At 45.0% G+C, this 71,815-nt stretch overlaps 2 protein-coding genes and 1 long non-coding RNA gene across 3 annotated transcripts; all 3 read right to left on the reverse strand.

Annotated features, from left to right (window-relative positions):
• Positions 1–4,473: 4,473 nt before the first annotated feature.
• On the reverse strand, positions 4,474–25,533 carry LOC134395576 (tripartite motif-containing protein 10-like). The gene is made up of 7 exons (XM_063121736.1): positions 25,126–25,533; positions 23,442–23,537; positions 22,472–22,702; positions 21,830–21,852; positions 20,753–20,871; positions 19,644–19,676; positions 4,474–4,994 (listed from the first exon to the last, which is right to left on the reverse strand). Exons 1-7 carry the CDS (start codon positions 25,531–25,533, stop codon positions 4,474–4,476), a joined length of 1,431 nt encoding a protein of 476 aa, XP_062977806.1.
• A 14,628-nt stretch (positions 25,534–40,161) lies between these two features.
• Positions 40,162–44,926, reverse strand: LOC134396089 (uncharacterized). The gene is made up of 3 exons (XR_010025249.1): positions 44,815–44,926; positions 44,329–44,361; positions 40,162–40,234 (listed from the first exon to the last, which is right to left on the reverse strand). It is a non-coding gene; the product is annotated as an uncharacterized LOC134396089 (long non-coding RNA).
• Positions 44,927–64,378: 19,452 nt separating this feature from the next.
• LOC134395577 (E3 ubiquitin-protein ligase TRIM7-like) lies at positions 64,379–71,470 on the reverse strand. Its single transcript, XM_063121738.1, has 7 exons — positions 71,033–71,470; positions 68,726–68,821; positions 67,711–67,941; positions 66,972–66,994; positions 66,483–66,598; positions 65,334–65,366; positions 64,379–64,927 (listed from the first exon to the last, which is right to left on the reverse strand). Exons 1-7 carry the CDS (start codon positions 71,468–71,470, stop codon positions 64,410–64,412), a joined length of 1,455 nt encoding a protein of 484 aa, XP_062977808.1. The 3' UTR covers positions 64,379–64,409.
• Positions 71,471–71,815: the final 345 nt, after the last annotated feature.

Raw genomic sequence — 71,815 nt, forward strand, 5'->3', positions numbered from 1 at the left:
TTCATGTAATAAGAGGTCAAGTTCATTCTGTTTGTTTCCCATGCTCTGGGCATTAGTATATAGACCTTGTGGTCTGCAAATGCACTGGAAGAGTAAGCGAGAACGGGTGAAGACCAGATGTGGAAACTCTTGGGCCATAGCTAGACCTAAGGTTTATCCCTGGATCGCCCAGGGGTCAAACCTGTTCATCTAGGTGACACACAGGGGATCCAGTGCTCAGGCAGGGGCGAACCCTGGATGATCCCAGGATAAACCTTAGGTCTAGCTGTGGCCTAAGTCAGGTAAGAGACCTGGTGTTATTGGAGCGGAGGGCAGGAGCAGGGCGATGAAGTGAAATAAGGGACGAAAGGTAGTTAGGAGCCAGATTATGACAGGCTTTAAAAGTAAGAAGCAGCAGCTTGTATTGGATTCTATAAGAGCTAGGACGCCAGTGGAGGGAGTTTAGAAGTGGGGTGACATGATCAAAACGAGGAGCAGAAATAACCAAAGCATGAACAAGGGTCTTGGCGGAAGAGACAAATAAGAACAGTCGAATTCGAGTGATGTTGTACAAGAAAAAATGACAAGACGTAGCTACAGCCTCAATATGTGACAAAAAGGAAAGTGAAGAATTAAAAATAAGACCAAGGCTACCAGCTTCCTCAACAGGATGGAGCGTAACTTTCTTCCAGGAGGGTTGTAGTTAGCCGATACTACATTTCGTTGAGCAAAACAGGACAACCCCGCTTCCCAATTTGGGGGATGATGTATATTCATAGTGGCACTCCTCGCTCAGCCCAGCGTCTGTTGAACAAAGACTCGCTAATCGCTCTAACAAAAACCTGGAACTTGAATATTTCCGTTGATAGGATTAGCTCAGGTGCTGGGGCTGCATTACAATGGCGGAAAGAAGGAGAGCGCAGAGAACGGGGCTCAATCCTGGAAAGGAAGATTAGTGGAGGGGCGGGGAATGGGGAATGGGGGGGGGTTACCTTATTCCCTTGAACCAGGAAAGACAGATTTCCCAATGTGCTGATCCTTCATGCAGCATTTCATAGAATCATAGAATAGCAGAGTTGGAAGGGGCCTACAAGGCCATCTAGTCCAACCCCCTGATCAATGCAGAAATCCACCTGATCTGCTGCGAGCTGGTTTCTACACAAAAGGAGTAGGCAGAATAGTGGCGGCACATTTGCTTCATATCTCAGGTTCTAATAATAGAGACTATTATTATTATTATTATTATTATTAATGAAAGGTGACTATAATCTGGAGACTACAGCTCACCCCAAGGGGAGGGGGTCACTTTCCCGTACCTTGAACGCTCATGAGCATAGATGACATTTGAACGTAAAAAGTGCCCTGCTGGATCAGACCAAGGGTCCATCTAGTCCAGAACTCTGTTCACACAGTGGCCAACCAGCGGCTGTTAACTTGGAACCCCCCAAAGCTAGAATCTTTTCCAAACATATGCCAACGTTTTGTACTAGTTTTGTGCCGTGACCACCAGCCGTGTATTGATACTTCAAGCGGGGGTTCGTAGTTAACACACCAAAAAATGAACTTTGTCATAGAACCTGTGCCACAAACCCCCGAGGTTTGTGCCGCTCCAAGAAGCCGAGAAACGACATACCCTTAGGTGTGGTCTGGTGGATGAGAAAAATTTCACGTTCTCAGACAAACTCCAAACCAGTTCCAAAAATTAGTGCTAGTTTTGTGCAGCTCCAGGAAGCCCAGGAATGACATGCCCTTAGGTGGGGTCTGGTGAATGAGAAAAAAATCACGTTCTCTGATCCACTCCAAACCAGTGCCAATGTTTTGTGCTGTTTTTTGCAGGAAACCCCGAGTTTTGTGCCGCATCCTGAAGTGCGAAAACGATATACCCTTCGGTGTAGTGTGGTGAATGAGAAAAAAATTACGTTAAGTCACTAGATAGAAAATAAATATTTGAATAAAGAAATCTCTTGTAATTCTCCAAACTGATTAAAAATAAGTCTTCTAGAAACTGACATATTTTACTATTAACAACTAAGTCAAACCATTAACTTTTCAGTAAACTGAAACTTGCAATGTCAACTTCCGGTGGGTCCGAGTTCATTAAACCCTTGTTCTTATGGGTATTTTTCATGTGCTTTAAATCAGGAGGTGACAAATTATTTCTTTGCTTTTGTCTGATAATGATTTCTTGTTTGTAAGATCCTTGTACTCTTCCCATGTTCCATCGTCCCTAAGGCAGTGTGCCACCTAATGCCCTATGGTATTCACACTGAGAGATGTGCCACCCAAAAAATGAACAGCTCGTCGAAGTGTATAATTCACCTCACCCACATTGACTTGGGTTGGTATTTTCCCATCTTTACAATACATGATTTTTTTTTAATTGAAGCACATTTTCTTTCCCTTTGGTTGAACAGCTTCAACACAGAGACGTATCCTCGTCACAGTGGTAGCCCGTGTTCTTACTCCATTACTGTATTGTGGTCTTCTTCCACAAATCTTCTTGCGGAAGCAGGGGCTACATTTCTCCTGTGTTACTTCCTACAGCCTTAACTCCAGTCCCGACAGTTCCAAAAAGAAATGAATCATAGAGGATAATAGCCAAAATGAGTGCAGGACATGGAAAACATCATGTGGGTACTGGGCTGCAAAACTGCATACCAGGAAGGGGGAGTGTGCGGTAAATAGCTGGTGTGATGGAGCCCTGAGTAAGTGGAGACATGACAGAAGTCTACTAAATGATACATGGTGTGGAGAAAGTAGAAAGGGAGTTCTCTCTCCCTCTCTCATAATTCTAGAACCCAGTGGGGTTATCCCATGAAACTGTTGAGAGATTCAGGGCAGATAACATTACATACTTCATCACACTGCACATAATGAAACTATGGAAGTTGCTACAATTCAATGGACACCAATTTGGACGGCTCCAAAATTTACTTTCCCCCCTCTTCTGAGGCTCTTTCCTGTTCTCTCTCTCTTTCTTCCCCACCACTGCCTTTGAAAAACTGTGAAAGCCCATACATCACAGAGAAGTTGGCCATGTGTCCTTCTGCTTGCCCTTCTTTCCTCCACTGCAGTGCTGGCAAGAATGCAGAGAACATCTTTGTACAACTTTCTGGGGCAGCACAAAACTAGCACTAATTTCTGGCACAGGTTTGGAGTTTGTCTGAGAATGTGAACTTTTTCTCATCCACCAGACCACACCTAAGGGTATGTCGTTTCCTGGCTTCTTGGGGCAGCACAAAACTCGGGGTTTGCGGCACAAAATGGCACAAAACTAGCACAAAACTTTGGCATATGTTTGGAAAAGATTCTAGGTTGGGGGTTTCCAAGTTAACAGAGCCCCAACCCAGCCATCATCGGCTAGGGATGAACAAGCAGGACAGGGAGCAACAGCACCCTCCCACCCATGTTCCCCAGCAACTGGTGCACACAGGCTTATTTGCCTCAAATATGGGAGATAGCACACAACCATCAGGGCTAGTAGCCATTGATAGCCTTTGCCTCCAGGAATTGATCCAACCCCCTTTTGAAGCCATCCAGATTGGCAGCCATCACCACACCTTGTCCTCAAAATGTACCCGTTAACCATCTCCCCTTTGCCTTCTGTTTTCTTTCACATACTAACATGAAACAGCCAAATCCTATGTATGCTTACAGTGGGGAGAGGGGAGAGGTTAAGTCACAAAAAGCCCGTGCATTTTCCCTTGTGAATCTGGGACATCTTCCCAACACTTCCCAAATGTATACATGCACATGTGTATTCAGACACACACACAAATTGAGAATATATATATATATATATATATATATATATATATATATATATATTTTACACACACACAGAGAGAGAGAGAGAGAGAGAGAGAGAGAGAGAGAGAGAGAGAGAGAGAATGTAAGCAGTTATTGGGATCTTTGTCCAGACAGGTTTCTCGTGCAGCAAAAAGTCAAAGCTCCCCTCGCGTCCCACCCCCTTAGGATTTTAGTGTGATGGCTTTTACAGGCACTTTAATTTTGATAAGCCGAAAGTAGAAGTAAAGACAAACACGTAACCTTTATTTTAAATGCTTGATTTATTTTTAAGTTCACTATAAAAAAGAGGAAATATATGGATAAGCATGCCCATATATTAAATATTACACATCCCAAACACCCCCAAAATGGGAGGTATACTCCAACATATCACGAACGTACTCAGTTGAGGCATGCTACACATTACACAAAACAAGAGGTTCTTTTTAAAAGTCAAGAACGGCTAATAGATCCTGCAACGAAATGACTTGAAGAGAAACATTTTGTTCCGCAAAGCAGATTTTGGTCTGCTGAAGAATTTCCACCCTCGCATTCCGAGTCCGTTTCAGGAAGAAAAATAAAGAGAGTCACAAGGCCTTTGTGCAGAATAGGTGAACGTGCCCTCCAAGTCATTTGAAAAATTCCCCACCCCCATACCCAGTTTCCTCGTGCTGGGGAGTGAAATGTTTTTGCACTCCGCTCCAGCTAAACTGGGCATTCGGGAGAAAGTGTCAGGCAAGCTTTCTCCCCCAGGAGGCAGAATGGGACGAGGGCCTCTCCAAAGAACGAAACATTGGAGAAGGCATAGATCGGGCGTCCTCTTTCAGCATCATAAAAAGCCACCCTTTGCCCTGGATAGTTCAGAACCACTTGGATCCGCTTGGGTTCCTCAGTCATAGCAATGGGATGCCGGCCGAGTGCACTGTACTGCTTCCCGGACTTCTCAATAGCCCAGATCCCATTCTCAGGAACCAGATTGAGACAGCCCTTTCGCGGCACAGACTTTCTGGCAACGCCCACAGCATATAGCCCCTTATCTGCCAGGGTGACTACCCAGGTGTGCCTGCCTGCTGTGAATTGCTGATGCCCCAGCACAACAACAAGGTTGTCAAATCGCTCCGGCTTGTCGGGCACCTCTTGGCTTTCATTGCTCCATCTCACCGTCTGGAGATCCTCAGACAGAACGAGTTTGCAATGAGCAGTGTCTGGATCCAGAGTCACATCGGCTGTTGGGAAGCGCCAAAGTGAAGACAAGTGGATAAGCTGGGGAATTATTAGTGTTTACACCCTGCGCTTAGAAACAGCTCAGGAATTACCTTCCCTTTAAAAACCAGATTTCTATGTAGTAAATTCTAGATTGGGATTCTCCTCCCTTTCTTCCAGAATCTCCCCGCATTTGAACAAGGAGAATCCTTGAGGCTGGTTGGACAAGGACAGAAGATGCACCCCCCCACCCCCACCGAATTATCAGGATTCCATTCATCCAACTTTAAAAAACATAAAATCCAGCTGATACTCAGGTTGGATCCATCCTTATGTGAAACACACAGGTTTCTTCGGAGATGGAAAACAAGGAGAGAAATTAGACAGTTTTTATATTAATAAAGCTGGGGATAATTGTAGATGGTGCACTAGGTATTGAAGGCCCTTTGACCTGGAGCGGATCTACACAGAGTCGTGAAGGCGTCCTGAAGGCGCTTGCGTGCGCCTCCAGGGCGCCCCGAAACTCTTTGTGTAGATCCTGCCTACCTGGGCCAGAAGAGGAGGAGGAGGTGGCCCCGCATCGCCCCTCGCGGGGACGGGGCGAAAAGTTCCCGGGCTCGGCGGCTTCGCTTGGGAGTCCTTGCCGCCGCCGCCCACCTCCCCGCCGGCCTCTTGGTGCCGGCGAAAGAGCCACCCGAGTTGGAGAGCTCGGCAGAAGAAGCCGCCGCCGCTGCCTCCTCCTCCGCCTCTTCTGGCCAGGGAGGCAGGATCTACACAAAGAGTTTCGGGGCGCCCTGGAGGCGCACGAAAGTGCCTTCAGGACGCCTTCACAACTCTATGTAGATCCGCTCCTATTGTTTTAAACACAGCAGTGATGGCTTGGAAGTACTTTTCAATACCCTAGAATGAGCTCACAATTTAGTTTTGTATTGATTGATTGTTATCCTGCCTTTTCTCCTCCAAGGAACCCAAGGCAGCGTACATAATCCTCCTCCTCTCCATTTTATTCTCACAGCAACCACACTGTGAGGTAGGGTTGGGCTGAGAGTCTGTGACTGGTCCAAAGTCACCCAGTGGGTTTCCATGGCTGAGTGGGGACTAGAACCTAGATCTCCCGACTCCCAGTCCAACACAACAACAACAACAACAACAATAATAATACCCTATTTCTTCTATTCTAAGACACACTTTCCCCCCCCATATAAACATCTCTAAAAATGGGGTGCGTCTTAGAATCCCGGGTGTGTCTTAGGGTTTTTATTTCTGTTGGTGGTACTGAAATTAGTGTTTCTCCCCCCCCACCCCTTTTTAGTCAAAAGTCACTAACGTAGGTAAAATGTTGTCAAGTGGGCTAATAAAAGATCTGGGCTAGTAATTTTATGGGTGAACTTGCTTGCAAGGAGTATACTTCCTCTTTAGCAGTGGTTTCATTTGAACTCTCATGGCTAGTACCTGTTGTGGTGAAGAGGAAATTTCACCAGGTGCTGCATGGATTAAAATTTTATTGTTTTACTCTGAACAGCACCATGTACATTGATGGTGCTATATAAATAAATAAAATAATAACAACAACAACAATATGACACCTGCTGATATTCCCTTTTCCATACAACTGTGAAAGATACTGGAGCCCTGTCCTCCTTTTCATAGGGTCACCCTAGCACAGTGGTTCCCAATTGGTGGCCCGCAGACCCCAGCGTGTCCTCGTAAGCCACCCAGGCGGTCCGTGGCACCATTCACATATTAGCTCTGCAAGGGCCACATTTTAATTTATACACTCAATGTTGATCCAGATTTGAGAGTAAAAGTAGGAAATATTGAACCGGATGTGGAAGGGATTGTTTGGGACAAAAAGAGGCATGATTTCTCCCATCACATTTAGGTTTAGTAGCTGCTAGACATGTCATTAATTTGTTCAATTGTAAACTAGACGTTAGTAAAATCAAATCCGTCTTTATATTCCTAACTCAATCATTGTCATTTTTGCATGGTAATATCACAAATAACACAAATTTTATGGTCTGTTTTTTGGTATACCTAAAATACTTTGTTTATTAGCAGCTATCCCTAATTTTCTCCAAAAAATTGCTTTGCACAGATAACTACCATAGAGATAACAAAAAATTTCAAAAGGAGGGGGTCCATGGCTTGGCATTTGAAAAACAAGAGGTTGACAGTACTTAGCTAATTGGGGACCATTGCCCTAGCAAATTCCCATCCTCATCTTAACTTCTTCCTGCTGTATGTAGCTTGTAGCAAGAAGCAAAACATTTTTTGCACTAAGCTCCAGCATTCTCTTCCAATTCTAGGGAGAGAATCTCAGCTGGCCTTTTCCCCCCCAGGCAAAAGAAAGGGACAAGGGGCTCCCCAGCGAATGCAGCATCTGAGTAGGCAAAGAGACGGATTTCATTTTCACCCACATAAAAGGCCACTTCCCGCCCTGGGTAATTCGGAGTCACGTTGACCCTCTCTGGCTTGCTCCTCAGGAGAATAATATGGTTGCTGATACCATGGGTGCACTCCACTCCACCCATTTCCAGCCACCAGAACCCTTTCGCGAAATCAATCTCGTGTAAGCCCTGTCTCACCGCAGACTTCCTGGCCACCCCCAGGGCCCAATTCTCGGTGTCTTCCACGGTGAGTACCCAGCTGTGTCTGCTTGCTGCAAATTCTTCACATCCCATCACAGCAATCTCTCTGGAGTATTGGGAAGAGGATGAGCAGTGTCTGGATTCAGTGTGATAGTTGCTGTTGGGTGATGGGGAAAGAGAAGACAAGCAGATTAGCTGGGAGAACGGTTTAAAGAAGGAACTTAGAAACATCCCAGGAATTACCCTCCCACTAAAGTTGATAAGTTTTCTATGTATTAAAGAGCCCTGCCCTCTTTTGGATTTGGTCATGAGGGCAGGGCTCCTGCAGCCTTAACTGTTGTAATGAGGAGGGAATTTCCCCAGGGAAGGACACCTGCTGAAATTCCATTTTCTATGCAACTGCTGAACATGCAGAAGTCCTGTCCTCCTTTTCATATGGTCACCCTAAGTGTGGTGTATGGGTTAAAGTGTTGAGACTTGGGAGACCTGGGTTTAGTCCCCACTTGGCAATGAAGCTCACTGGGTGACTTTGGGCCACTCACCAACTCTCAGCCTAACTCCCAGGGCTGTTATGAGGATGAAATGGAGGAGGAGGATCATGTATGTCACCTTGAGCTTCCTGGAGGAAATCTATGAAGAAAGAAAAGAATAGAACAACTCTGACAGAAGCCTATAGGACTCTCTGGGACTCCTGAAATGAAGTAGTGCTATAAAATAATATAAAATAAGATGGAAGGGGTAAGGAAAAAATGGTATACCATCCTAGAAAGAGAACTTGGGAAATCTATGGGAGACGGAGCAGGCTGAGGGTGGGAATAGGGTAAGGGGATAAAAGGTGAAACTTGAAAGGAAAGTAATTTTGCTATAACTTTTGGCTGTAAATTTTTTAATGAATTTTATGTTTGTTTATATATTTATATATAAGCTTGAGCTTAGTGCAAAAAATATTTCGCTTCTTCCTACAAGCTACATACTGCAGGAGGAAGTTAAAATGAGGATGGACATTTGCTAGGGTGACCCTATGAAAAGGAGGACAGGGCTCCAGTATCTTTCACAGTTATATAGAAAAGGGAATTTCAGCATGTTGTCCAGGAAAGCTGCCAATTGCCGACAATAAATAACAAGCTGGAGAACTGAAGGAAATGCAAATGGTCTTTATAGTAACCAACGAGGGAGCCGCAGATAAAGGGTTGCAAACAGTAGGCATACACTGGAACAGACAGAGACGTAACTGGGAACAACTGGGACAATACTAGGCAAGAGTCCAAGCTTACAGAAAGCAGGTTGGTCAAGAGCAAGTCCGTGGTCCAGGGACAGTCCAAGGTTCAGCAAGAGGAGAGCAGGCAACGTGGTCAGGAACAGGTCCGAGGTCAAGACAGGAATCCCAGCAATCAGGCAGTGAAGTCACAGGCACCAAAAACCGAACTCCCCTGCTCCCTGCCCCGTATTTATGCTAGCCAGGGCTGCTCCCAGCTGTTTCTTGATTGCTCAGCGTTTTAGATAAAGCCTGTGGGAGCAGCGCCTGGCTTCCTTTTCCGCTCGCTGCTGACTGAACGACGGGGCAGGTAAGTCTGGCTCTTCCTCCCGATTGTCTGGCTTGGCAACGCTCCCTGCTGGCACACTTGTGCTTGGCTCTTCCTCCTCCGGTAGATTGGCAGGAACCTCTGCTGGCACCAGTTCCACTTCCCCTGGGCTGGACTCTTCGGCACAGCGTCCAAGTTCCTCTAACTCCTCATCCCCTGACTCCATACCCACACCAGGTATGACACATGTGTCATTTGTATGTATGGGGAACCTGGTGAAATTCCTTCTTCATCACAACAGTTCAAGCTGCAGGAGACCTGCTCTCTTTTGTATCTGCTCATGCTAGGCAGGGCTCCTGTAGCTTTAAGTGTTGTGATGAGAAAGGAATACCACCGGGTGCTGCATGCATACAAACGACACCTGCTGAAATTCCCTTTTCCATACAACTGTGAAAGATACTGGAGCCCTGTCCTCCTTTTCATAGGGTCACCCTAGCACAGTGGTTCCCAATTGGTGGCCCGCAGACCCCAGCGTGTCCTCGTAAGCCACCCAGGCGGTCCGTGGCACCATTCACATATTAGCTCTGCAAGGGCCACATTTTAATTTATACACTCAATGTTGATCCAGGTTTGGGATTAAAAGTAGGAAATATTGAACCGGATGTGGAAGGGATTGTTTGGGACAAAAAGAGGCACATGATTTCTCCCATCACATTTAGTTTTAGTAGCTGCTAGACATGTCATAATTTGTAAACCAGACGTTAGTAAAATCAAATCCGTCTTTATATTCCTAACTAAATCATTGTCATTTTTGCATGGTAATATCACAAATAACAAAAATTTTATGGTCTTGTTTTTTAGTATACCTAAAATCCTTTGTTTATTAGGGGCTACCCCTTATTTTCTCCAAAAAATTGTTTCGCACAGGTAACTTCCATAGAGATAACAAAATTTTCAAAAGGAGGGGGTCCATGGCTTGGCATTTGAAAAACAAGGGGTTCCCAGTACTTAACTAATTGGGGACCACTGCCCTAGCAAATTCCCATCCTCATCTTAACTTCCTCCTGCTGTATGTAGCTTGTAGCAAGAAGCAAAATATTTTTTGCACTAAGCTCCAGCATTCTCTTCCAATTCTAGGGAGAGAATCTCAGCTGGCCTTTCCCTCCCAGGCAAAAGAAAGGGACAAGGGGCTCCCCAGCAAATGCAACATCTGAGAAGGCGGAGATCCGGATTCTATTTTCACCCACATAAAAGGCCACTTCCTGCCCTGGGTAATTCAGAGTCACTTTGACCCTCTCTGGCTTGCTACTCAGGAGAAGACCACGGTTGCCAATACTGGTGCACTGCACTCCTTGCATTTCTATCCAACAGAACCCTTCCACGAGATTAATCTCGTGAAAGACCTGTCTCACGGCGGACTTCCTGGCCACCCCCAGGGCCCAATGCTCGGTGTCTTCCACGGTGACTTCCCAGCTGTGTCTGCCTGCTGCAAATTCTTCACATCCCATCAGAGCAGTGATGCAGCTGAATCTCTCTGGAGTATTGGGCAATTCTTGTGGTATGTCTCCGCATCGCACACTCCGACGATCCTCAGACACAATGAGAAGGGGATGAGCTGTGTCTGGATTCAGTGTGATAGTTGCTGTTGGATGTGTCAGGTTTTCGTGTTAACCTTAACAGTAATTAAGGCAGATTATTGGCAAAGACTTGCAAGCTCAGCACACCTGTTGGTGATTGAGTGAAGGGAGTAAAAGGCTCGCTATTTCACAGCAATATGCAGTCAGCCAGTGGAGGCTTGAGGGTATGGCGTAAGCTGCTGCCGCTGCCAGAAAAGAGAGTGTGCTGTTTTGATGCAAAGCCAACTTTTGTCAAGGAGAACAGTAAAGCTGTTATGCTTACTTTGATTTATGGTGAGACAATTGCTTTGTTATAATTTGCTGCTACAAGCCTGGTTGTTTTGAAGAACTTCTCTAAATAAACTGCGTTGAAGATTCAAAACTCACACTTGCGTTTATTTGCGAGTTGCGGAGGAATTTGTACAACAATACTTATTTCCCCCAACAGGATGATGGGGAAAGAGAAGACAAGCAGATTAGCTGGGAGAATGGTTTAAAGAAGGAGCTTAGAAACATCCCAGGAATTACCCTCCCACTAAAGTTGATAGGTTTTCTATGTAGTAAGGAGCCCTGCCCTCTTTTGGATCTGGTCATGAAGGCAGGGCTCCTGCAGCCTTAACTGTTGTGATGAAGAGGGAATTTCCCCAGGGAAAGACACCTGCTGAAATTCCTTTTTCTATGCAACTGCTGAACATACAGAAGCCCTGTCCTCCTTTTCATATGGTCACCCTAAGTATGGTGTATGGGTTAAAGTGTTGAGACTCGGGAGACCTGGGTTTAGTCCCCACTTGGCAATGAAGCTCACTGGGTGACTTTGGGCCAGTCACCAACTCTTAGACTAACTCCCAGGGCTGTTATGAGGATGAAATGGAGGAGGAGGATCATGTATGTCACCTTGAGCTTCCTGGAGGAAATCTATGAAGAAAGAAAAGAATAGAACAACTCTGACAGAAGCCTATAGGACTCTCTGGGACTCCTGAAATGAAGTAGTGCTATAAAACAATATAAAATAAGATGGAAGGGGTAAGGAAAAAATGATATACCATCCTAGAAAGAGAACTTGGAAATCTATGGGAGATGGACCAGGCTGGGAATAGGGTAAGGGGATAAAAGGTGAAACTTGAAAGGAAAGTAATTTTGCTATAACTTTTGGCTGTAATTTTTTTTATGAATTGGCAGAAAGCTGCCAATTGCTGACAATAAATAACAAGCTGGAGAACTGAAGGAAATGCAAATGGTCTTTATAGTTAACCAACGAGGGAGCCGCAGATACAGGGTTGCAAACAGTAGGCATACACTGGAACAGACAGAGACGTAACTGGGAACAACTGGGACAATACTAGGCAAGAGTCCAAGCTTACAGATTTATATATAAGCTTGAGCTTAGTGCAAAAAATATTTCACTTCTTGCTACAAGCTACATACTGCAGGAGGAAGTTAAAATGAGGATGGAAATTTGCTAGGGTGACCCTATGAAAAGGAGGACAGGGCTCCAGTATCTTTCACAGTTACATAGAAAAGGGAATTTCAGCATGTGTCATTTGTATATATGGAGAACCTGGTGAAATTCCTTCTTCATCACCGCAGTTAAAGCGGCAGGAGCTACATTAGAGTGACCAGATTCAAAAGAGGGCAGGGCTCCTGCAGCTTTAACTGTTGTGATGAAGAGGAAATTTCACCAGGTTCCCCATATATACAAATGACACCTGCTGAAATTCCCTTTTCAATACAACTGTTAAAGATACAGGAGCCCTATCCTCCTTTTCATATGGTCACCATATAGATTCTAATATATATACACACACACACACACACACACACACACACACATATACAAACATACAAAATTCATTAAAAATTTCACAGCCAAAAGTTATAGCAAAATTAATTTCCTTTCAAGTTTCACCTTTTATCCCCTTACCCTATTCCCAGCCTGGTCCGTCTCCGATAGATTTCCGAAGTTCTCTTTCTAGGACGGTATATCATTTTTCTGTACCTCTTCCATTTTATTTTATATTATTTTATAGCACTACTTCTTTTTAGGTGTCCCAGAGAGTCCTAAAGCCTTCTGTCAGAGTTGTTCTGTTCTTTCTTCATATATTCTATATATTTTTGCCAATATATAAAAACAGAGCTGGCTTATCAGCTCCATAAACGGCAACTTCATGTTTTGCGTAGATGAAGTTTTCAAGCCCTCCTTGCCCTAGAAAGGAGCCTTGGCCATTTCGGCCACCATCTTACCTGCAGCAGTTCGCTGGCTGGCTGCTGACGCTTCTCCTTCAACTCCTGGGTGATCCTATTACGGGAGGAAATTGTACATTTATACAAATGACACCTGCTGAAATTCCCTTTTCTATGCAACTGTTAAAGATACAGGAGCCCTGTCCTCCTTTCCACAGGGTCACCACATTTTAGTTGCCTTTGTCTGCACTTTTTTCCAACTCTACGTTTTTCTAAGTGTGCTGACCAGAACTCTACACACTAGTCTAAGTGTGGTCGCACCATGGATTTGTATTATGTCAGGATGATACTGGCCTGCCCAAGAGTTTTCACAATAGCCCCTGGGGCTTCCTCTCAGTAGCTCGCTCTTACCTTGTACTCTCGGGCGGCTTCCTCCACAGGCACCACGCTGTGACCGACGTGCTCTTGGGAACTGTGGCACTCCACGCAGACGGGGGCGTGATCATCCCTGCAGAAGAGGTTCAGGGGCTGCGTATGCCGCTCGCATTCAGCCGCCCAGGCCAGCGTCTCTCTCTGCATCCATGGCTTTGCTCCGGTAGCGAGGGTCAAATTTCTTCTCCCAAAGCAGCCACAACCTTGTATAGAAATGTCACAGAGCTATGATCACAGGAAACCTTAACTAGATAGGCAGTGTGGCTTATTGGCTACTGGGTCAGACTGGGAATTGGGAAATCCGGGTTCTAGTCGTCGTCCCCAGTCACAGACTCTCAACCCAACCTACCTCACAGGGTTGTTGTTGTGGATAAAATGGAGAGGAGGAGGAGGATTATGTATACCTCCTTGGGTTTCTTGGAGGAAAAACAAAAGTAGGATATAAATACAATAAACAAATAATTTGAAAGTGGGGGCACTTTGCAGCCTCCTCCAAGCACCGAATGCAGATTTCGCAGAAGCTGTGCCCGCACTGGAGTGTCACGGGACCACTGAAATAATTGAGGCAGACGGGGCAAGTCGCATGAAGCCGGGCCCTCTCCCTGCGATTCTCTGCATCCATGGCTTCGTCCCCCCCTACACACACACACAGACTGCAGCTAATTTATGGAGGTACTGAGGACACTTTTTCAAAATTCCATTTCCCCCATCAAAATAATAGGCCTCCATGCCTCAGATCCATGTTTTTGTGCTGTGGCTCTACAATAACAACTACATCCCTGGTTTTTGTTGTTGTTGCAACCCCTGGCCATAGATATTGTCATAATTTTTTGTGGCATCCACTGCAAAGATCATGAGAATTCATTAGGATCCGGGCCTCAAATCCACGTTTTTGCACCGTGGCGGCACCCAAAAGTGTGAACCTTGTAAATCATGGATTCGTTCGGTGGAGGCAGGGGTGATCTGTGATTGGGTGGTGGTTATAAGGGTATCCCATAGTAAAATAAAATTAAAAACCATATGAATCAAAGGATCTGTTTTGGAGGTCATGGATCCAGCTTTTACTTTCTTCCAAGTGGGTTCTATTGAGCCAACACAAGATTCCCTAATCCAATTTGGGGTTGCACATTCATAATGGTGCTGCCACAAGCCTGCAGCTCCTCCTCCCAGAGTGCTGAATAAAGATGCCTCACAGCAAGGTGGATCTTGAACATTCCCATTAATTGGATTAGCTCAGGTCCTGGGGCAGCATTACAATGGCCGGTCTGTGTCCTGGGGATGGGGGAGAGAGAGAGAGATCCCAAAAGAACAGGGCTCTACCCTGGAAAGGAACTTTAGTGGAGGGACGGGGAAGGGGGAGAGGGAGGTTATCACATTCCCTAGAACCAGGAAAGGCAGATTTCCCATCTTAATAAACTCCTTGCCTGCCTCACAACTAGGAAGACTGAGCTGATTTCTCCCCTCTTCCCCACAGCCGCAGTAGCAGCTCAGTGGTGGACATGCTTTGCAGGCAGGATCAGTCTCCTGGCATCTCCAGGCAGATCTGGGAAAGTGACCCTGGAAAGCCACTGAAAGTCAAAGCAGGCAAACCACGGAGCTAGGTGGACCCCTCGTCTGAGCCCAGCAGGAGAGAGCTACGCAGAGATGTCTTTGTAGGTCAAGGGGGGAGGCGGGAAAAGACTAGACAAACAGACAGGCGAGCAGGGGAAAAGATTGTCGAGAAAATAGACAAGACAACACTCCTTTCTTTAATATCATCATCAGCGTCAGTTTCCCAAGTTCGTAAAATCTACTGCCTTGTGAGGAAGCTGGGAATGAGACGCAAATGCCTCTCCCCCGCAACTCCCGGATGACTGGAGATGGAACATTTGAAAGTGACACACCCACACACACACCCATCCCTATGGCCTCTTAATACAAAGACACAGGCCAGATCTACAGTGGCCAACCAGGAAACCCACAAACTGGACATGGGTGCAACGTCATGATCCCATCCACGTTCCCCAGCATCTAGTGGACACAGGCTCACTGCCTGGGATATGGAAGGCAGCACGTAGCCATCAGGACTAGTAGCCATTGATAGCTTTCGCCAGGCATTTGTCTAACCCCCTTTTAAAGCCATCCAGATTGGTGACCATCACCACGTCCTGTAGTGGCGAATTCCATCATTTGACTCTGCACTGTGTGAAGAAGTCCTTGCTTTCATCTGTCCAGAATCTTATAGGACTGTCAACTGGCAACAGCTCTCCCAGTTTTTCAGACACAAGCATTTGACAGCCCTACTGAGAGATGCCAGGGCTCTTCGGCATGTGAAGCAGGTAGTCTGCCACTGAGCTACGACCCTTCTCTGACTTCTCCCAGTTGAACTTACCTCACACTTAATACCGTCTGAGCACCTTCTTCAGATACCTCAGACTTGAGGGTAAGGCATCTGTCTACTGGAGAAAGGGCCTTCTTTCTTTTGGCACCCCCATCTCTGGATTTGCTTTCCATGGGGAGTTTGCCGGAGGCTTCACTGTTATCACCTAAACACTAGGGTGAGTCTTCCTAGGGTGACAATATGGAAAGGATGACAGGGCTTCTGTATCTTTTAACAGTTGTATTCAAAAGAGAATTTCAGCAGGTGTCATTTGTACGCATGCAGCACCTGGTGAAATTCCTTCTTCATCACAACAGTTAAAGCTACAGGAGCCCTGCCCTCTTGACCCGATACAAAAGAGAGCAGTGCTCTTACAGTTTTAACTGTTGTCATGAAGAGGGAATTTCACCAGGTGCTGTACGCGTACAAATGATACTTGCTGAATTTCCATTTTTTTTGACAACTGTTAAAGATACAGGAGATAGGTCCTCCTTTTCATATGGCCACCCTTGTGCATCCTACTCAGCCAAGCTCTTCATTAACACCAGTCATTTTTAATGGTTTTATTCTTTGACTTTTTTAATGCTGTATGGCTGGTTATTTTATTATGGACTGCTTGTAGTTATTATTGGGATTTTAATTTCGAGGTAAACCACTTTGAAGACGTTCATACTGAATAGGTAAGACAACACATTTGCTTTTTAAAGCACTAAGCAGAAATTATATTAAAAAATGGTTCCAAAACACTTCTAAATTGACACAGACACACAAAGACAAGAGAAAGCTTTAATGCAAGAATAACTTAAATTCATATCTAAATACTTTACAAAACACCTCTTTACATTATACAAACAGGGAAACAGGAGTTTCTCTTTCAAAATAACCACTAACAGATAATTTTACAGGAAAAGGGTATAAACCAGCATGTTCCCAACTCTACAAACACAAAGTTTCACCCTCACCCAAAATTGAATTTCAGATATGGCTTTCAGGATAGGATGAACTTCTTGGCATATACAAGGTGAGCCAAATTTGTGGGGGAGGGAATCAAAATTGGGGCATTAATGGGAAATTATTTAAGAGAGAACGATGTTGTCCTACAAAGCAGCATTTTAGCCCCATGGTCTCCAGAAGGAGAGGACTATACTCACATTGTAAAACCATTTAAAATGTTTGATGTGAGCCATGCCTCTTCTTGTCCCAAACAATCCCTTCCACATCTGGTTCAATATTTCCTACTTCTAATCCCAAATCTGGATCAATATCGAGCGTATTAATTAAAATGTGGACCTTGCAGAGCTAATATGTGAATGGTGCCATGGACCTTCTGGGTGGCTTACGAGGACACGCTGGGGTCCGCGGACCACCAACTGGGAACCACTGTGCTAGGGTGACCCTATGAAAAGGAGGACAGGGCTCCAGTATCTTTAACAGTTGCACAGAAAAGGGAATTTCAGCAAGTGTCATTTGTATGCATGCAGCACCTGGTGAAATTCTCTCTCCATCACAACAGTTAAAGCTGCAGGAGCCCTGCCTAGCATGAGCAGATTCAAAAGAGAGCAGATCTCCTGCAGCTTGAACTGTTGTGGTGAAGAGGGAATTTCACCAGGTGCTGCATGAATTAAAATGACACCTGCTGAAATTCCCTTTTCCATACAACTGTGAAAAATACTGGAGCCCTGTCCTCCTTTTCATAGGGTCACCCTAGCACAGTGGTTCTCAATAGGCGGTCCGCAGACCCCAGGGTGTCCTTGTAAGCCATCCAGGGGGTCTGTGGCACCATTCACATATTAGCTCTGCAAGGTCCACATTTTAATAAAAGAAAATACGCTCGATGTTGATCCAGATTTGAGATTAAAAGTAGGAAATATTGAACCGGATGTGGAAGGGATCGTTTGGGACAAAAAGAGGCATGATTTCTCCCATCACATTTAGGTTTAGTAGCTGCTAGACATGTCATAATTTATAAACCAGACGTTAGTAAAATCAAATCCGTCTTTATATTCCTAACTCAACCATTGTCATTTTTGCATGGTAATACAAATAACACAAATTTTATGGTCTTGTTTTTTAGTATACCTAAAATCCTTTGTTTATTAGGGGCTACCCCTTATTTTCTCCAAAAAATTGCTTCGCACAGGTAACTACCATAGAGATAACATTTTCAAAAGTAGGGGGTCCATATCTTGGCATTTGAAAAACAAGGGGTTCCCAGTACTTAGCTAATTGGGGACCACTGCCCTAGCAAATTCCCATCCCCATCTTAACTTCCTCCTGCTGTATGTAGCTTGTAGCAAGAAGCAAAATATTTTTTGCACTAAGCTCCAGCATTCTCTCCCAAGTCTACGGAGACAATCTCAGCTGGCCTTTCTCCTCCAGCCAAAAGAAAGGGACAAGGGGCTCCCCAGCGAATGCAGCATCTGAGAAGACGAAGAGCCGGTTTCTATTTTCACCTACATAAAAGGCCACTTCCTGCCCTGGGTAATTCACAGTCACTTTGATCCTCTCTGGCTTGCCACTCAGGATAATAACATGGTTGTTAATACTGGTGCACTGTACTCCTTTCATTTCCAGCCACCAGAACCCTTCCACGAAATCAATCTCCTGTAAGCCCTGTCTCACTGCGGACTTCCTGGCCACCCCCAGGGCCCAATGCTCAGTATCTTCTACAGTGACTTCCCAGCTGTGTCTGCCTGCTGCAAATTCTTCGCATCCCATCACAGCAGTGACGTAGTTGAATCTTTCTTGAGTACTGTGCAATTCTTGTGGTATGTCTCCGCATCGCACACTCCGACGATCCTCAGACACAATGAGAAGGGGATGAGCAGTATCCGGATTAAGTGTGATAGTTGCTGTTGGATGACGGGGAAAGAGAAGACAAGCAGATTAGCTGGGAGAATGGTTTCAAGAAGGAGCTTAGAAACATCCCAGGAATTACCCTCCCACTAAAGTTGATAGGTTTTCTATGTAGTAAGGAGCCCTGCCCTCTTTTGGATCTGGTCATGAAGGCAGGGCTCCTGCAGCCTTAACTGTTGTGATGAAGAGGGAATTTCCCCAGGGAAGGACACCTGCCGAAATTCCATTTTCTATGCAACTGCTGAACATACAGAAGCCCTGTCCTCCTTTTAATATGGTCACCCAAAGTGTGGTGTATGGGTTAAAGTGTTGAGACTCGGGAGACCTGGGTTTAGTCCCCACTTGGCAATGAAGCTCAGTGGGTGACTTTGGACCAGTCACCAACTCTTTAACTCCCAGGGCTGTTATGAGGATGAAATGGAGGAGGAGGATCATGTATGTCACCTTGAGCTTCCTGGAGGAAATCTATGAAGAAAGAAAAGAATAGAACAACTCTGACAGAAGCCTATAGGACTCTCTGGGACTCCTGAAATGAAGTAGTGCTATAAAAGTAGTCCCACACTAGAGGCATTCAAGAGGCAGCTGGACAACCATCTGTCAGGGATGCTTTAGGGTGGATTCCTGCATTGAGCAGGGGACTCGATGACCTAGTAGGCCCCTTCCAACTCTGCTATTCTATGATTCTATGAAAATAATATAAAATAAAATGGAAGAGGTAAGGAAAAAATGGTATACCGTCCTAGAAAGAGAACTTGGGAAATCTATGGGAGACGGAGCAGGCTGGGGGTGGGAATAGGGTAAGGGGATAAAAGGTGAAACTTGAAAGGAAAGTAATTTTGCTATAACTTTTGGCTGTACATTTTTTAACGCATTTTTTATGTTTGTGTGTGTGTATACACACACACGAAACTTAATAAACATATATATAGAGAGAGATGGATGATAGATAAAATTTACACCAGGGATAGCAAGTATAGAAATTGGCAAGGAACTGCTCCCTGATGAACTTTCAGCTGCCCCATTGATGGTTGCAGAGACTGGGGAACGCCAATGAAACCCAAGCTTACTGACAACATCCCATAGTTACGGTACCTTAACAGATCCTTCGACTTACCTTCCTGCAGTGGAAAGTCACATTTCACAGTGTCTGGGTAAGAAAAGAGAGAGATTAAGCCTCACACCACCAGGAATTTAATAAATGTTATACTACAGAAGAAGAGCCTTTTCCCAAGCTTTGACGATTATGGAAATAATAATTCCTCTGCTTAAGCACTTCAGCTCACCATGGCAGCATGTCATATATATCCCCCTAAATGGCTCCAGAGAGCACTGGAAGTTTCATTGGCTCAACCAATCCGGGAGTATATATGGAAAGCAAACTCAATGGAAGCCAGGATGAGCTGAAGAAACCCAACTCTGAGTGCAGGACACGGAAGAACAGGCTCTCAAGTGACAGGAAGCCAGATTACAACTGTAACGCAGGCCTTGGGGGCTCCTCCAAAATTAAAGGCTGAAAGACGTTCAACACCCCTGCTCTATGGAGCTGAGCCTTTCCCAGGCAGCCTCCCACCCAGGTACGTGCCAAGACCAGGCATGCGTAACTTCAAGTATGGAAGCACAGCTGTCACCTTCGCATTTTTACGTAGGACCCAAACCATGACCCACACAAGCAGGAGGAGAAGGCTATCACTGGCTACCTCAACAATCAGAAAGCCAGTGTACTCCAAGTGCTGGGGAACATGGGTGGGAGGGTCCTGGTTGACAGCTGGTCAGCCACTGCGCGAACAGAGTGTCGGACTACTAGATGGACCCTTGGTCTGATCCAGTAAGGAACTTCTTAAGTTCTTATTCCTACTGGCCAGTTTTGATAGATCCATTTTGGTTTGGGTCACAGAGAAAGGGCATCAAAGAGAAGAGGGATGCCTGAAAACGGACCAGGAAGGCGGTGCAAGGTAGGGTGACCCTATGGAAAGGAGGACAGGGCTCCTGTATCTTTAACAGTTGTAGAGAAAAGGGAATTTCAGCAGGTGTCATTTGTATGCGTGCAGCACCTGGGGAAATTCCCTCTTCATCACAAAGCTGCAGGAGCGCTGCCCTCTTTTGCATCTGGTCACTCTAGGCAGTGCTGCATGCATACAAAGGACACCTGCTGACATGCCACAAATTTATAAAACAAAATAATGCAACAGCCTGAACAAGGTCTTGGCAACCATTCTTCCTCACCTGTGAATTGCTTCATTGTGCCCCCCAGAAAGTGGACTAAGTCAGAGGTATTCCAGATCTTATAGGCAAGGTCCAGAGGGAACATTGCAAGAGTCTTATGGCTCTCTCTCTCCTCATACCTAGAGAAAAGGGAAAACGTAACTCCTTAATCTGTTCAATAGAGAATTCAAGAAGGGGACAAAAAGTGTGCGTGTGAGGAGGGATGGTAGGTAGAAGACTCCAAAAGCCTACAGCAACCTTCCCCAACCTGTGCCCTTAAGAACACACCTGCAGAGCACCAATGGGGTCATCCTCTGAAGCTGATTGGTGGGAGATTCAGGACAGATAAAAGGAAGGACTTCTTCACACAGCGCAGAGTGAAGCTACAGAAGTCGCTACCACAAGATGTAGTGACGGCCACCAATTTGGATGGCTTTGAAAGGGGGTTGGATGACTTCTGGGAGGAGAAGGCTATCAATGGCTACTAGCCCTGATAGCTATGTGCTATTTCCAGTATCAGAGGCAGTAAGACTATGGACACCAGTTGCTGGGGAACATGGGTAGGAGGGTGCTGTTGCACTCATGTCCTGGAATCTCCCACCAATCCGCTTCATGGGATGTCTTCAGGTTCTAGTATTATGAGGGAGGGAGGAAGGTAAACTGAAATAATCGGTGTGTGAAGTAACAAATGTTGAAGAATACTGGCAATATCTGGGATTGGGCAGGGAGATCCAGTTTCTAAGGTGTGCAGCAACCCACAAGACTTAAGAGTAAAATTAATCTGAGTAGAAAAGGATAAAGATGTAGGGAAAACAACACAAGCAATGCATGTAATGTTCGTTTGTTTTCCATGATTTATTTCCTGTTGTTTTGTTAATTCACAATAAAATCTTTTTTAAAAATGTAATGGAGGGGAGCTGGCCTGCTAAAACACTTGTAATCAGAGTGGGAATTTGGAGTGGGGGGGGTCAGCTTTGAAAGGACGACTCTCTATTCGTCTGTGAAAAGCGGCAGGGCACGGAAGCCTCCCCTAAACCCCCACCCTGTGGACCCAACAGCACCCTGTTGTTCACCTGCTCCCCAGTGTAGGAGACTCACCTCTGGAAAGTGTTCCTTATATCCTACAGGGAAAAGAGAAAGAGAAAAGAGATTATGAAAACCATGCTCTAAAGACGGGAGGCAGCACCTAACTAGAAGCCGTTAGGAGAGAAATCCCTTGCAAGGATCTGAGAACAACTTCAGATTCCATCAACATCCTGAAGAGCCTTGGCATTACCACAAGATTTGGTTTTGGCTACCCATTTGGACAGCCTGAAGGGGGTTGGATAAATTCCTGGAAGAGAAGTCTATCCGTGGCTGCGATCCCGGATGGCTACGTGCTACGTCCAGTATCCGAGGCAGTAAGCCTGAGTGTACCAGTTGCTGGGGAACATGGGTGGGAGGGTGCTGTTGCAAGGTGCCTTGCTTGAGGGTCCCGGGTCAACAGCTGTGTGTAACAGAATGCTGGACTAGATGGACCCTCAGTCTGATCCAACAGGGCCCTTATAGTGTTAAGGTTAAATAGGAATCTCTTGTTTGCCTCAAGGTGAATACATTCTCCTCATGTTCTTGGCTGCTCAGGCCCATAACAGAGCTGGCTTATCAGCTCCATAAACGGCAACTTCATGTTTTGTGTAGATGAAGTTTTCAAGCCCTCCTTGCCCTAGAAAGGAGCCTTGGCCATTTCTGCCACCATCTTACCTGCAGCAGTTCGCTGGCTGGCTGCTGACGCTTCTCCTTCAACTCCTGGATGATTCTTTCACGGGAGGAAAGCGCCTTGCGGAAAGTGGCCATGAACATCTCCTCTTTCTGTCTGAGCTCGAGCTGCAGCTCATCCGTCCTGTTCATGGCAAGATTCTCTTCTCTGTCCAGAAAGTCGCGTAGCTGCCTGAAGTCATTCTGTCGCTTTTCCTTCTGCCACATTAGTTCATTCTGCGACAAGCAGTTGGAAAGAGAAGAAAAAGAGAGCCTTGTTAGGAACAGGGGCTTTGACACTGTCAAAAAGGAGGTCATGAGAATTCCTTCAGATGGGTGCTTCTGAAGTTTCACACTGATGTTTGGAAGGGGAAGAGTTTCCTGAAGACTCTTTTTTTATTATTATTATTATTATTTATTTATTAATTAAACTCCATTTAATAACCTTTATTCTTGGGCCTTCCTCAGGGTGTACATAAGAACATAAAAAGTGCCCTGCTGCATCAGACCAAGGGTCCATCTAGTCCAGCACTCTGTTCACACAGTGGCTAACAAGCCATCGGCCAGGGATGAACAAGCAGGACATGGTGCAACAGCACCCTCCCGCCCATGTTCCCCAGCAACTGGTGCACACAGGCTTATTGCCCCGAATACTGGAGATAGCACACAACCATAAGGGCTAGTAGCCACTGTTAGCCTTTGCCTCCAGGATAATTATCCAGCCCCTTTTTAAAGCCATCCTGATTGGTGGCCATCACTACATCTTGTGGTAGTGAGTTCCATAATTTAACCCTGCGCTGTGTGAAGAAGTCCTTCCTTTTATTTGTCCTGGATCTCCCACCAATCAGCTTCATGGGATGGCCCCATGCTGTGTCATAACTGAAGACTCTTCTTCATTTAATATTCTATTCCCCCCCCCCTAAATACTGGTTGCAGAACGTCTTCAGTTCCCAGGAAGTGTAAGTCTGATAATTACCAGCATGAGTCCCATTTTATCTTTTGCGGCTGCTTCATATTCCGAAATTTCTTGTGTCTCTGTCCCCAAAATTTTGAGGTGCCGGTCTATCACATCCTGGTGGGGAAAAAGCAAAAGGTTTTGGTTTGGATGCTGTTATTGGCTTACTGTACATACCCATCAAAATTGTCACTCTAAAATGTGTGCGTTGGAATGATACGCCGCCCTGAGATCTTATTGATAGAAGGTGGGATATAAACGTTTTAAATAAATAATTAAATAAAATGTGCTACCCAGCCTTTCCAACTATAACTCCGCAGATGTTGTTGGATTACAATACCCATCACCCCAAGCATCTGCCATACTGGTGGGGATGATGGGATTTGTAATCAAACACCCCCTGAGACTCCAATCAAGGAAAACCCTGTTTTGAATATTAAACTAGATGTTAGACAATCCAGGTTCAATTCCCCCTTACCACACTGGGTAGCTTTGTTCCAGTCACTATCGCTCAGACTAACCTGCCTCACAAGGACGTTGTGATGATAAAAGGGTAAGAATTATATACACTGTCTTGAATTCCTTGGAGGAAGGTTAAGATAAAAATGGTGTAATAATAATAATGATGTGAGTCTCCCTAGTCTGAGATTTTGCCCCAAAGAGCATACAGCTACACTGAATACATGACTAAGAGAGCAATCAAATGCCTTCTGGACAGCATCTGGGACGACATAGAATTGTTCAGTCTCTGGGCCCAAAGGTCGGAAACAGGGCTGACCTCTGAGCCTAGAAAATGTACTCCACGCCCCCTTTCCTTCCCTCTCGTAGCCAGCGTAGTTCTGGCTATGACTCTGTGTTCAGAAATGGAGAGTGGAGATCAGGAAAGGGTGTGGTCCCAGGGTGGGAAAGGAAGGAGACCAGGGAAGCTGCATAAGGCAGCTTCCTATGCTTGCCCCAACCTCCTTCCCTAATGGATCAGAAGCTCTGCGGCTAGATGGGCAAAATCACCCATCTAGCAAAAATGCAGAGCAGCCAGAACACGAAGGTGAGGATCACCTCTGTGCTCTAACCGCTCTGCATTGGATACTTGGTAGCCACTGAGGTTGGAGTCTAATACCATTTCCATAGGATTGAGCCCTAATCCTAGTTGGAGTCTGGGTTTAACATTCACTGAGATGGGAACAAAGGCCACACAGTATCCACAATACATTTCAGATTAACTGCTTCCGTATGGTGACCATATGGAAAGGCGGACTGGGCTGCTGTATCTTTAACAGTTATATTGAAGAAGGAATTTTCTTGCAACAGTTAAAGCTGCAGGAGTATCGCTAGAGTGACCAGAGGACAGGGCTCCTGCAGCTTTAACTGTTGTAATGGATTTTCACCAGGTGCTACATTTATACAAACCACACCTGCTGAAATTCCCTTTTCTATGCAATTGTTAAAGATACAGGAGCCCTGTCCTCCTTTCCACAGGGTCACCACATTTTAGTTGCCTTTGTCTGCACTTTTTTCCAACTCTACATTTTTCTAGGTGTGCTGACCAGAACTCTACACACAGAATAGTGTATTGAGTTCTCGTCACACCATGTGACCGTGTGTAGTGTGGTCGCACCATGGATTTGTATTAAGTCAGGATGATACTGGCCTGCCCAAGGGTTTTCACAATAGCCCCTGGGGCTTCCTCTCAGTAGCTCACTCTTACCTTGTACTCTCGGGCGGCTTCCTCCACAGGGACCACGCTGTGACCTACGTGCTCTTGGGAACTTTGGCACTCCATGCAGACGGGGGCGTGATCATCCCTGCAGAAGAGGTCCAGGGGCTGCTTATGCCGCTCGCATTCGGCCGCCCAGGCCAGCGTCTCTCTCTCTGCGGACACTTCCCAATCTCTGACTACTTCCACGAGGCTGGAGAGGGCATAGCTGGGGTGGAAGTCGCTGTCAACCTTCGCCCTGCACTGGGGGCACTTTGCAGCCTCCTCCAAGCACCTTCGAATGCAGATTTCGCAGAAGCTGTGCCCGCACTGGAGTGTCACGGGACCACTGAAATAATTGAGGCAGACGGGGCAAGTCGCGTGAAGCCGGGCCCTCTTCCTGGGATTCTCTGCATCCATGGCTTCGCTCCGGTAGCGAGGGTCAAATTTCCTTCTCCGGAAGCAGCCACAACCTTGTATATAAATGTCACAGAGCTATGATCACGGCAAACTTTTACTGGAGAGACAGTGTGGTGTAGTGGCTACTGCGTCGGACTGGGAATCGGGAGATCCGGGTTTTAGTCGTCGTCCCCAGTCACAGACTCTCAGCCCAACCTTCCTCACAGGGTTGTTGTTGTGTGGATAAAACGGAGAGGAGTCTGCCTTGGGTTCCTTGAAGGGGGGAAAAAAGTAGGATATAAATGCAATCAATAAATAATTTGAAACACAGCATTTGAAAAGACCAGGAGTCTGTCTCCAACATGCGCCCACAGGAAAGGGCAAGCTGAGGTGCCCATCAAGCTATTTCACCCTCTGCAACTAAATGGGTGCTGAGAAATGGCTGGAGCAGTGGAGGCTGGTGGCTCCAATGTCAGTGGGGTGGTGAATCCGGGTTTCAGTCAGAATCCTGAAGGAGCAATCCAGTCTCTCCCCCAGCATGGATCCTTGCAGCAACAGGGGTCTCAGCAATGGGTGGGCTCCATCCCACCCATTTTCAGTCAGGGGCACTTATTATTATTATTATTATTATTTATTTATATAGCACCATCAGTGTACATGGTGCTGTACAGAGTAAAACAATAAAATAGCAAAACCCTGCCGCATGACCCTGCTGTTTTATAGCAGCAGGGCTTTTGTCTGCCCATTAAAGCCAATGGATGAATCATTCTATGGGTTTTAACGGGGCAGGTGGGGGGGCGGGAGAAAGACAGACAGAGAACAGGGAGGGTAGAGGAGGAGAGAGAGAGATAAGTCAGAGTGAGTAGCACACACAAACGCAGAAGGGAGCACAGCCAGCATTTTGTGATTACCCCCCCCCCACACACACACACGCACACAGAGACAGCAGCTAATTTATGGAGGTACTGAGGACACTTTTTCAAAATTCCATTTCCCCCATCAAAATAATAGGCATCCATGCCTCAGTCCCATGTTTTTGTGCTGTGGCACTACAAGAATAACTACATCCCTGGTTTTTGTTGTTGTAGCAATCCCTGGCCGTAGATACTGTCATCATTTTTTGTGGTATCCACTGCAAAAAACATGATAATTCATTAGGATCCCTGCCTCAAATCCATGTTTTTGCACCGTGGCGGCACCCAAAAGTGCCGCCACGGATTTAGTCTGTGGAGGCAGGGGCGATCTGTGATTGGGTGGTGGTTATAAGGGTATCCCATATTAAAATAAAATTAACAATCATATGAATCAAGAGGACCCGTTTTGGAGTTCACAGATCCGGCTTTTACTTTCTTCCAGGAGGGTTTTATTTAGCCAAGGCAAGATTCCGTAACCTGCAGCAGAACAGGAGAACCCCGCTCCCCAGTTCGGGGGCTGCACATTCATTGTTTTATACTGTACGCTTTTTTCCGTAAGCTGTCCTGAGATCTTAATGACAGAGGGCGAGATAGAAATGTTCTAAATAAATAAATAATGCTGGTGGCACTGCGGAGCGACTGCTGAACCAAAGGTGTGCTAGTTGCTCTGATTGCTCTAACAGAAACTGCAGTGCCTCCCCCCAATCCCCAGATCATGAATATTCCCATTGATAGGAATGAATGTTGTACTGGGGCAGCATTGCAATGGAGGAAAAAGAGGGGAAAGCACCACGAAAAGCCTATAAGAAAAAAGGGCTACAAGCTCTGGGGCTAAAAGAAATTTCTTTATTTTTGTCCGAAATATAAAAATATAAAAGTGTTAAAACTAAACACAACCCTTTCAACCAATTTGTACAAAACGCTCAACGTTTCGGATCTGGAGATCCTTCGTCAGGAAGTATAAGACATTCAAGTAAAATATATATATAAAGTCATATTACATTGTAAACAAGTTCATCCAGCTTAAAATTAAATAAAAGGAACAACACTCATAGTCTAACACAATATATGGACGTTTACACTAAGTTTTTACTGGACTAACCAACTCGTGATATAATCAACTTAACTGTTTGTATTAGAGGAAACGTTCGTAGCTTACTGAGTTTGTATTTTTTTAAAAAAAAATTATTGCAGCAAGTGTAGTTATTTATATTAACACGGCATTCTCCTCCATTCCCTAAATCTGTTCCCGGCTATATAGTCATAAATAACTTCTTTTATTTCTCTTTTAATACTCTATCTCTCATCTTCATTATAGTCTGTTTTGTTTTAGGACGACATTTGTTATATAAACCATTTTTGTTTGTCTCTACAATGGCCAGGATCTGCCCTCCGGAGGAAAGATCTCAAAGGAACAAGAGCTCCTCTCTGGAAAGGAACATTTGTGGAGGGGAGGGGGAGAGGGAGGGAGGGTTCTCGCATTCCCTAGAACCAGGAAAGGCAGATTTCCCGATCTCAATAAACTCCTTGGCCTCCCCGCAACTAGGAAGGGGAGAGTCTCTCACTCTCTCACTGACTCTCTCTCTCTCTCTCACCCCCCCCCACTCCTTTCTTTAATATCATCAACAGTGTCAGTTTCCCCGGTTCCAAAAATCTACTGCCTTGTGAGGAAGCTGGGGAGGAGGCGCAAATGCCCCCCCCCAACAATGCAAATGCCCCCCCCCCCCACACACACACTGCAACAGATAAATGGAGATGGAACATTTGAAGGTGACACCCACACACACCCCCCATCCGTACGGCCTCTTAATACAAAGAACCAGGGCAGATCTACACTAAGCAGGATGTATCTTTGAAAGCAGTTTGAAAAATGGCATACGGAATGTGTCCTGGGCCCCAACAGTTGCCAGTACACTTCAATATCTAAATGGACTTCTACATACAAAGCACCTATTACAGCCTTCCTCAAACCGCTGCCCTCCAGATGTTTGGGACTTCAACCCCCAAGGCTCCTGAGCTTTGGCCATGCTGGCTGGGGGTTGAAGTCCAAATATCTGCCTGCACCACTTCGAAGGAGGCTGCAATACGAATCTTATTTGCCCCAAGGGCTGAACCACCGAAGGCTGGGGGCTCCGATTTCCGTGGGGCTGTGGAGCGATTCTGGGTTTCACTGAGAACCAGCCAGAACTCCGAAAGAGCCATCCACGATGCTGGACTCTACCCTCAAAATATACAGGTCTTCAGTAAGGACCTCAACTTACTCCAAGCCCCTGTGATTAAAGGAAGAGGACAGACAGGGCGGTTTTGCTTTTGCTTTTTAAGATACGCTCCAGAGATACGACGCCACTGAGGGCAGGTGGAAAGGGACACCGAAAGAAGGACCGCATCGCCACCATCCAAAATTCACAGGGACCGAGAGACACCCGCCATGCAAGCAGATCGGGGCCCGGACCAGGGGTTGCATATTTACCTCCAGAAAAGCGGCAGCAGCGTCGTCGTGCAGGAGCTTCTCTGAGCTGACGGAACAGGCAACGTGGATCCCAGCAGCAGGCAGCAAATCCGAAATTCCCGCCAGCAAGTAGCAGCAGCCGCTGGAGCTCCTGGCTCCCTGACTCTGTTGATAAACCAGCGGGGCCTTCTTGTGATTGGGTAAGCCGAGTGGGCGGAGCAACCCGGCCCTGCGCTGCGGCCAATCAGAAGCTCACCCAACTCGCCCAGGAGGAGAACTGGGGGCGAAGAATTCCGCCGGTATTCGCCGAGCCAAGAAAGATCCATGTTTTTGTGCTGTGGCACTATAATAATAAATTTTATTTATTTATTTATTTATTTATTAAATTTATATACCTCCCCATAGCCAAAGCTCTCTGGGCGGTTTACAAAAGTTAAAAACAGTGAACATTAAAAAGTATACAAAATTTAAAACCATCAAAAATATTTTAAAATATAAAACTACATCCCTGGGTTTTCTTGTTGCAACCCCTGGCCATAGATACAAGTCATGATTTGTCCTTTTTGCTTTCTTTTTGTGGTATCCACTGCAAAAATCATGAGGGTTCATTAGGATCCCTGCCTCAAATCCATGTTTTGCACCATGGCGGCACCCAAAAGCGTGAACCTTGTAAATTATTATTATTATTATTATTATTATTATTATTATTATTATTATTATTATTATTATTATTTATGAAGTGCCATCAATTTTTATGGCGCTGTACAGAATAAAACAAATCAATACAAACTGCCATATGGCTTACAATCTAAAATCACCGTAACAGACAGGGGAGGGAGGGGAAAAACCAATAGGGGTAGGGGACATTAAAACTAAATATAGACTATTATTATTATTATTATTATTATTTATATAGCACCATCAATGTACATGGTACTGTACAGAGTAAAACAGTAAATAGCAAGACTCTGCCGCATAGGCTTACAATCTAATAAAATCATAGTAAAACAATAAGGAGGGGAAGAGAATGCCAACAGGCACAGGGTAGGGTAAGCAGGCACAGGGTAGGGTAAAACTAACAGTATAAAGTCCGCACTATGACCACGCTTTCAAGAAAAGAAATGTTTTCAAGTGAGATTTAAAAACAGAAACTGACCTCGTGGTCTGCAAATGCACTGGAAGAGAATTCCAGGCATAGGCGGCAGTAAGCGAGAATAGGTAAAGACCAGATGTGGAAACTCTTGGGCAGGTAAGAGACGTGGTGTTATTGGAGCAGAGGGCAGGAGCAGGGCGATGAAGTGAAATAAGGGACGAAAGGTAGGGAGGAGCCTGATTATGACAGGCTTTAAAAGTAAGAAGAAGAAGCTTGTATTGGATTCTATAAGAGATAGGAAGCCAGTGGATGCACAGTTACAAGATGGGGGACACTTGGCTCAGCAATACTACAAACGAGAAAGATCTTGGAATTGTTGTAGATCGCAAGCTGAATATGAGCCAATAGTGCGATATGGCTGCAAGAAAGGCAAATGCTATTTTGGGCTGCATTCATAGAAGTAGAGCTTCCAAATCACTTGAGGTACTGGTTCCTCTCTATTCGGCCCTGGTTAGGCCTCATTTAGAGTATTGTGTCCAGTTCTGGGCTCCACAATTCAAGAAGGATGCAGACAAGCTGGAGCGTGTTCAGAGGAGGGCAACCAGGATGATCAGGGGTCTAGAAACAAAGCCCTATGAAGAGAGACTGAAAGAACTGGGCATGTTTAGCCTGGAGAAGAGAAGATTGAGGGGAGACATGATAGCACTCTTCAAATACTTAAAAGGTTGTCACACAGAGGAGGGCCAGGATCTCTTCTCGATCCTCCCAGAGTGCAGGACACGGAATAACGGACTAAAGTTACAGGAAACCAGATTCCGGCTTGACATCAGGAAAAACTTCATGACTGTTAGAGCAGTGCGACGGTGGAATCAGTTACCTAGGGAGGTTGTGGGCTCTCCCACACTGGAGGCCTTCAAGAGGCAGCTGGACAAGCATCTGTCAGGGTGGATTCCTGCATTGAGCAGGGGGTTGGACTAGATGGCCTTGTAGGCCCCTTCCAACTCTGCTATTCTATGATTCTATGAAGGGATTTAAAAGTGGGGTGACATGATCAAAACGAGTAGAAATAACCAAAGCATGAACAAGGGTCTTGGCGGAAGAGACAAATAAGAACAGTCGAATTCTAGTGATGTTGTACAAGAAAAAACGACAAGACGTAGCTACAGCCTCAATATGTGACAAAAAGGAAAGTGAAGAATTAAAAATAAAACCAAGGCTATCAGCTCCCTCAACAGGATGGAGAGTAACTTTCTTCCAGGAGGGTTGTAGTTAGCCAATACTAGCTTTCGTGGAGCAAATTAACCTTCCAGCCCAGCGCCTGCTGAACAAAGACGCGCTAATCGCTCTAACAAAAACCTGGAACTTGAATTATTCCCGTTGATAGGATTAGCTCAGGTCCTGGGGCTGCATTACAATGGCTGAAAGAAAGAGAGCGAAGAGAACGGAATCCATCCTGGAAAGGAAGATTAGTGGAGGGGCGGGGAAGGTGGGAATGCGGGGGTTACCTTATTCCCTTGAACCCGAGTTTTGTGCTGCCACCAACAGCTGTATATTGATACTTCAAGCGGGGGTTCGTAGTTAACTCACCAAAAAATGAACTTTGTCATAGAACCTGTGCCACAAACCCCCGAGGTTTGTGCCACCCCAAGAAGCCGGGAAACTTAGGTGTGATCTGGTGGATGAGAAAAAATTCACGTTCTCAGACAAACTCCAAACTGGTTCCAAAAATTAGTGCTAGTTTTGTGCTGCTCCAGGAAGCCCAGGAATGACATACCCTTAGGTGGGGTCTGGTGAATGAGAAAAAAATCACGTTCTCTGATCCACTCCAAACCAGTGCCAATGTTTTGTGCTGTTTTTTGCAGGAAACCCCGAGTTTTGTGCTGCATCCTGAAGTGCGAAAACGATATACCCTTTCGTGTAGTGTGGTGAATGAGAAAAAAATTACGTTAAGTCACTGTATAGAAAATAAATATTTGAATAAAGAAATCTCTTGTAATTTGGTGGATTCCTGCATTGAGCAGGGGGTTGGACTCGATGGCCTTGTAGGCCCCTTCTAACTCTGCTATTCTGATTCTATGACAACAGTTAAAGCTACAGGAGCCCTGCCCTCTTGACCCGATACAAAAGAGGGCAGCGCTCCTGCAGTTTTAACTGTTATCATGAAGAGGGAATTTCACCAGGTGCTGCATGCGTACAAATGACACTTGCTGAATTTCCATTTTTTAGACAGCTGTTAAAGATACAGGAGCCAGGTCCTCCTTTTCATATGGCCACCCTAGTGCATCCTACTCAGCCAAGCTCTTCATTAACACCAGTCATTTTCAATGGTTTTATTCTTTGACTTTTTTAATGCTGTATGGCTGGTTATTTTATTATGGACTGCTTGTAGTTATTATTGGAATTTGAATTTCGAGGTAAACCTCTTTGAAGACGTTCATACTGAATAAGGAAGACAACTTGCTTTTTAAAGCACTAAGCAGAAATTATATTAAAAAATGGTTCCAAAACACTTCTAAATTGACGCAGACACACAAAGACAAGAGAAATCTTTAATGCAAGAACAACTTTAATTCATATCTGAATACTTTACAAAACACCTCTTTACATTATACAAACAGGGAAACAGGAGTTTCTCTTTCAAAATAACCACTAACAGATAATTTTCACAAATCTTCATAGGGCTTTGTTTCTAGACCTCTGATCATCCTGGTTGCCCTCTTCTGAACACGCTCCAGCTTGTCTGCGTCCTTCTTGAATTGTGGAGCCCAGAACTGGACACAATACTCTAGATGAGGCCTAACCAGGGCCGAATAGAGAGGAACCAGTACCTCACGTGATTTGAAAGCTATACTTCTATTAATGCAGCCCAAAATAGCATTTGCCTTTCTTGCAGCCATATCGCACTGTTGGCTCATATTCAGCTTGTGATCTACAACAATTCCAAGATCTTTCTCGTTCGTAGTATTGTTGAGCCAAGTGTCCCCCATCTTGTAACTGTGCATTTAGTTTCTATTCCCTAAATGTAGAACTTGGCATATATCCCTATTAAAATTCATTCTGTTGTTTTCAGCCCAGCACTCCAGCCTATCAAGATCACTTTGAAGTTTGTTTCTGTCTTCCAGGGTATTAGCTATCCCACCCAATTTTGTGTCATCTGCAAATTTGATCAGCGTTCCCTGCACTTCCTCGTCCAAATCATTAATAAAAATGTTGAAGAGCAGTGGGCCCAGGACTGAGCCCTGCGGCACCCCACTCGTTGCCTCTCCCCAGTTTGAGAAGGTCCCATTGATAAGTACTCTTTGAGTCCGATTCTGTAGCCAACTGTGGATCCACCTAATAGTTGTTCCATCTAGCCCTCTTTTAGCTAGTTTGTTAATCAGAAATGTCATGTGGTACTTTGTCAAAAGCTTTGCTGAAGTCAAGATATATGACATCCACAGCATTCCCACAGTCCACAAGGGAGGTTATCCTATCAAAAAATGAGATCAAATTAGTCTGACAGGATTTGTTCCTGACAAATCCATGTTGGCTTCTAGTAATCACTGCATTGATTTCAAGGTGTTTACAGATTGACTTCTTTATAATCTGCTCCAGAATTTTCCCAGGGATGGATGTCAGACTGACTGGTCTGTAGTTCCCAGGTTCCTCCTTTTTGCCCTTTTTGAAGATAGGGACAACGTTAGCCCTCCTCCAGTCGTCCGGCACCTCACCCGTCTTCCATGATTTTGCAAAGATAATAGACAAAGGTTCTGAGAGTTCTTCCGCTAGCTCCTTCATTACTCTTGGATGCAGTTCATCAGGCCCTGGAGATTTGAACTCATTCAAGGAGGTGTTCTTTGACCATTTGTTTATCAATCTCAAACTGCAATCCTGCCCCCTCAACTTCTGCTTCACTTTTTCCAGGGGGGTCATAGACCCGCTTTTGGGAGAAGACAGAGGCAAAGTAGGAATTGAGCACTTCAGCCTTTTCTTTGTCATCTGTTATCAATTTGCCATCCTCATTAAGCAGTTGAACCACCATTTCTTTCCTCTGTCTTTTACTACTCACGTATTTGAAGAAAGCCTTTTTATTGCTTTTAGCATCCCTCGCTAATCTCAGCTCATTCACAGCTTTAGCCTTCCTGACGCCATTTCGGCACTTCTGCGCCACTTGTCTGTACTCTTCTTTTGTAGCCTGGCCTTCCTTCCACTTCCTACAAGTATCCCTTTTTGTTTTCAGTTCATCAATAAGCTTTTTGTGGAGCCACATTGGTTTCCTCTGTTGTCTTCTATCTTTTCTCCTTGTTGGAATTGTTTGTAACTATGCCTTTAAAATTTCATTTTTTGGATACTCCCACCCATCCTGCACTCCTTTTCTCTTTAGGCTCCCTTGCCACGGGACCTTACTTATTATAGTTCTGAGTTTATTAAAATCAGCTTTCCTAAAATCCAGAGTACGTGTATGGCTACGCTCGACTTTTGTCTCCTTCATAATCAAGAATTCAAGTATGACGTGGTCACTTTCCCCCAGAGTTCCCGTAACTGCCACTTTATCCACTAAGTCATCCCTATTGATCAATAACAAGTCAAGGATTGCCGATCCCCTAGTTCCTTCCACCACTTTCTGTAGGAGAAAGTTATCACCCATACATGTCAGGAATTTCTTGGAAGGGCCGCTTTTGGCAGTAATGGTCTCCCAACAGATATCAGGGTAATTGAAGTCCCCCATCACTACTACATCACACTTCCTTGAAACACTGGCAATTTGTTTCTCAAAAGTTTCGTCCTCATCTTCTCCTTGATTGGGTGGTCGGTAGTAGACTCCGATTATCATATTCTTTTTATTCCTAGCCCCATTTATTTTAATCCAGACGCTCTCGACGGGGCTCCCAGTCTCATCTGCCTGTATTTCTGTGCAGGGATAGGTATTTTTAACATATAGTGTAACTCCACCTCCCTTTCTATTTCTTCTGTTCTTTTTGAACAAGTTATATCCTTCAATTGCTGTATTCCAGTCATGGGAGTCATCCCACCAAGTTTCAGTTATACCTATCAAGTCGTATTTGCCTTCATGTAATAAGAGGTCAAGTTCATTCTGTTTGTTTCCCATGCTCTGGGCATTAGTATATAGACCTTGTGGTCTGCAAATGCACTGGAAGAGTAAGCGAGAACGGGTGAAGACCAGATGTGGAAACTCTTGGGCCATAGCTAGACCTAAGGTTTATCCCTGGATCGCCCAGGGGTCAAACCTGTTCATCTAGGTGACACACAGGGGATCCAGTGCTCAGGCAGGGGCGAACCCTGGATGATCCCAGGATAAACCTTAGGTCTAGCTGTGGCCTAAGTCAGGTAAGAGACCTGGTGTTATTGGAGCGGAGGGCAGGAGCAGTGCGATGAAGTGAAATAAGGGACGAAAGGTAGTTAGGAGCCAGATTATGACAGGCTTTAAAAGTAAGAAGCAGCAGCTTGTATTGGATTCTATAAGAGCTAGGACGCCAGTGGAGGGAGTTTAGAAGTGGGGTGACATGATCAAAACAAGGAGCAGAAATAACCAAAGCATGAACAAGGGTCTTGGCGGAAGAGACAAATAAGAACAGTCGAATTCGAGTGATGTTGTACAAGAAAAAATGACAAGACATAGCTACAGCCTCAATATGTGACAAAAAGGAAAGTGAAGAATTAAAAATAAGACCAAGGCTACCAGCTTCCTCAACAGGATGGAGCGTAACTTTCTTCCAGGAGGGTTGTAGTTAGCCGATACTACATTTCGTTGAGCAAAACAGGACAACCCCGCTTCCCAATTTGGGGGATGATGTATATTCATAGTGGCACTCCTCGCTCAGCCCAGCGTCTGCTGAACAAAGACTCGCTAATCGCTCTAACAAAAACCTGGAACTTGAATATTTCCGTTGATAGGATTAGCTCAGGTGCTGGGGCTGCATTACAATGGCGGAAAAAAGGAGAGCGCAGAGAACGGGGCTCAATCCTGGAAAGGAAGATTAGTGGAGGGGCGGGGAATGGGGAATGGGGGGGGGGTGTTACCTTATTCCCTTGAACCAGGAAAGACAGATTTCCCAATGTGCTGATCCTTCATGCAGCATTGCATAGAATCATAGAATAGCAGAGTTGGAAGGGGCCTACAAGGCCATCGAGTCCAACCCCCTGCAGGAATCCACCTGATCTGCTGCGGCTGGTTTCTACACAAAAGGAGTAGGCAGAATAGTGGCGGCACATTTGCTTCATATCTCAGGTTCTAATAATAGAGACTATTATTATTATTATTATTATTATTATTATTATTATTATTATTAATGAAAGGTGACTATAATCTGGAGACTACAGCTCACCCCAAGGGGAGGGGGTCACTTTCCCGTACCTTGAACGCTCATGAGCATGGATGACATTTGAACGTAAGAAGAGCCCTGCTGGATCAGACCAAGGGTCCATCTAGTCCAGAACTCTGTTCACACAGTGGCCAACCAGCGGCTGTTAACTTGGAACCCCCCAAAGCTAGAATCTTTTCCAAACATATGCCAACGTTTTGTGCTAGTTTTGTGCCGTGACCACCAGCCGTGTATTGATACTTCAAGCGGGGGTTCGTAGTTAACACACCAAAAAATGAACTTTGTCATAGAACCTGTGCCACAAACCCCCGAGGTTTGTGCCGCTCCAAGAAGCCGAGAAACGACATACCCTTAGGTGTGGTCTGGTGGATGAGAAAAATTTCACGTTCTCCGACAAACTCCAAACCAGTTCCAAAAATTAGTGCTAGTTTTGTGCCGCTCCAGGAAGCCCAGGAATGACATGCCCTTAGGTGGGGTCTGGTGAATGAGAAAAAAATCACGTTCTCTGATCCACTCCAAACCAGTGCCAATGTTTTGTGCTGTTTTTTGCAGGAAACCCCGAGTTTTGTCCCACATCCTGAAGTGCGAAAACGATATACCCTTCGGTGTAGTGTGGTGAATGAGAACAAAATTACGTTAAGTCACTAGATAGAAAATAAATATTTGAATAAAGAAATCTCTTGTAATTCTCCAAACTGATTAAAAATAAGTCTTCTAGAAACTGACATATTTTATTATTAACAACTAAGTCAAACCATTAACTTTTCAGTAAACTGAAACTTGCAATGTCAACTTCCGGTGGGTCCGAGTTCATTAAACCCTTGTTCTTATGGGTATTTTTCATGTGCTTTAAATCAGGAGGTGACAAATCATTTCTTTGCTTTTGTCTGATAATGATTTCTTGTTTGTAAGATCCTTGTACTCTTCCCATGTTCCATCGTCCCTAAGGCAGTGTGCCACCTAATGCCCTATGGTATTCACACTGAGAGATGTGCCACCCAAAAAATGAACAGCTCGTCGAAGTGTATAATTCACCTCACCCACATTGACTTGGGTTGGTATTTTCCCATCTTTACAATACATGATTTTTTTTTAATTGAAGCACATTTTCTTTCCCTTTGGTTGAACAGCTTCAACACAGAGATGTGTGTCCTCGTCACAGTGGTAGCCCGTGTTCTTACTCCATTACTGTATTGTGGTCTTCTTCCACAAATCTTCTTGCGGAAGCAGGGGCTACATTTCTCCTGTGTTACTTCCTACAGCCTTAACTCCAGTCCGGACAGTTTGTACTTTTGGGGGATGTATGCACACAAGCCCCCTTGTGACTGGTTCCAATCATATGTCACGCAAAGGAAGGGCATGATTTAGCAAGCTCATTAGCATCCAGGACTGTATGGGCATATTCTGGAGAGTCCATTTACATACTCATGGAGAGCCCTTTCAGCATGGGGACCAAGGGACTTAACAGGGAAATAATGTCATCATTGTGTCTAGAATAATCCAGACTTTCTGCGCTCCAAAAAGAAATGAATCATAGAGGATAATAGCCAAAATGAGTGCAGGACATGGAAAACATCATGTGGATACTGGGCTGCAAAACTGCATACCAGGAAGGGGGAGTGTGCGGTAAATAGCTGGTGTGATGGAGCCCTGAGTAAGTGGAGACATGACAGAAGTCTACTAAATGATACATGGTGTGGAGAAAGTAGAAAGGGAGTTCTCTCTCCCTCTCTCATAATTCTAGAACCCAGTGGGGTTATCCCATGAAACTGTTGAGAGATTCAGGGCAGATAACATTACATACTTCATCACACTGCACATAATGAAACTATGGAAGTTGCTACAATTCAATGGACACCAATTTGGACGGCTCCAAAATTTACTTTCCCTCCTCTTCTGAGGCTCTTTCCTGTTCTCTCTCTCTTCCCCACCACTGCCTTTGAAAAACTGTGAAAGCCCATACATCACAGAGAAGTTGGCCATGTGTCCTTCTGCTTGCCCTTCTTTCCTCCACTGCAGTGCTGGCAAGAATGCAGAGAACATCTTTGTACAACTTTCTGGGGCAGCACAAAACTAGCACTAATTTCTGGCACAGGTTTGGAGTTTGTCTGAGAATGTGAACTTTTTCTCATCCACCAGACCACACCTAAGGGTATGTCGTTTCCTGGCTTCTTGGGGCAGCACAAAACTCGGGGTTTGCGGCACAAAATGGCACAAAACTAGCACAAAACTTTGGCATATATTTGAAAAAGATTCTAGGTTGGGGGTTTCCAAGTTAACAGAGCCCCAACCCAGCCATCATCGGCTAGGGATGAACAAGCAGGACAGGGAGCAACAGCACCCTCCCACCCATGTTCCCCAGCAACTGGTGCACACAGGCTTATTTGCCTCAAATACGGGAGATAGCACACAACCATCAGGGCTAGTAGCCATTGATAGCCTTTGCCTCCAGGAATTGATCCAACCCCCTTTTGAAGCCATCCAGATTGGCAGCCATCACCACACCTTGTCCTCAAAATGTACCCGTTAACCATCTCCCCTTTGCCTTCTGTTTTCTTTCACATACTAACATGAAACAGCCAAATCCTATGTATGCTTACAGTGGGGAGAGGTTAAGTCACAAAAAGCCCGTGCATTTTCCCTTGTGAATCTGGGACATCTTCCCAACACTTCCCAAATGTATACATGCACATGTGTATTCAGACACACACACAAATTGAGATTATATATATATATATATATATATATATATATATATATATATATTACACAGAGAGAGAGAGAGAGAGAGAGAGAGAGAGAATGTAAGCAGTTATTGGGATCTTTGTCCAGACAGGTTTCTCGTGCAGCAAAAAGTCAAAGCTCCCCTCCCGTCCCACCCCCTTAGGATTTTAGTGTGATGGCTTTTACAGGCACTTTAATTTTGATAAGCCGAAAGTAGAAGTAAAGACAAACACGTAACCTTTATTTTAAATGCTTGATTTATTTTTAAGTTCACTATAAAAAAGAGGAAATATATGGATAAGCATGCCCATATATTAAATATTACACATCCCAAACACCCCCAAAATGGGAGGTATACTCCAACATATCACGAACGTACTCAGTTGAGGCATGCTACACATTACACAAAACAAGAGGTTCTTTTTAAAAGTCAAGAACGGCTAATAGATCCTGCAACGAAATGACTTGAAGAGAAACATTTTGTTCCGCAAAGCAGATTTTGGTCTGCTGAAGAATTTCCACCCTCGCATTCCGAGTCCGTTTCAGGAAGAAAAATAAAGAGAGTCACAAGGCCTTTGTGCAGAATAGGTGAATGTGCCCTCCAAGTCATTTGAAAAATTCCCCACCCCCATACCCAGTTTCCTCGTGCTGTATACAGCTGGCAGCCGGGAGTGAAATGTTTTTGCACTCCGCTCCAGCTAAACTGGGCATTCGGGAGAAAGTGTCAGGCAAGCTTTCTCACCCAGGAGGCAGAATGGGACGAGGGCCTCTCCGAAGAACGAAACATTGGAGAAGGCATAGATCGGGCGTCCTCTTTCAGCATCATAAAAAGCCACCCTTTGCCCTGGATAGTTCAGAACCACTTGGATCCGCTTGGGTTCCTCGGTCATAGCAATGGGATGCCGGCCGAGTGCACTGTACTGCTTCCCAGACTTCTCAATAGCCCAGATCCCATTCTCAGGAACCAGATTGAGACAGCCCTTTCGCGGCACAGACTTTCTGGCAACGCCCACAGCATATAGCCCCTTATCTGCCAGGGTGACTACCCAGGTGTGCCTGCCTGCTGTGAATTGCTGATGCCCCAGCACAACAACAAGGTTGTCAAATCGCTCCAGCTTGTCGGGCACCTCTTGGCTTTCATTGCTCCATCTCACCGTCTGGAGATCCTCAGACAGAACGAGTTTGCAATGAGCAGTGTCTGGATCCAGAGTCACATCGGCTGTTGGGAAGCATCAAAGTGAAGACAAGTGGATTAGCTGGGGAATTATTAGTTTTTACATCCTGCGCTTAGAAACAGCTCAGGAATTATCTTTCCTTTAAAAACCAGATTTCTATGTAGTAAATTCTAGATTGGGATTCTCCTCCCTTTCTTCCAGAATCTCCCCGCATTTGAACAAGGAGAATCCTTGAGGCTGGTTGGACAAGGACAGAAGATGCACCCCCCACCCCTACCCCTTGCGAATTATCAGGATTCCGTTCATCCCACTTTAAAAAACATAAAATCCAGCTGATACTCAGGTTGGATCCATCCTTATGTGAAACACACAGGTTTCTTCGGAGATGGAAAACAAGGAGAGAAATTAGACAGTTTTTAAATTAATAAAGCTGGGGATGATTGTAGATGGTGCACTAGGTATTGAAGGCCCTTTGACCTGGAGCGGATCTACACAGAGTCGTGAAGGCGTCCTGAAGGCGCTTGCTTGCACCTCCAGGGCGCCCCGAAACTCTTTGTGTAGATCCTGCCTACCTGGGCCAGAAGAGGAGGAGGAGGAGGAGGAGGAGGAGGCGGTGGCCCCGCATCGCCCCTTGCGGGGACGGGGCGAAAAGTTCCCGGGCTCGGCGGCTTCGCTTGGGAGTCCTTGCCGCCGCCGCCGCCCACCTCCCCGCCGGCCTCTTGGTGCCGGTGAAAGAGCCACCCGAGTTGGAGAGCTCGGCAGAAGAAGCCGCCGCCGCTGCCTCCTCCTCCGCCTCTTCTGGCCAGGGAGGCAGGATCTACACAAAGAGTTTCGGGGCGCCCTGGAGGCGCACACAAGTGCCTTCAGGACGCCTTCACAACTCTATGTAGATCCACTCCTATTGTTTTAAACACAGCAGTGATGGCTTGGAAGTACTTTTCAATACCCTAGAATGAGCTCACAATTTAGTTTTGTATTGATTGATTGTTATCCTGCCTTTTTTCCTACAAGGAACCCAAGGCAGCGTACATAATCCTCCTCCTCCCCATTTTATTCTCACAGCAACAACCCTGAGAGGTAGGGTTGGGCTGAGAGTCTGTGACTGGTCCAAAGTCACCCAGTGGGTTTCCATGGCCGAGTGGGGACTAGAACCCGGATCTCCCGACTCCCAGTCCAACACAACAACAACAACAACAAAACTCTATTTCTTCGATTCTAAGACACACTTTTTTCCCCATATAGACATCTCTAAAAATGGGGTGCGTCTTAGAATCCCGGGTGTGTCTTAGGGTTTTTATTTCTGTTGGTGGTACTGAAATTAGTGTGCGTCTTACAATCGATGGCATCTTACAATCGAAGAAATACGGTAATAATAATTTTATTTATTCATTACCTGCCTCTCCCTTTGGATTGAGGTGGGGAACAACATTAGTACAGTAATCAACACATCTTAAAAATTCTTGATTTTACATTAATCTGGGTAGGCCTGCCGGAAAAGGCTAGTCTTCAAAGCTGCCTTAAAATCACAGAGGGAGTTAATATTATGAATCTCCTCTGACTCATGTTACTTTAGGTAACATAAAAAGTTATCACAGAGGTATATATACCTGCACACATACTGTTGTGCAATGAATGTAAGAGGCCTGTTGGATGAGACCAAAGACCTATCTAGTCTATCATCCTGCTTCCACAATCGCCAACTAGAATCATTCAGGAAGCCCGCAAACAGAACTTGAGTCCAATAACCCTCTGCATGTTTACTCTAAATCAGCCTTCCTCAACCTGGGGCTCTCCAGATGTGTTGGACTGCATCTCCCAGAATGCCCCAGCCATTCTGGGAGTTGTAGTCCAACACATCTGGAGCGCCCCAGGTTGAGGAAGGCTGCTCTAAATCAAGCCCCACTGTGCCCAGCAGGACTTACACCTAAGTAAGATTTCAGCCTCGGAAGTGTATATATTTAAGAGTGCAGGAATAAAGCCAAGACATTTCCAGGCACAGCTTCCAAATACGTTAAGTACAGAAGCTTTGGTGGCTGCTGTGAAAAACACTACCTCTGTTTTCACTCTAAAAATGAACATATGATCAATGGCCATTTTCTGCTCAGCAATATGAAAGCAGAAAAGGCAGTTTGGGGCCTTTGGGGTATTTTGAGGGGGGAGGGAGAATAGTGAATAGAACTGCATCCCCCCCCTCATATATTAGGATCTGTCAGTGAAATTGGTTAACAACTGGTATAAGACAGAGGGATGAGACTACGTCTCCACAAACATACAACTTGCAGTATTTTGTGAGCTGCCAGCTTAGGTGCTTTTAAGAAAAACTAGACAAATTTAGGAAGATTGTCTCAGATAAGGTAGTAGCCATGAGAGTTCAAATGAAACCACTGCTAAAGAGGAAGTATACTTCTTGCAAGCAAGTTCACCCACAAAAATTACTAGCCCAGATCTTTTATTAGCCCACTTGACAACATTTTACCTACGTTAGTGACTTTTGACTAAAAAGGGGTGGGGGAGGGAGAAACACTAACATTCCTAAGGCTTCTCTGTCTAGTCATCTGGAACAGATCTTACCCACTTCAAAAGACTTTGTGCCTGCCTTCAGGGTGCTGCTTTTGTGCCTCTAAAGCCCGCCTTTCGCTGCTGCAGGTGACACCTAGAAGGAGGCAGCTCAGGCTTTCCGGTGGCCATTTGGCTCGCTGGGCCTGCCCCTTGTCTGGCATCTGGTAACCAGAGGTTGCCTTCCACCCAGAACATTCCCAGCTCAATGTCGGAGCAAGGTCAGACAGTGGAAGAGCCGTGGTGACCTCGCTTCAGCAGGAAAAGTTGGGGGTAAGTCCTAATGCGCAGGAGCATCTATTTGCCCCACGGTGGCTGCGAATCCGCCACTGTGCCATAGAACCAACCCAGCGCTGATTTGCAGCCACTGAGGATCAAAGACTATGTTTAGACAGCCCCCAGTTAAGAGGCTGTTTATGAGTCTGCACCTGGTGATCAGATGCTGAGGACATTTAAATGAAGAGGAGTGTTCCCTACATGCCCTGCTCATGGTCTTCCCAGAGGCATCTACCTGGCCATCACTTGACTGAAGCAAACATGTGGAAACGACTGGGAGTCTGGAGATCCGGGTTCTAGTTCCCACACGGCCATGGAAACCCACTGGGTGACTTTGAGCCAGTCACAGACTCTCAGCCCAACCTAACTCACAGGGTTGTTGTTGTGAGGATAACATGGAGAGGAGGAGGATTATGTACGCTGCCTTGGGTTCCTTGGAGGAAAAAAGGCGGCATATAAATGCAATAAATAAATAAACAAAATAACTTCAAAAAACTATTTGGTAGAGCCCAGTTCAGATCTATGTCCAGAGAGACCCATGGCTCCTCCGGCAGAAAGAGAGAGAGAAAAGGAGTGGGCAAAGCTGCTTTTAGCTCTGGTCACACCCATCACTAACTTCATCCCCTCAACACAAAAAAAGGCTCCCCAGCCCTCTTGTGATCCAGCACGACAGTTCTTACCTGAAGATTTTATATTTGAAACCAGGGAAAGCAAGTATAAGTACTGGCAGGGAAACACTCCCTCATTAGCCTCCCAGTACTCATAGGCTCAGTTCAGACAACACATTTCTCTATGCGGTGGGAAAACCTCCACTCAACGGTTGGGTTTTTAAGAGGTACTCCCCACACAACGTGTTCTAACTCCACCGTTGTGTGACTGTGGGCTACCATGGAGTTGAGTAAAATCCCAGCAGCTCTCCTTTTGCCGCTCTTGCCAGGGAACTCTGTAGCCAGTGAGAAAAGTCAACACAACGGAAAACTCCACGGAGCCCTCCACACAACACAATGGTTGTGCAGGAACTCTCCTCAGCCTGGATATTCCACATGGAGTGTTTTCCCAAAAAACTCAACCGTGGGGTGGAACTTTCCCACCAGACAATGGCTTTAAAACTCCACCATGGAGTTTTAAAGCCACCGTTGAGAATTGTGTTGTCTGAACTGAGCCATAGTTAATCCATTGATGGTTCCAGAGCCCCTGGTGAAGGACTGGGGAACTCCAATGAACTCCAAGCAGGCAGCTTTTTGACAAGCGCCCCCCCCCCCCGAAAAAAAACATGTTTGGTTTGCCAACAGATCTTTTAACTTACGTTCCTGCAGGGGAAAGTCAAATTCCAGGGTTTCTGGGTAAGGAAAGGCAAAGAGATTACACATCATGCATTTAACAAATTTTGTAACATACAAAAAGAATCAGCTGAGATTGTAAGCATTTATATTTGCCTTATTTCAAAGAAAAGATTACATAAATGCTGAAACTACTCTGGGAGCAATGGGGAGAATCCAGTAGTTTCCATGGGACTCAGCCATGACTAGCTTTCATTACATCAGAGCAGATGTCTTTATAGGTACCACGACATAAAGTTTCATGTGGGTAAGACAGTTTTTCTGAAGAAACTTTGTTTCAAGGTGTTGCCTATTCATCTCCCATAGTGCAGTAAGATTTCCTTCTTTACTAGCGCTCAAACTTCAATTTTCCTGGCCCTGCTAACATTACAAAGAACCTTGAACCTTTCCACACCCATGCCTGAACCCAAGTGAACAGCCAAAACAAGACCTTGGCAGCCATTCTTCCTCACCTTTGAATGGCTTCACCACACCCTCCAGAAATGGTTTTATCTCAGAGAGCTTCCAGACCTTCCACTCCAGTGCAGGAGGAAAATTCATGGGAGTCCCAAATGTCTTAGTTTCCTCATACCTAGAGAGAAAGGGAAAAATTAGCTCCTGGCCCTCATCTATGGGACAGCTGAATGGCTTCTCATTAAATCTTAACCTTTTTTTTGCTGATTCGAATTAGTCAGCGCGTCACAGTGCAGCAGCAACAGGGATTTATATTGAGTGTGCTTGATGCTGCGCACATTGATCCGCATATTTATATGGGTGAAAGGAGAGGCCAGTGTTGCCTTGCAGGGTCATGCCCCGGGTTATAGCCCAGCACCTGAACTACCCCCCAAGGGTCTCCCCCCCACTGCCCCAGGTCACCAGTGTTTGCTGTCAAAACTGTAAGCAGTCCGTGGAGGTGGAGGCTGCCCAGCTCGGAATCTCCCGCCCTGCCACCCTCATCCTTTTGCCTTTCAGCCACATGCGCACGCACACATACACACAAAGCATATTTATATGGGTGAAAGGAGAGGCCAGTGTGGTGTTGCCCTGCAGGGTCATGCCCCGGGTTGCAGCCCAGCACCTGAAGTACCCCCCCCACCAAAAGGAATTGTAGCTGCTCCCCAGTGGCAGTGGGGAAAGGAACGAGTGTACTTGAACGAGGCAGCAGACGAGGGTGAGCGGGGATGGCTCGCTGGCTGCCCAAGTTGAAAAAACGGCAGAAGGAGCAAGGCAGCCAATAGGCGGAAAGGAGGGAAATGGGCCAATCACATCAAAGCTGCGCCCACATGTCATAATGCAATTTACCTCCCCCAAGGACACATAACCATAATGCGATGCAAAGTCGGACATTATCCTAAAAGTTGTGGTAAAATGGAAATCCAAATACGCACATTATCGCGGGTAAAAGCCGCCGCTGCGGCGAATGGACGGCTGCGTCCTGTGTCCAAAAATGAGAATCTGCGCATTTACCTCGGTGTAAAGAGCCCATTTAGATGATGTGCCCCGATCTGCCCAACACAGAACTCGAGAATAGGACAAAAAGATGTGTGCAGCAGCAACCAACAAGATTTAGGAGGAAAAACTGGATCGGAGTAACAAAAGATGAAAGATGAACTGAAAACAGCAGCACAATAAATATACGTAGAGGAAGAAGAGGGACAATCGCCACTATTCAAAAGAAGAAGGGTAGATTTTAGGCAAAATAAATAAAAATGGATATATAAAGCTTTGGAAAAGTAGCAGACAATGAGGTAGAAACAGAAAAGAGGAGAAACAAGATGATCACAGGAGTAAGAGGAAGAATAGGATAGTATGAACTGTTCTATTGGAGGGCAAGTGGCCCTGCTGAAACACTTGAATATGGAGTGAAAATAGGAAGGAGGCTCAACATGGAAAGAGTGACCCTATATCAGTGATGTGGGGTGAAACCCTTTCTGCAAAAAAATTCCAAAACAGGAAATTTTCCATTGCTTTATCTTTCTGTAGAAAAAAAATTTTTTTTTAATAAATTCATTTGTAAAAATGAATGCCTGCCAATTGCAAATACAATCTTAGGCAAACTTGGGCGTTTCAATGTTGTATTTAATATTTTTCAGGTGATTATCCCATGCATACATATGTCATTGAAATAGACGTATGTCTCAGAATAGTGACAATGAAACTGAAAGTGCCCAAACAACCTTAAAAAGAGTTAAACCCTATGTGGTTGCAATCCAAAATTTTTCCAGAGTTTTCCAGAATACCCACATCACTGCCTTAAATTCTTCTGTGAAAAGATGGCGGTCACAGAGACCTACCCCACCACTAGCCATGCACCAAGTACCAACATGTTCTTCACCTGTCCTCCACATCATTCCCAGGATCAAGATACATAAAGGAAAATGAGTGGGACCCACTTACCTCTGCAAAGTGTTTCTCATATCCTACAGGGGGGAAAGGAAAGGGGGGAAAAGTAACTCCATGCCTGCCACTGGCCATTGGATGAAGAACATACTATGAAGATTGTGGAAGACCTCAGAAACTAATGTAATTCCTTAAAAGAAGTGGGATCTCCCAACTGACAAATGTCCCACCCCTGGAAAAGTATAAAAGAGCAGCCTTCCTGGATCAGACCAAGCGTTTATCTAGTCCAGCACCTTTTTGACGACAGGACGGATCTACACTACTGCTTTAAAGCACTTTATAACAGTTTTGACAACTGTATATGCAGTGAGTCCTGGGCCCCAAAAGTTGTCAAAACTGTTATAAAGTGTTTTAAAGCGCTTTAAAGCAGTAGTGTAGATGCTGCCCTAGACATTTAGCTGCCTGAGGCAGATCAGTAAATGACAAGCCGCCCCCAGACCTCACCCCCCCCCACAAACACACACAAGTCAAGATACATCAGAAGAGCCCTGCTGAATCAGACAAGGATCCATCTAGTCCAGCACTCTGTTCACACAGTGGCCAATCAGCTATTGACTAGGTGTAGTGAGAGCCAGTGTGGTGTAGTGTCTAGTGCAGCATTCCTCAACCTGGGGCGCTCCAGATGTGTTGGACTGCAACTCCCAGAATGCCCCAGCCAGCTGGCTGGGGCATTCTGGGAGTTGCAGTCCAACACATCTGGAGCGCCCCAGGTTGAGGAAGGCTGGTCTAGTCTTTTGGACTGCGAGTTGGGAGATCTGGGTTCTAGTCCCCACTCAGCCTGAAAGCTCAGTGGGTGACTTTGGGCCACTCACAAACTCTCAGCCCAACCTACCTCACAGGGTTGTTGTTATGAGGATAAAATGGAGAGGAGGAGGATTAGGTACGCAGCCTTAGTTTTTTTGGAGGGAAAAAGGAGGGATATAAATATAATAAAATGAAATAAAGTAAAAAATAAAATACCACTCTCCCACCCAAATTCTCCAGCACCTGCTGCATACAGGCTTATTGCCTCTGATATTGGAGGTAGCACATAGCCATCAGGACTTGTAGCCATTGGCTGCCTTCTCCAAGAATTTATCCAATCCCCTTTCAAAGCCATCCAAATTGGTGGCCATCACTACATTAAGCACAATTTAATCAAATGTTATTTTTTTTGCCTCAGATGCAGAAAATCCCACAAGCACCTGTCAACTTTCCTGGCAGTAAACGTACACTGCCATTCCATTAAATCCATGATCAGCTGCCTGAGACACTGCCTCACTACCCAAGCTCTAGTGTGGTATAGTAGTTAGACTGGAACGCAGGGTCTAGACCCCACTCAGCCATGAAGTTCACTGAATTGTTTGGGGCCAGTCACTGACTCTCAGCCTAACCTACCTCACAGGGCTGTTGTGAGGATAAAATGGAGAGGAGGAAGATTACGTTGGGTTCCTTCGAGGAGAAAAGGGGGGAATATAATAAATGTTAAAATAAATGTAAGTGTGTAGTGCCATTTGGCAGAACATCTCATTAGAAGCCATTAAGAGGCAAATCATTAGCAAAGGGCAGAGAAAAATGTCAAATTCCATCCACATTAAATAGGAATTACTAATCTGCATCAAAATGAATACACTTTCCCAGTCCTCTTAGACGTTCCTGTATATAACGGGGAGCTTCAGCTATTGGGCAGTATAAAAATGCAATAAATAAATAAAAATAACATGACTGGCTTATTGCCTCCATAAATCAGGCAACTTCACTTTTGGCATAGACGAAGGCACACCACAGACTGGGCTGTCCCCACCCCTTGCCCTGGAGAAGAGCTGGGCTGTTTCTGCCCCCATCTTACCAGCAAGAATTCCCTAGCTGGCAGCTGACACTTCTCCTCCATCTGACAGATGTTTTTTTCAAGAAATGAGAGCTCCTTGCAGAGTCTGTCCAGGTAGTCATTCCTTTTTGCTATAACTTCATCCTCCAAGTCTTCCATGTGGTCCAGTAGAAGTCTCTCTTGTGTATTCAGGAACCTGGATACTCGCCTGATTTCATTCAGCATCTGTTGCCTCTGCAGTTCAATTTCTATCTGCAACAAATAGATAGAGATGCCATGTTATGAGCACGCCCCCAAGGGCATTTTGTCTGTAGGGGGTGGTATAAATCAAATAAATGTTCAGTCTTTGCAGCATCAAGAAGGAGACCATGAGAATTCCCTTGGAAAGTCATTTCTGAATTTTCGTAACAACATTCAGCAAGGAGAAAGTTGTCTGAAGACCCTTCAAGTGGTTTTGGAGTTAGCGATATTATTATTATTATTATTATTAATATAATAATAATTTCTTTCCCGTCTCTCCACTTGGATTGAGGCAGGGAACAGCAGCAAATATAAAATTATTTTATTTATTTATTTATTACATTTTTATATCGCCCAATAGCCGAAGCTCTCTGGGCGGTTCACAAAAATTAAAACCATGAAGAACATGATAAAACATCCAACAATCTAAAAACCCAAATACAAAATACAATATAAAAAGCACAACCAGGATAAAACCACACAGCAGAAATTGATATAGGATTAAAACACAGAATTAAAACAGCAAAGTTTAAATTTAGGTGTTAAAATACTGAGAAAATAAAAAGGTCTTCAGCTGGCGATGAAAAGAATACAGTGTAGGCGCCAGGCGGACCTCTCTGGGGAGCTCGTTCCACAGCCGGGGTGCCACAACAGAGAAAGCCCTCCTCCTAGTAGCACATAAAACCTAAACATAAAACCTGATTAAAAACGTAGTATACATGATTAAAACATCCTAAAAACATCCTAAAATTCCACTGGATAGGCCTGCCAGAATATATCAGTCTTTATTGCTTTTTTAAAATGCTAAAAGACTGTTAAGTTGACGAATCTCCTCCAGCAGGCCATTCCACAGTCTGGGAGCGGCAGAAGAAAAGGTCCTCTGGGTAATGGTGGTCAGCCTAGTTTTGGCTGACTGAAGTAGATTCTTCCCAGAGGACCTGAGTGTGCAGGGCGGATTGTATGGGAAAAGGCGATCCCCGCAGGTAGCCTGGACACAAACCATGTGGGGCTTTAAAGGTAATAATCAACACTTTATACTTCACCCAGAAACTAATTTGCAGCCAGTGAAGAGATTTTAAAACTGGTGTAATGTGGTCACCCCTAGGTGTACCATTGACCAGCCTGGCTGCCATATTTTGGTCTAATTGAAGTTTCCAGACTAGGCACAAAAGTAGCCCTACATAGAGCACATTGCAGAAGTCGAGCCTCGAAGTTACCAGCAGTGCATGACCGTCTTTAGGTCTTCTGACTCTAGGAAGGGGCGCAGCAGGCGTATCAGCCGAAGCTTATGGGACATCAGACCTTTCCAAAGGAACAGACATCCTATAGAGCCAGGCTGTGTCAGAGTTTTAGACTCTTCTGCATTTAATATTCAGCTTTCCCAAGTACTGGTTCCAGTTCTTGTTCCCCTCCCGTTAATTGTGACACTTACAAGGAGAATTGACATTTTATCTTCGGTATCTTCTTTATATTTCAGATTTTTCTCTCTTCCCTTCATTAGAATTGCAAGGTAGCTGTTAAACTGAACCTGAAAAGAAAGAGAAAGGTTCCCATTTGGATCGTTGTTAGAGGTTTACTGAAGAGGACTATAAAAATTGTCAATGGAAAAAAAGGTCCAGGGGGGGGGGGGATGTGAATTGAATATTATGTTTGTTCCCAGCTTGATACCCCAACATCAGAACCAGGAAAACATAGTGGTTAGCTCCAAAATTGGCATCCCAGATGTCATTGAAATACCACACCTATCATCCTCAACTATTTGCCTTGATGGTTAGAGATGATGGGAGCTGAATGAATTGTGTATTACGTTCACAGCCAATTACAAATTTTTGTACACAAGAAGATTCAGGTAATTAAAAGTAATTAAATAAAACCAATACATTGTAAAATGGGGCCAACATAATTTCCCCCTTGGTTGCACCCAAATTGTAGGCTGGGCTGAGAGTCTGTGACTGGCCCAAAGTCTCCCAGTGGGTTTCCATGGCCAAGTGGGGACTAGAACCCGGATCTCCCGACTCCCAGTCCAACACTTTAGCCACTACACCACACTGGCCCTGGATGGTCACAGAACCATGTCGGACTACTTCATCCCAGCCACTACAACTAGCGGCCCTGTTAGCCTTGAGTGACAGGAGTTCTAGAGGCGGGTGACCTAACTAAGACACCTACGCACACCGGGATGGAGTACGATATGAGGCACGCCAGGCTTCAGTCCCCTCAAAGCAAACATTCAGCCCTAGGATATGTAAAGAATCATTAGTTGAAAGCTCCTGAGCCTGTGCTGAAGCTATTTCTGCACAACTGCATAAACAAAGCTATCTCCTGTGCCTTCCCAGTAGGAGAGGGTAGACTTTGGGCAGCCTTGAATGCTGGCAGCCACATGGCCCTGAGCTCATTGAAGGAAAAGCAGGAGCTAAATGTACAATAAATAAATAGTCGAGAGCAAGCCACTAGTGAAAGAATATAGGCCTCAGACAGAAGACACAGGGTTGCATGTGATCGGACGCCTGAGGGGAGATCAGGACACCTAGGGAGGAGCTACCAAGACTTCCAGATAGGCTGCTGAGCTTCCTACTGCATTGAGGAATCTGAAATAACATAAAGCACCTATTTATTTATTACATTTTTATACCGCCCAATAGCCGAAGCTCTCTGGGCGGTTCACCTACATACAGCAGGGTTGAATATGAGAGGATGAGGCTCACCAGGCCTCAGTCACCTCAAAGCCAGGATTCATCTCTAGAACATGTAAACTACAATTGGATGAGGAGACACTTGAGCATGTGCAGAGTCCATTTCCACACAACTATATCTGCCAGCTTTTCCCAACGTGGTGCCCTTCAGTTATGTTGAACTGCAGTTCCTCAGCCAGCACCACTCACTAGGATGAGGAAAGCTGAAATTAGCAAATCCTGGACTTGCTGCTAAAGGCTTATCCGAGGAGTAGATTTGGGGCAGCCTTGAATCCTGGTGGCAGAGGTTTTTCAAAACATTTTATTTACTTTATTATTGCATTGATATACCGCCTTTCCCCCTCTAATTCGGCGAATATAATCCTCTTCCTCTCCATTTGTATCCTCACAACAACCACCCTGTGAGGTAGGTTGCGCTGAGAGTCTGTGACTGGCCCAAAGTCACCCAGTGTGTTTCCATGGCCAATTGGGGTCTAGAACCCGGATCTCTCAACTCCCAGTCCAACGCTCTAGCCACTACACCGCACTTCCTATCAGTAGCTCATTCTTACCTTGTATTCTTGGGCCGCTTCCTCCACAGGGACCACATTACGTCCGCTATACTCTAGGGAACTGCAGCACTCCGCACAGAGGGGTGTGTGATCATCCTTGCAGAAGAGGTCCAGGGGCTGATGGTGTCTCTCACATTCTGGCAGCCTGGCCTGCGCCTCTTGATCTGCGGACTCTTTCGAACCTTTAGCCATTTCATCGACTTTGGCAGGGTCCGTTACAGACGGGTCTGAATCTGAGTTACCTGGAATTCCCAAACTGCAACGGGGGCATCTGGCCTGAGTGCGAGAAACCTCCCAGCATTTACGGATGCAGAATTGGCAGAAGTTGTGCCCACACTCTAGCGTCACTGGACCGATGAAGTAATGGAGGCAGAAGGGGCAAGTCGCTTCATGCCGACCCTTCTTCTCGGGGATCTCGGCATCCATGGCTTCTCTCCTGGAAGGCAGGGCAAAGTTTCCTTCTTCAGCAGCAGCCATAACCTGTTCAGCAGCAGCCATAACCTGGTATAGAAATGTCACAGAGTTATGATCACAGTGAACTTTAACTTGAAATAGGACATATTAAAAAGTTGGGGATATGGCACAGAAGGCGGCAGAAAGTCAGCAAAAACGGGTCAGCCTAACCCAGGCAAGCGCTTTCTGCTAACACAAAGCTATCACTGGACATAAATCACTGGACAATATCCTTAGGTCTTGGATATTGTTGTAGCTGTTCATTCTTCAGGCCAGCCCAGTGATGCCTTTTTAGGCTGCCTACAGCACATGAAAGATCAACAAGGAACCTGGCAATTCCATTATCTAGCTGCATTTATTTCCTCCGCTATCTAGTGTGTTGGGTGTTCTCATCCAGTGATTCAAGATGAGACCTAGATTGAAAACTCAAAGTTATGCGGACTAATCTAGACTCCGTGTTCCGTGAACAGAAAGGCTACGAGAGAGATCTGCGACTTCACACCCTCCAAAAAATTGTTCTTTCAACCTAGAGCAGATTTTCAGAGTGCACAAATAGTTACAGTGTCAGAGGCAGTATGCCTGTATGTACCACTTGCTGGGGACATGGGCAGGAGGGTTCTACTGCACCCGTGTCCTGCTTCTGGGTTCCTGGACGACAGCTAGCTGGCCACTGTGTGAACGGAGTGCTGGACTAGATGGAGCCTTGGACTGATCCAACGCGGCTCTTCTGTTGTTCTTTTGTACAGAGTATCAGGGAAAATAAGCAAAACATATTTCCCTCCTTCTGCCAACTAGTGAGAGATGTTGATTTAACCCATCAGCAACTGCCTACGTATTTCTTTGATTGTAAGACGCATACTGATTTCAGTACCACCAACAGAAAAAACACATACCCTAAGACACACCCACAACTCTAAGATGCACCCCATTTTCAGAGCTGTTTATATGGGGGGAAAAGTGCATCTTAGAATTGAAGAAACAGGGTATTTATTATTATTTATTATTATTATTTATAAAGCACCATCAATGTTCATGGCACTGTACAGAATAAAACAAAACAAGACAACCTGCCATATGGCTGACAATCTAAAATCAAAGTAACAGAAAGGGGAGGCAAGGGGGGAAAACCAACCGGGGTAGAGGGCATTAAAACTAAAATATAGACTAGTATGATCACGCTACGATTGAAAAGCTTTCAAGAAAAGAAACGTTTCCAAGCGAGATTTAAAAACTAATTTTTTCACAATTTAAACAAACCTAATTGTTTGTTCATATAACCCATAAAATGAGATAAGTATCCCATAAATATGTCTGACTTTCTGTTTCCTAATTGTGTCCTAAAGGTAACTTGAGATATTCCATCGGTTTTTTCTGTCATTCCTAGATACAAGAGAACAACAGTCACATATTCATCTATTTGATATTCTTTAAGGTGGAGATGGCCAGGGAGTGCAGTGAGGTTCCAGAGGGGCAGACCTGCTTGAGCTTCACAGCTCCTTGTGTTGCCTTAAGGGCTAAACCATTAGGCTATCCTCCATTTTCTCTTTCAAACTCACCTTCAGATTTAGCTACCTTGGTTAACCCTTTCCTTTCCACAAGAGCCATTTTCATGGAGGATAAGGGTTTTAAAGGCTACTAGTCCCTTTGGCTCTATGCTTCCTCCAATACTGGAGTTACTGAGCCTATGCACACCAGTTGCTGGGGAACATGGGCAGGAAGGGGATGTTGCACACATGTCCTGCTTGTGGTTTCCCATTGGCAACTAGCTGGCCGCTGTGTGAATAGAATGCTGGAGTACATGAACCTTGTTCAGATCCAGCACAGGTCACAGCCTGTGGGAGAGGGCCTTCATGGTGATTGCTCCAACGCTCTGGAACCCCTTCCCAGGGGGGCTAGGCTGGCTCCCTTTGAGGTACAGTTTCGGAGGCAGGCAAAAACGTTTTCGTTTCAGCAGGCTTTTGGAACTATACTAGACCTGTGTTAATGTACTGGATTCCCACCCACCTTTTAACTGCTTACAGTTTTTAATATTTTTAACAGGTTTTTAATTTTACTGTAGGTTTAATTCTATTTTAACTTTTGAAATTTATATTTCTATGTTTTAATTGTACATGTTTTAATCTCATAAACCGCCTTCAGTCCCAGTACTGGGAGAAAGGCGGGATATAAATAAATAAATATAATAACTCTACCCTGTGCCTGTTTAGAGCATTCTCTTCCCCTTCTTATTGTTTATTTTATGATTTTATTAGAATGTAAGCCTATGTGGCAGGATTTTGCTATTTTGTTTTACTCTGTACAGCACCATGTACACTGATGGTACTATATAAATAATAATAATAATAATAATAATAATAATAATAATAATAATAGTAATTCTTAAGCCACTTCCATTTTGCTCATTCTAGGCTCCCTCTTCTAGCCTCCCACTTACCTCTGTTTTTCTTTAACCCTTTTCTTTCCCATTCTGCAGTGACCACTTGTAGTAATTTTCCTGCCTCTTTCTCCTTCCTGACTTTTCTACCCCAGTTACCTTTGCCTGCATTCATTCCTCATTAATCCGGCACACCTGCTTCCAATGTTATCAACATCGATCCGATTTCTATGCTTGTTCTTCATATAATGAAATGTCAAAAATGTTTGTTCACAAAGATATGTGGAACAATCCCATCATATTTCGGTTTAGTAGCTGCTAGACATGTAATAATTTGTTCAATTTTAAACTAGACATTAGTAAAATTAAATTCATCTTGATATTCCTAACTAACTCATTGTCATTTTTGCATGGTAATATCACAAATTTCATGGTCTATTTTTAATATACTCTTATTTTCTCCCAAAAAAATTGCTCCGCACATGTAACTACCATAGAGGTAACAAAATTTTCAAAAGTAGGGGGTCCATGGCTTAACATTTGAAAAACAAGGGGTCTGCAGTACTTAGCTAATTAGGAAGCACTGCCCTAGATATTAAATTATTATTATTATTATTACTATTACTATTATTATTTACATTTATATACCGCCCCATAGCCGAAGCTCTCTGGGCAGTTTGCAAAATTTAAAAGCAATCAACAATATACAAAATGTAAAACCATAAAAAGCATGAAATACAAACAAAAACAGACAATATCTGTTAAAAACAACTATTCTGGGGGTCGGTATTCTGGCACTTGTTACATGGAATCCCTAAAGAACAGCTTCCTTTTGTATCTGAATGTGCACCAGCATCAATCCTGAGAGTTATTACATTTAACACATAACATTTTAAAATGGAATCCTATGTATGTTTCTGTTTAAACATACATAGGATTGTGCCCTAAATCAAATTAAGGATGCAATCCTAGGCATGTTTAGACAGAAAAACATACACAGCACCTGCATAGCATTGGGCCTTAAATGTGCTTTAATCCCCCACCCACCCCGGGTCAAATATTTCAGGTCAAATACTTGGGTTGTATTGGGACAAATACTAACGTAGGTATTTTGCTGTTTGCTAAATATAAGCAAAATAAATGTGCTAAATTATATCATGTTCTTGGCATCTGAAAATGTTACCACCACCACCAAAACACCGTATCACTGCTGGAAAGTAAACTAGGGTAACATACTCTAATTCATTTGCTAATAGAGGTTTTCTTGTTCTGTAGGACGTCCCACCACCACCAGCCTATTCAGTGTTGATTGCTCTTGGATTTAGAAAACAATCAACGTTCACAAAACAGACACGGAGGATGATTGTTTCCTTAAGGCGGTGATGAATACCTGCTTTAACAGCGAATCCCATTAAAACCAGAGTTTCCTTTGCAGGGATTATGCTAAATGCTGCAGTCTTAAGTCTCCAGTCTAAACAAAGCTTTGACCGTTGAAACTATTAACATCACCATTCAAGTCATCATAACAATCATTTCCCATTATGTTTCAAGGGGTTTCACAAGCTCTGGCTGGGCTGGTCCGTTCCATGAAGTCAAGAAGAGTCGGAAGCGACTGAACGAATAAACAGCAGCAGCCCCATAGCTGAAGCTACCTGGCAGTTTACATCGGAGGAACCCACTTTTTAACCACAGCGACTAAGGCAAAGCGCCTTATTCACCAGGGTTAAAGTTCTGAGTAGGCACACATTCAAGTAGGCACACATTCAAGAAAGCTATAAAGACTAATGTCTTCTGGCAGGCCAATCCAGGGGAATTTTAAGATGTTTTTAGGATGTTTTTAACAATGTATATTATGATTTAATTCAGTTTATGTATTTTGTTGTTGTTCCCTGCCTCGATCAGAATAGAGAGACGGATAAGAAATAAATTCGATGATGATGATGATGATGATGATGAAGCAGTATTTATCTCCCCCAACTCCCCAAAATTTAACTCCTATTTTTAATTAAAGCTTTAATGAAGTGGCTCTCCAGGATTTCAGGCAAGTTGATTCTCTCTCCCTTTCTGGCGAAAATGGGGATTGAACCTGGATGCCAACCCTGTGTTCTAGCACTGAGCTACAGTGCTTCCTTTTGCTGGATAATGGTGACTCAGCAAGAAACCACAAGAAAGGCAACAGCCCCCAATTCCTTCTTCTGCAACCATGAGAACCCACTTTTCTCAAAGACCCTGGGGTGGAGGGGAGGAGAAACAAATCATATTGGTTTGTATAAAGTGAAAGACAGTTCAGAATTCCTCGTGCCCACCACCCTCCTCTCAAAAATTCCCCAAGATAGGCTCTGGGTGGAATAAAGGAGAGAAAGAAAGACCAGGATAAGAAGAGGAAAAGAAGAACGGGGACTGGAAATGAAGGGGGAGGAGAGAATTTCCCAAACCAAGTGTTCCTCTTAGAGCAGCAGCACTTCAGAGGAATTCAGGAGTGAGGGCTGCACATATTTAAAAGAAGTTATTGAGGTGAGGGACTGAGGGTTTTTTCTTCCTTTTTTTAAAAAAATAACACCATAATAAACCCTTTTAAAATCCCCAGCACTTCTTGGATTATGACATCATATAGCCCCAACTCTTTTTTGGTATAATTTTCTGCCTGCAACTATATGGGAGAAATTTAAGTGGAGGGGGAGGAAAAAAACCTTTGTGGAGCCTGATTAAACCCCTGGCTGTGGTGAAGCTACGGTACTTCTGCAAAAGCCAAAGGTGCCAGTTTGGGGAAGTGGGAACATAAGAAGGCCCCTGCTGGATCAGACCAGCCGTCGACCAGGGACCCACAAGCAGGGCATGAGTGCAAGAGCACCCTCCTGCCCATGTTCCCCAGCATAGGTGTACATAGGCATTCTGCTTCTGATACTGGCGGTAACACATCGCCATCAGGTCTAGTAGCCATTGATAGCTTTCTCCTCCAGGAATATATCCAATCTCCCTTTCAAGCCATCCAAATTGGTCACTACATCTTGTGGTAGCGAATTCCATAGTTTAACTATGCACTGTGTGAAGAAGTTAAAATCAGGTGCCAGTATTTCACAGGGCGATCTGTCTTCCTGCCTGCTTTTCCAACTCCCCCTTAAAAATTTCATTGCAAGCAGATTCCCAGCAATGGATTTGTAAAAATAGAAAACGCGGGGGGGGGGGGGGGTTGAGCAGATGTGGAAGGAAAGGTGGGAGTTTCCCCTCTAATTTAAAAGAATTTGGTGTCTTCATGCTAAACTCTCAATGGGCCTGTTCAAAAGACACCTTAAACCATGGCTTTAACCACGGCGAATAAGGCGTTTTCCTTTATTCGCCGTAGGTAAAGCCGTGGTTTAAGGTGTCTTCTGAACAGGGCCTATTAGTCTGCTAAGAGATGGCGAGTCCTAAGGCCTGCTGGTAGCTGTAAGGCCGCTGAACTCACTGGGAAGAATATTGGAGGCAGTGCGCCTCGCCTATGCACACCAGTTGCTGGGGAACATGGGCAGGAAGGAGGTGTTGCACACACGTCCTGCTTGTGGTTTCCCATTGGCAACTAGCTGGGCACTGTGTGAATAGAATGCTGGAGTACATGAACCTTGTTCAGATGCAGCACAGGTCATAGCCTGTGGGAGAGGGCCTTCTCGGTGGTTGCTCCAACGCTCTGGAACCCCTTTCCAGGGGGGCTAGGCTGGCTCCCTTTGAGGTACAGTTTCGGAGGCAGGCCAAAACATTTTTGTTTCAGCAGGCATTTGGAACTATACTAGACCTGTGTTAATGTACTAGATTCCCCACACACACACACCTGTTAACCTATTACAGTTTTTAATATTTTAACAGGTTTTTAATTTTACTGTAGGTTTAATTCTATTTTAACTTTTGTAATTTATATTTCTATGTTTTAATTGTACTTGTTTTAATCTCATAAACCACCTTCAGTCCCACTACTGGGAGAAAGGCGGGATATAAATAAATAAATATAATAACAACTCTACCCTGTGCCTGTTTGGTGCATTCTCTTCCCCTTCTTATTGTTTTATCATGATTTCATTAGAATGTAAGCCGATGCGGCAGGATTTTGCTATTTCGTTTTACTCTGTACAGCACCATGTACACCGATGGTGCTACATAAATAATCAATAATCCACCAAACACCAGGTTGGGGAAGGCCTGCTCTAAACAAAAAAAGAAGTAGGTGGCTCTAAGTTGTTCGTCATCAGTTTTCCACAACCCCACAGTCACCTCTGCGTATCCTATTCTTCACCCTGTCCTCATGGTTTATCTGCTTTGGCAGAATGAGAATTTCACTGGTACTTTCTGCCTCCTTAGGGCCTTAACTCCCAATTTCCCCGCTTTTTGGTGTTTGGTGGAAAAGTGTACGTCCTTAACGTTGTTTTATAACCCGTAGGTTTTTTTATTGATTGAATTTCATGGATTTTTGTAAGGATTTTGCTATTTTGTTTTACTCTGTACAGCACCATGTACACTGATGGTGCTATATAAATAATAATAATAATAATAATAGTAGTAGTAGTAGTAGTAGTAGTAATTCTTATGCCACTTCCATTTTGCTCATTCTAGGCTCCCTTTTCTAGCCTCCCGCTGACCTCTGTTTTTCTTTAACCCTTTTCTTCCCCATTCTGCAGTGACCACTCGCAGTAATTTCCCTGCCTCTTTCTCCTTCCTGACTTTTCTACCCCAGTTACCTTTGCCTGCATTCATTCCTCATTAATCCGGCACACCTGCTCCCAGTGTTGCCCTCCCCTCCTCCCAATGTGTAGGTGTTTCAGAAGCAATTCTTAGCAGCAAATAAAGACGAAAATGGGAACAAGCCAGCCAGCCAGTTTGGACTCATGCCAGCAGCCCCGGCTCTTCCCCCAACTAACTCTTACCACTGCACATTCCAGGGAAGGCATTTTGGGGTGGGCCGCCTCAGCAACCACCACCACCAAGATAAAACAAAACAAAATACAACTGCCCAGGAGAAGGGTGGGGAGCAAATACGGAGTAGAGAAGAGGGAGAAGGAAAACCAACTCTCCACACCCCCTCCTCCTCCCCAAATGAGACACGCTGCCCCCTCAACCGCTTTACAAACTCTCACACAGTACAGCAGCTGTAACCCATTAATAGAAGGGTGTCTTTTCTTTTAGACCCCACTCAGAACTAGTTTCTTTGAAAGACTCCTTGACTGGAATTTCAACAGATGCACAAGCAGGAGGTAAGGACGCAGTTTATTTATTTATTACATTTATACCTGCTTTTTTCCTCCAAGGAACCCAAGGCAATGTACATAACCCTCCTCCTCTCCATTTTATCCTCACAACAACAACCCTGTGAGGTGGGCTGGGCTGAGAGTCTGTGACTGGCCCAAAGTCACCCAGTGGGTTTCCATGGCCGAGTGGGGACTAGAACCTGGATCCCCCGACTCCCAGTCCAACACCTTAGCCACTACACCACACTGAGAAGTGAAAAGAACAGGCAGCAGATAAGCGCTTCGCCTCATAACTGCTCCCCCACCACCCCCTCAACAGGTTTTAAAAAATAAAATACTTTTTTTAAAAAAATAAAACATACACACATTAAAAACAAATTCTAGAGAAATTATTGTGTTAAGCCATTGCTGTAAAATGCAACAACAGTCCTGTGGCACCTTAAAGACTACCACATTTATTTTGTCATAACCTTTCATGGACACCGCCCACTTCATTTATTTATTTATTACATTTCTATACCGCCCAATAGCCGGAGCTCTCTGGGCGGTTCACAAAAATTAAAAACATTCAAAGTATAAAACAACAGTATAAAACCATAATATAAAATGCAATATTAAAGCTCAACCAGATAAAAACAGCAGCATTGCAAAATTACAAATTTAAAACACCAAGTTAAAATTTATTTATACTGTTAAAATGCTGGGAGAATAAAAAGGCCTTCACCTGGCATCTAAAAGCATATAATGTAGGTGCCAAGCGAACCTCCTTAAGGAGCTCATTCCACAGCCAGGGTGCCTCAGCAGGGAAGGCTGTTGCAAAACAACAGTTGCAAAACAACAACCTCAAAACACAGTAACTTACTTGGTGGTCTAGGTTTGCTGCTGCTTTTGGAGACTGAATCTCGTTTGGTTAATATTCTTGCTCTTTTCCTTCCTTTGGCAGCACGCTTAATGCCTCCACTCACCATCACTGCTTTAAGGCACTCCACATCTCCCGCGTGGCACATCCACAGCACTCCTGATTGGCTCAGAAATCAGCCAAGTAATTATTGCCCTCACCTGTGCGCCATCACCTCTTCCATAGCCTGATAAGTAATTATTCCTAGGTGTGTATGTGGGTGTCACAACCTGGGTTTGGAAGTGTGTCAACCAGTTCTGGATGGGGTTACACTCCCCCTGAAAGATTGTGTTCATTTGCAAACCCCATACAATGATCATTCCCCCCCCCACACACACACACAAATATGCTCCTGTAGCATGCAGCTTGTGGCCTTAGGTTAAATAAAAATGCACTCAGCTTCTGAGCACCATTGGAAAGAGATGGTCAGCAGGTCAAATACAGACATTCACTTTAGCTCCAAGCCTGGCCAAAGCAGTAGCAGCAGCGCACAGTGGATGCCCTGCCCGATTCTTGCAGAGTCAAGAAAACGACTGGTTTGATTCAAGCATGTTTCTGAGGGAACTCCACCCCACCAGGTGGACAAGCAGCAGGCAACGAATTCGAAATCCTCGCCGCCAAAGCTTCAGCCGCTCGGCGTGATGCCTGCTGGAAGAGCTGGGCCTCCCTCCACGTGGCTTTGTTGATAAACCACTAGGGGGGAGCCCTGTGGGCGGGGCCACCTGGCGGTGCGTCGCAGCCAATCAGCAGCTCCTGGAACGGAAATTCCCCGCGATAGTAACCAGGCGGCTAAAGAGAAAAATGGCATTGGCGCAAGGCCAGATTTCCGGTCGCCTTGTGAAATCGCCGATTGAGGGCTTGAAGGGCAACTTACTTTCTGGATATTAAGTGACAACAGAGCAAATCGAAACTGATCGTTTATCTTTGATGCGGCAACACAAGTCACATGTCATGCTGCCTAGGAAAGCCTTCCCCAACCTGGTGCTCTCTAGATGTTCCCGACTTCAATAGCCCTCAGCGCTAGCTAGATATTGTAGTCCAGAACAGCTGGAGGGTGCCAAGTTGGAAAACCCCAAAAAGGGGAGCAACAGGCACATACTGAAAACGGTTCGGTGGTGCAAATCCAGGATGGGGTAATAGCCTATTTCTAAGCATATTTATCCCAATATACATTTTACTGTGCTCTTTGGAGTTGGTTTCTAGGGTATTTTTTAGACAGACAAGGTATAAATTGAAATAATAATAATAATAATAATAATAATAATAATAATAATAATAATAGTGAGCCTTCTCTATTTTTATTATTTCCCTTCAAAAAGAATAAAAACAACAGTAAATTGTGCCTCTTTGCATAAGAGATTTTCCCTAGAATGTTACAACAGCCTCCCTGAGTAGCAACAATGAATGAGGATGTTTTTGGTGGGTTTGTTTGGCTTTTGGGGGATCATGGCTTGTGGAAGTGGAAGGCGTTGCTTGGGGCTGGGGCATTTGTGGAGTTCTCCCTTTCCTTGGAACAGGACAGGGGTCTCAAGACAATTTGGGAACAGTGCTGTAGGTCTATGCAGCCACAAGACGTTTGGGAGCCCCAGAACGGAGGTCAGAAACAGTGCTTTGACCTTGGAGCCTGGAAAATGCATATCTGGCCCCCCTCTGCCTCCCAACTGGTGCAGAGAGAAAACTAAAGAGGGAATTTGGAAGAGGGAGGGGAAAGGCCAGGATCCTGATTTAGTTTTGGTGAGTACCAGAAGCCTGCATGACTGTTTAATCAATGAATGGTTGTCACAGAGGAGGGCCAGGGTCTCTTCTCGATCATCCCTCTGGAGTGCAGGACACAGAATAATGTGCACCATGTACATTGATGGTGCTATATAAATAAATAATAATAATAATAATGGGCTCAAGTGACAGGAAGCCAGATTCCTACTGGACATCAGGAAAAACATCCTGACAGAGCAGTACAATGGAACCAGTTACCGAGGGAGGTTGTGGGCTCTCCCACACTAGAGGCCTTCAAGAGGCAGCTGGACAACCATCTGTCAGGTATGCTTCAGAGTGGATTCCTGCATTGAGTGTGGGGTTGGACTGGATGGCCTTATAGGCCCCTTCCAACTCTACTATTCTATGAACACTTTTTCATTTCGTTATTAATCATCCTGTGCTGGAGAGTAACAGCAGGAAGGCTTACAAGGTACACCTGACTGCCTTAATTAAGGAAGGAGAGACTGGTGCACATAGGAATAGGGGTGTAGATGATGGTTTGGAGGGGGGGGGGTGACTTGATGGAGCCAGATTGCTGCAGCTTTTGAAGAAACACCACAATTCCACTGCTGTGGGGTTGCAGCCCCTAATCCCTATGCAGAAGGAAATGGTGGGCTTCCTGCAGCCATTCAACTCACTGGAGTCCCCTGGGCTTCTGGCAGCCAATCAGAGGGTGGCATCCACCGGAAACTGGAAACTGCCTCCACCTCAACAATGGAGCAAGTACAGACGGCAGAAGGGGCATTGTTGTTGCAAGTCCCCTACTTTTTTCCTGGGAAAATCCAGCTGTGGCTTCAAGGTGGCTGTTTGCGTCATATAATCAGCACAGCGCCACTGTGCAGCCACTATGGGGCTTTCAAAATGCATAGACAGACAGTAGCTTCAGGGGTTGAGCAAACATTTCTCTTAGGAGAAAAAGCACATTGAAGCAGTGGTGGTGGGGGAACAGGAATGCTGCCCACTTCATTAAGATTACCCTCCCCCCCCCATTCATATGCATTGGACATGATTATCCAGTTAGTGTTTTACGCGGCTTTTATTATGTTTTACCTCTTTAAATGCACTTTGAAATTGACTCATGAGCAGAAGGTAGACTTCTGAGTGACACAAAGGACAGCCAATCTCTCCTTGCTCAAAAATAGCATTTTAATGCGAATATCAACAAAAACAGAACAGAAAATACATTGTGTAAAGAAAAACACAAACACTACATATACAGGAATATCATCATTTTCATCATATGTGTACCATTCATTAAAAAAGTGGGGGGGGAGTTATACACAGGTTTCAAGGAAAGCAGAACAAATACAGGACAGGGCTCCTGTATCTTTAACAGTTGCATAGAAAAGGGGATTTCTGCAGGTGTCATTTGTATACACGGAGGCGCTATACTAGAGTGACCAGATTGAAAAGAGGGCAGGGCACCTGCAGCTTTAACTGTTGTGATGAAGAGGAAATTTCACCAGGTTCTCCATAATATACACAAATGACACCTGCTGAAATTCCCTTTTCAATACAACTGTTAAAGATGCAGGAGCCCTGTCCTCCTTTCTATAGGGTCACCCTACCTAAACAGAGTGTGAGGGTTGGGGCCTGCATTGGCTCAGTCCTGCAGAGGAGGCCCAAAGCTTGTCAGAGCTGCTTTGGGTTCATGTACGTCTGTCCCCACCCTTTGACCAGCTTAAGGAGAGAGGATCAGTTGGGCTTTCCCCCACACCCTAAAGAAGGGGAGAAGGGTCTCCCCAGAGAACGGGCCTGCTAAGTATGCAAAGATCAGGGCCGCTGTATCAGCATCATGAAAGTCCACCCATCCCGCTTCATAGTTTAAACTCACACGGATCCTCTTGGGGTCCTCCCTTGGGGACAAATGAAATCTGGGTGAGAAAAAGGAGGCCCTGTACTCACCATCCCACTTCCCGATATGCCAGATGCCTTCCTGAGGACTAGGAATGAACTCTCCCTTCCTCCTCACAGACTTTCTGGCCACCCCCACAGACCAGTTTTCCTCGATCCCCACAATGACATCCCAGAAATGTCTGCCTGCTGTGAACCCTTGACTTCCCAACACAAACGGCACGCTGTCAAATCTGTTCAGATTTGGGGGCAGAATTTGACGTTCCTCTCCAAGCCTTGCACTTTTTTGACCCGCAGACAGGATGAGCCGGGGATTCGCTGTGTCTGGATCCAGAGTTACTTTTGCTGTAGGGAAGGGGAGGAGGAGAAAAATGAGGAAAGCGAATGTAATAAATGGAATTCAGCAGAATGTTACATCCTCAGCCTAGAGACACATCACAGACAGCCAGGTAAGTGGCTGCTGCCTTTGTGTCCAGGATGTGGCCTGGGGCCACGGATGGAAGCAGAATGCTGAACCTAACAGACCCTTTTCCCAAGTGGACAGTTCTTCGTCAAGGACGAAGGATGCGTGCATGTGTGTGTGCAAAATATATGGAGATGAACATAGAACTTGATCCGCCTTTCCTATTTGTGTCATTCATAGTAACAAGGAAATCAAACAAAATACAAGCAGGCAACTATCGAACATGGCCCCAATCCCTCCGCCCCGCCCCCCTATAATTCTGTGCCTCCATCATAACCCACAATTTACCTTTCTTCAGCTGAAATCCAGATATCAGAGTGTCTGGGGAAAGAAAGGGAACAGAGGCAAAACGTCACTCTCTTCTGCTTAAAGCAAGTCTTGGAACACCCCTCCACAACCCCGAAATCATTTGATGCCTGTTTGGCCAAAATAACCCACACAGAGAACCCAGTCAGCAGTAGAGTATATTTAAAGCAGAATGGGTTATTGTATCATCTGCCAATGACTTTGGATTATTTTGGATGCCTATGAAGTTAGATCATAAGAAGAGCCCTGCTGGAGCAGACCAAGGATCCATCTAATCCACTACTCTGTTCGCACACGGGCCAACCAGCGACCAACAAGCAGGACATGGTGCAACAGCACCCTCCCACCCATGTTCCCCAGCAACTGGTGCACACAGGCTTGCTGCCTCGAATCCTGGAGTTAGCACACAACTATCAGGGCTAGTAGCCATTGATAGCCTTTGCCTCCAGGAATGTATCCGACCCCCTTTTAAAGGCATCCTAATTGGTGGCCATCACTACGTCTTGTGGTAGCGAGTTCCAGACGTACTGCATGAAGAAGTACTCCCTTTTATTTGTCCTGAATCTCCCACCAATTATCGGATGACCCCATTGAGTTCTAGCATTTTGAGAGAGGGAGAGAAATGTCTCCCTTTCCACATTCTCTACACCATGCATCATTTTGCACACCTCTATCACGTCTCCCCTTCGCCTCCTTTTGTGCACCAAAAGCAGTCACAACAGGTTCCAATCTGCTCTCCCTCTGCTTTAGCACTTAGGAACACCTTAAAGGGACCGAGCCAGCAGTGTCACTCATGGGAAATGAGCATTGCTGTGGCGTCATGCAAACTTAGGTGGCAGGGGTTATTTGAGGGTAGAAAATCCTTGAACAACCCCTCATATCTGGGTTCCCATGACATGGGAAGCCATGGCAAGCTAGGAACCTGTGGATGTCATGCAAAAATGGTATTCGCAGGCACCTGGAAAGGCATGAGAACCCCACAGATAAATTCAGCCACGTTGGGTTGTCATATTGCGCAAATCAGGTCTCTTTGTCTTCTCTACAGGAACACAAAGTTCCCAATCTTCCCACTCGGCCAACATTACAAGTGACCTTTGCCACTTGGAATCCTTTGCAACCCGTCTCTGGTACCTTGGAACTGCTTCAGGAAACCCCCTAGAAAGAGGTTTATATCAGATTGGTCCCGGATCCTCCACTTCAGTGCAGGGGAGAAAACCACAGATTTCTCAAACTTATTCTCCTCACACCTGCAAGAGAGAAACAAATGTTAAGAACGTAAGACGTGCCATGTTGAACCAGCCCCGGGGTCCATCTAGTCCAGCACTCTGTTCACACAGTGGCCAACCAGCTGTCGACCAGGAACCCACAAAGCAGGACATGGCGAAGCTGCTCCCTTCAGTGTCCTTTTATCCAAACTGAACAATTCCAGCTGCTGTAACCTTCCCTCATAGGGGAGATGCTGCAGTTGCTAGATCATTTTAGTTGCCCTTTTCTGCACTCTTTCCAACTCTATGGTATCTTTTCTTCGGTGTGGTGGCCAGAACTGTACGCAGCATTCTAAGTGTGGTCGCACCATGGATTTCTACAAAGGCAGCATGATCCTGAGTGGGATCCACTTACTTCTTCAAGTTGTCTTTCATATCCTAGAGTGAAAGGAGAGAAATAAAAAGGAACTCAGTACATACTGCAGTGTGTAGGAAATCAATGACAACATAAATTTCATGGGACAAGTGGGGTCATTTCAGTGCATTACAAAGCAATCTGTTAAAAACTCTTAGAAACTGAAGCAGATAAACATATATTGGACAAGAATTCTTAAAACAAGTCAATGCCAAACATCCAGCTAGACCAGCCTTCTGTTCCCCAAAATACAACAGCTAACGCTAACAAGGATACTTTTCATTAAAGCATCCTTGTAGCTTTGAAAAGCCCTGAAAAGCCTCACTGACACTTTTCCAGTTCATGCAGGGTACGCCAGCAATACAATTGTCTTTTCCCACAAGTCAGATCTTAGTAGAAAGTAGGAGGTCAAGACATCTAAGTCGAAGGCAGGAGGTCAAGACAGAAAGCAAGTGAAATGCAAGACTCTGACAACAGTGTTCCCCAGATTGTCGAGAACTTCTTAGTAAATGAAGAACGGCAATTCCAGACTCAATGCCTAGCAGGGAAACAACCCCCTCGTTCAGAAAAGGTTACTACACTATCCTGATCCTCTTTTATATGATCTTGGACATAATAAACCCATTACTTGCAACACTGATTGGGCCTCTCCGTGTCTTATGTAACTAAAGAAAGCACAGAAAAACTTCAGAACTAACATTCCCAGGAAGAGAAACCTTGGCTGTTTTTGCTATCTCACCTGCAGGAGTTCATTGGCTGACTGTTGACGTTTCCCCTCCATTTCCTGCATCGTTCTTTCCACCGAAGAGAGCTTCTTCGAGATCTTGGCCAAGTGCTCATCCCGTTTCCATGCGATTTCGTGTTCCAACTTGGTCATCTGGACCAGGCGAAGCTTCTCTTGTTCTTCCAGAAACTGGTACAGTTGTTGGAACTGCTCCACTGTCTTTTCCTTCTCGGCTTTCATTTGCTTCTGCAAAAAGAAGATGAAAAGAAGTCAGGCACTAAATGTGTTCCTCTGGTGTTAAAAGAAAGATTAAGAGAATCACATGGGAAGGGCACTTCCTGGCCATAGAAAAAGAGTCTTCCAACAACATTTGTAACATTTCTATACTGCCCTATCTGCTAAAATCCACTAAGATGGCACATTGTTTTAACTGCTTTTACGGCTTTTAAATTATATATTGTTTTAACTTGGTTCATGGTTTAATTTGTTTTTAACTGTGCATGTTTATTGTTTTATACTGCATGCTTTTCTCTGTATGCTGCCTTGAGACCTTAATGATATAGGGCAGGATGCAAATGTTTTAAATAAACAAAATAAATAAATAAATAAATAAATAAATAAATAAAAATCCATCAAGGCAGTGAACAGAAGTGAAGAAAAAATAAAATCTCTCTACATTAAAATCAAAAACAATAAAAATGTTAAAGACTACATGTTTTAATAGACAAAACTGAAAAGTGCATCTTTCTACCCTTTCTAAGGGCCAAGAGAATGGCAACCAATTGTACTCCTTGAGGGAGGGCATTCTATAATTTTGGAGCAATTTGGGGGAGAAAAGCTCCAAAGGGGATTCTCCTGCATTAGTCAGGGGAAGAGTTTTCAATAGTCTTCCAAGGCCCCAGCTTTTGACCAATCAAAGGAGGGCAAACAACGCAGGTTCCGAGGAGCAGGGCTGCCGTGCGACTTCATTCCCTGCTGCACATTTCATGGTTCCCAGATAGTTGCACTTTCCAGCCACAGTGACACTTACCAGCAGGTCTTGGCTTTCCTTTTCCACGTCTGCTCTAGATACCAGAAATTTCTCTCTCTCCTTCCTCAGAGTCTCCAGGCAGCTACAAATGTGATCCTGAAGAGAAGACAAAAGTTCCAGTTTGGTTCCTCTGCAGAGATTTAGTCAATATATTTAGAGTCTACTGATAAACAAATACAGAGAAGTTTTTTTAAAAAAATTCCCTCGGTCTCCCAGCTGCCTTGGTCTCCCAGCTGCCTTGGTTGTTATCCCAGTAAAGCAATATGTTGAATATGTTATGACATCCAGTTGGAGTGTGGCTTTATCTCTCCTTGAGATGGAGAAGGGAGGAACATTGCAGTCCACGAAATGGGGAGACCTGCTCCATGTATAAATTATATGATAGTGCAATAAACTGAAGGCTGTGGTTGTAATAACAGAACAGAAACCCCACTGTGTCGGGGTGGTGGTCTTGCCCGAAGGCGAGTGTTTATTGGAAAAAAGTGTTCCAGGAGATCAGTTCGATAACTGGACAATGGGTCCACCTATCTCCTCATTTAGCTCTGCTAAATTTATATAGGGGACCAGACATTAAGCTCTTAAATAAGGAATTAATAAACTTATTATTGGTGGCTAGGTGGTTGATAGCTAAACACTGGAAGGATGGCAAAGGGCTTACAATTGAAAACTGGTTTCAAAGAGGTTTGGCAGATTGCCCTGTTAGAAAAGCAGACTCAAAAAAATGAGGAAAGCAATAGGACAACTAAGTGAAGATAAATTTGAGGGGGTATGCTGGAAATTTATTAATTATGTGAATAAAGAAGAAGGTGGGAGAACACCTCCACCGGCATACTTAGAAACATGGATAACATAGGTGGAAGGGGAAAGAGAGTTAGTCCCGGGATGCCCTAAGTTGAATTGTATTGAATGGAATTTCAATGGAATGAAATTAACTAATCAATGTTAAATATTTTACAGCCAGGCTTGAATAATTAAGTATATATATTTGTATTGACTCCGAATGTACATATGTGATGTGTTAGTTGCCCCTTGTAACCAGAATCACACAATAAGAAATTATTTTTTGAAAAAAGAAGAAAAAAGGAAGGATCTAGGGAGTAGTCCCAAGCTACACACCTGCTCCTTCAGAGAGAGGGCAACCCCATCCAGAACAGGTCCCTTACCTAGAGATTATTATTATTATTATTTATGTATTTATATAGCACCAACAATGTACTTGGTGCTGTACAAAATATACAAATAAAACAGTGATACCCTGCCTAGAGGCTTACAATCTAAAATCACATTAAAACATATGAAGGGGGGGAAAGGGGTTCACAAAGCAGAAATAAGAGAATAATCATAGTAATAAGAACAGTAGATCAAGCTAAAATACCAAAAGCTATTGAAAACAAATGAGTTTTCAAACGCGTTTTTAAAATCTACCATGGAACTCGTGGTACGTAGTTGCTCATAACATTTGAAGAAAGGTAAGAGGGGGATGGTAAAGTGAAATGAGAGAAGAAAGATAAGAAGGTTTGAATGTCAGCGAAACATTTTTAACAGTAACAAAGAATGAAGAGCAGGGGCCGGTTTGGGAGGGAAGACAAGCAAAACGGTTTTCGCCATGTTTAGTTTTAAGCGATGCTGAAGCATCCAGGCGGAGAGATCAGGCTGAGATCCTAGCCTGAAAATCAGAAGAAAATTGGGGAGGAGAGATACAATTGTGTATCGTCTTTATACAGGCGATATTGGAGGCAATGAGAATGAATAAGATTACCTAACGATAACATGTATAACATGAGACGTGAAGGCCTGGGGGGAAACCGGAAAAATTCAGAAAAAAACTGTTGTTGTTTTTTCGTTTTTTCCAAAGCCTTCCCCCCCTCCCCCAAAATTGGAAAAATTGGAAAAAATGAAGAAAAAACGAATTACGGGATGTTTTACTTTAGCCTGATGAAGAATTACATTTCATGTTCCTAAAGTAACAAAGTGACTTTCAATCTGTAAAAAGTGCTAATATTGCATTATTTCATTTCCCCGAAAATTTCCGGGTTTTTCACCGGGAAAAACGGTTTTCCCCCATGGCTTCAAAACTTTCGGATATTTCACATCTCTGCCCTTCCCCAATGGCCGGGCTTGGGAACCTTCTCGGGACAGCATTTTGTGGATCCCACTTTTGCCCAGGCCCGGCCGTCTCACAGCTCTCCCAATTCGGGGCTTGACCCGTTTCCGTGCCCCCACGCCGCCCCCGGCAGCCGCCCCCTCCTCCCGCCCTGGCATCGCTCAGAATAACCCTCCACCCACGAAATGGGGATTCGTCCTGACCTCGCACTCCCGGGCAGCCTCCTGCAAGGGAACCACGTCGTGAGCTCGGTGCGCCTGGGACCTCTCGCACACCACGCAGATGGGCGCCGCGTCGGCCTTGCAGAAGAGGTTCAGGGGCTCCTGGTGCCCCTGGCAGACTGCCCATCCTCCGCCCTCTGCTTTCACCGGCAGGCTCAGCTCTTTGGCGATCTCCACCATGTTGGCCAGCTGCCTGTTGGGCTGGAGGCTCCGCCGCTGAACTCTGGCTTGACACTGCGGACAGGGGGCGTCCCTGGCCGTGTGTGTGGCGGGCGCATGGCCCCACCACTGCCCGATGCAGGCCTGGCAAAAGTTGTGCCCGCAGTCGAGAGTCACCGGATCGGCGAAAAAGTCCAGGCAAACGGAGCAAATCGCTTCCTCTTGAAGCCTCTTCCTGGGGCTCTCAGCAGCAGCAGCCATGGCTCCAAGCAGACACCAGGACGATGCAAAGAGGATTCGCTTGGTTTCTTTCTCCCGCCTGCTCCGCTTCCCCGCCCAGGCAGTACTTAACTGCAGGCCGGGTGGGCGCTCCCTTATGTAGCAGGGCTAAAATTGGAGGCAGAAGAGGAGGAGGGACTTGGGGGTCAGGGCCTTCCCCAGAGATGGCCCCTAAGGAGTTCAAAACAAGCCAACAAAAGATGCAAACCTACACAGCCTCTGGCCATTGGGCCATTTCCAAGAACGTTTCCCATTGTTTCCAAGAATACCTTCCATTACTCACAGTTAGCTCACAACACACAATAGAAACCATACACCGCTTATTCG

This window comes from Elgaria multicarinata, chromosome 3 (genome assembly GCF_023053635.1).
Source record: "Elgaria multicarinata webbii isolate HBS135686 ecotype San Diego chromosome 3, rElgMul1.1.pri, whole genome shotgun sequence".
Taxonomy (NCBI): domain Eukaryota; kingdom Metazoa; phylum Chordata; class Lepidosauria; order Squamata; family Anguidae; genus Elgaria; species Elgaria multicarinata.

Excerpts from the sequence above, each read along its gene's own strand:
- LOC134395577 (XM_063121738.1), bottom strand. The coding sequence starts at position 71,470 with ATGGCTGCTGCTGCTGAGAGCCCCAGGAAGAGGCTTCAAGAGGAAGCG. Across the intron at positions 66,995-67,710 it reads CAGCCAATGAACTCCTGCAG|GATATGAAAGACAACTTGAA; the intron begins GTGAGATAGCAA and ends CTTTCACTCTAG. Across the intron at positions 65,367-66,482 it reads TTTCCTGAAGCAGTTCCAAG|ACACTCTGATATCTGGATTT; the intron begins GTACCAGAGACG and ends TTCTTTCCCCAG.
- LOC134395576 (XM_063121736.1), bottom strand. The coding sequence starts at position 25,533 with ATGGATGCAGAGAATCCCAGGAAGAGGGCCCGGCTTCACGCGACTTGC. Across the intron at positions 22,703-23,441 it reads ATAAAATGGGACTCATGCTG|AATGAACTAATGTGGCAGAA; the intron begins GTAATTATCAGA and ends TGCTTGTCGCAG. Across the intron at positions 4,995-19,643 it reads TGACTTTCCACTGCAGGAAG|CCGATGTGACTCTGGATCCA; the intron begins GTAAGTCGAAGG and ends GCTTCCCAACAG.